General features: G+C 47.6%; 3 protein-coding genes across 4 annotated transcripts; 1 reads left to right on the forward strand and 2 right to left on the reverse strand.

The window, feature by feature from the left end:
- Positions 1–1,732: 1,732 nt before the first annotated feature.
- Positions 1,733–5,640, reverse strand: DNAJB9 (DnaJ heat shock protein family (Hsp40) member B9). The gene is made up of 3 exons (XM_066354439.1): positions 5,496–5,640; positions 4,092–4,318; positions 1,733–3,216 (listed from the first exon to the last, which is right to left on the reverse strand). The coding sequence occupies exons 2-3, from the start codon at positions 4,306–4,308 to the stop codon at positions 2,765–2,767; spliced, it is 669 nt and encodes a 222-aa protein (XP_066210536.1). The 5' UTR covers positions 4,309–4,318; positions 5,496–5,640; the 3' UTR covers positions 1,733–2,764.
- Positions 5,641–5,758: 118 nt separating this feature from the next.
- On the forward strand, positions 5,759–11,243 carry THAP5 (THAP domain containing 5). Of its 2 annotated transcripts, none has more exons than XM_066354436.1 (3): positions 5,759–5,967; positions 7,934–8,126; positions 8,640–11,243. In XM_066354436.1, the coding sequence occupies exons 1-3, from the start codon at positions 5,888–5,890 to the stop codon at positions 9,552–9,554; spliced, it is 1,188 nt and encodes a 395-aa protein (XP_066210533.1). In that variant the 5' UTR covers positions 5,759–5,887; the 3' UTR covers positions 9,555–11,243. The 2 variants fall into 2 exon arrangements, with proteins under 2 accessions (XP_066210533.1, XP_066210535.1); XM_066354438.1 differs by lacking the exon at positions 5,759–5,967 and adding an exon at positions 6,010–6,209.
- A 9,570-nt stretch (positions 11,244–20,813) lies between these two features.
- GPR141 (G protein-coupled receptor 141) lies at positions 20,814–57,716 on the reverse strand. Its single transcript, XM_066354238.1, has 2 exons — positions 57,592–57,716; positions 20,814–22,062 (listed from the first exon to the last, which is right to left on the reverse strand). Exon 2 carries the CDS (start codon positions 22,046–22,048, stop codon positions 21,140–21,142), a length of 909 nt encoding a protein of 302 aa, XP_066210335.1. The 5' UTR covers positions 22,049–22,062; positions 57,592–57,716; the 3' UTR covers positions 20,814–21,139.
- Between the last annotated feature and the right edge of the window lie 13,347 nt (positions 57,717–71,063).

Raw genomic sequence — 71,063 nt, forward strand, 5'->3', positions numbered from 1 at the left:
CTGCACCTCTCCCCAGCAACACTGCGCTGCTTTCCTAGACGTGGTCTTCCGGGCTCCGCCCTCACTCACCCTCTTCTCACTGACATGTTTGTGTGGTTAGGGGTGGGAGAGAAAAGAATCCCGTGTTCTCCCAAACCGTGAGACCATCTTGCCAGCACTTGCTAGAAACTTTATTATGTTTACATTGGGAATAAGGTCAGTGATTTTTTTACTGATGCACAGATGCGAGGAAAAGTAATTTGTGAAGGGCTGTGATGTTCATTTATATGAGAATTTTTGATGTTTCAATTTACCGCACTGTTTTGCAGACACAGCCAAAGGATATTTCACCAAGAACATGTATAAGGTGAGTGATTCTATTGCTCCTTGACTAGAATTATTCAACTGTCAAAACAGCTGATACCACCAGTTGCCAACACTGGTCCAATTAGCAAAAGGATGAAACTGTATGATTTGTTCTTTACCCTAATAGTCACATTTTGATTCCTATGTCCTCAAATACTGTCTTATTTTAAAAATACAATTTAGCAACCCTAAGTACTAATTTTTATTTACTTGAGAATAACAAAGCTTTTCATTTACATTGTCCTGTCATGATTAGCCTGATGACATCTTATAGGTTTCAAATAGCCCTAACAAAAGCCAGTCTTATTTTAATCACGAGAGCAGTGACCAAAGGGAAAGCATGTTGATCATATGTAGACCAGACTGAAGATCATAATGCGTCTACCTGGTCTGACCGGATAACCATTTCCAGGCCATAGTGAACTCAAACAGGTGACAGAGCTGGAGGCAGGGAGAGGGGTAACGGGAACACAGGGGAACACATGCCTTCACCCTGGCTCTCCTCTGTGTCCACACACTTGTTCTAAAGACTCGGGATTGTTCAGTTTTACTCAGACCAGCATGTATCAGACTTGACTGTTGCACACTGGGACGTGGCCAAGGGGACTCGGTAAATGGCTCCAGGGTCCACTGAATTTGGCAATCAATACTTGGCATCGTTACTAGATTCAAAATGTAGATTAGCACATTGGTGCTCAAGGAATCCCACTAAAACAGCGTTCTGGGGAGGTCTACCCTGATGCCACCAAGTGACGCTCCAGACACTGGCTGGGTGTCCCACAAGTCAACTCCATTCTGACACTGCCTCCTCAGGAGAGCGTCCGACCCCACAGGTTTGGGGCTCAGTCCTGTATGACGGCCTTCTCCTGCCGAGGCCACTCCAAGTCCCACGTTGTGACCTGTGTTCTCACCAAAGGGCTACAGATCAGAGGTTCCCGGGCCACCTCCCCAGAGTCAAAGGGAGGTTAAAAAAAAAGAGGGAATTCAAATAAATGTTCAAAATGAGAAAAACAAGGAAGATAACTAAAATTAATTTCCAGGTAATTAAAGTACATACATAAAGTAAAATAAATCCATGTTCTTCAGTTTTCAAAATACAGATGATAAACAAATAGAACTTAATGCAAACTCTTGGTTTTTTCCCAAAACGGCCTCAAGAGGGAAGACTCAGTGGAGCAGGAATACTTGCTCCAAGCAAGCAAATACACCAAAATCACAGTTAACAACATCTTCAAGCTATCAAAACCTGTGGGGGAAAAGGATGGCAGTGCAACCCAGGGATGTCAGGGTTTTCAGGGCTGTTGAGCCCCAACGCTTATACTGACACGCACACCTCCAGAACTGCAGAATCAACATTAACAACAACAAAAATGACAAGAGAACAATATATTGTAAATGTTGTATTTCTCTCTCACAAACAATGTTGTGTGAGACATTTACTACTTTTAATATGTATCCATAGGATTAATACTCATATGGAGTATAACGAGAGAAAGTGCAGAACTAAAGAAATAAGTGTCTGAAAACAAAAGCACACATTTCTTAGGATTTAAAAATATTGCACATAATAAGTTTGCGCAGAAATTACTGGCTGTTTTTACAAACAGAATGAGGTATTAGTCAATTTCTAGATAAAGGTGAGTGCAAGAGGAACCACACAAACAAAAAAATATACATAAATCCACATGAAGACACAAAGAGTGAACAATTAAAGAAATGTGAGAAGATGTAGCTATGATTCCAATATTATAAAATCACCAGCCAGGGGCCAAACACATAACAATTTCTTAGCAATATTTATTTCGTAAGTTCTCAACTTTGTTTTGGCCTAAATGACTTGGAGCGATACAAACATTTCCTTTACTCCATTCGAGTGCAGAAAGGCATGCTTCTGTGGTAAATATTAAGCCATGCCTGTCTAACGCTTTGGTGGAAATTTACCGAGGGGCTGCTACCCTTTGCTGGATGACTCATTACACACTTCTACGGACACACAGCAATCCGAGTCAGCAGTGCTGAGAGCACGCAATTTTAAGTTAGCAAAAGTTTCACTGCAAAAATCATTCAAGGTCACACAATGTAAATCCAAAATCAATTTACGTATGGATCAGGCAAACTCATTTTTTTTCTTGGTAATAAAACTGGCCACATTAATAAACTCAAGGACAGATGGAGAAAAAGACCAGGTCAAGTTATACCTTTTTTTTTTCTTTTCAAGAACCTTTTCTAATTAGGGAAATTAATAATCTACTACCTGAATGTTGCTTACTTTGCCAAAAACAATTTAAATATAGTTAACAGCTCTATCAAGTTAAATGAAATCATGCACTTGTCAAAACAGTTCGCAGAAAGTTGCTTTGCATCCTAGATGGTAAAGAACAGTCCACTAGTCGGGGTTAGTGAGAACGGGGAGGAGGGACTACTGTCCTGAGCAGTCAGTGTACGTGGTGACCATGTTCCCTCTGCGCTGAGTGACAGTTCTGCAGTGCTTGCTAGACCCGTGGAATCTATTTTCAGTCTGGACTGTGTGCCGACCGGTGCTGTCAAAACCACTGAAAGAAAACATTTTCTCCATATCTTCAAACATGTCATCAAACAGTCCGCCTCCGAACGAGAATTCCTGGAAATGATGCCTCTGTCTACTGGCACCCTCCTGGCGTGTCTGGAAGTGATTTTCAAAGTGCTTCTTGGACCGAGTGTTTTGGTTTTGACCAAAAAAACCAAAGTCTTTGAAAAAGTCATCAAAATTGAAGTTAAATGACTGCTCGAAAGGACTTCCATTACCTCTTTGTCCTTTGTCATTAGTGAAGGCACTGTGTCCAAGTGCATCGTACTCTTTTCGCCTGTTAGCATCTGAGAGCGTCTCATACGCTGGAAGAAATAAAAATACTTTAGTAGCTGAAGATAATTAAAATTACCTCTATCCAAACCTCTTCAAATAAGTAAATTCAACTCTATATTTTAGAGAATTTTATGTGATAAGTTAAACCAAAACATAGAAAAATAGGAGTACAGTTAAAATCAAAGTTACAAAAAGAAAGAACTTTGTTTTGTTTGTGCATACTATCTGCCGTTAGCACAGTGCATGCTGCTAGTAAATAGCCAGTAAGTTTTCTGTTAAATGAATGTTACCGTTACTACAAATAAATGTGGGCAACAATTAGAGAGTTAAGTCTTCATATTATTTGTGTAAAATCATGACCTGCATTAAAGAATTTGACGGTGAAATATAACAAATTAAGAAGAAATTTAGATCTTTCACTTCCTTGCTAGTTGATGTAATGTTTACCTCTGACCTCCTCCTTGGTTAACTCCACCCAGCACTAATCACTGAATGCTCAGGAGATGCAACTTGTTTTAGGCCTATCTTAAGTCAAAATCTGTTTCAGGCTTTCCTTTTAGAGGGAAATATGGCTTTGTAATGTAGATTAAGTGAGAAAAAAGAATCAAGGCATTTCAGTCTATTTAAATTATTTTACACTGAATATTCTTATGTTTAACCTCTATACTCACTGTTCATAAATCAGATTATAAATCTGGGATACCAAAAAAATTCGTTATGACATAAAAACAATAAGCAATTTTACAAATAATAAAAAGATATTTTCAACATTTTTAGATCTGTATGCTAATAAGAAAACACACCAATACACCACCATCCCTTCCTTACAGGTCAGAACACCCCCAGCTCTCGCTGACCTCTACCAGGGACCTCCTGCGCGCCGCCCTCCGACAGCCGGACTCACCTTCTGCAATCTCTCTGAATTTAGCCTCTGCGTCGGGGCTCTTGTTTTTGTCGGGATGGTACTTCATGGCCAGCTTGTGGAAGGCCTTCTTGATCTGGCGCTCTGATGCCGACTTTGGCAAACCTAAGATATCATAGTAACTTTTGGAGGCCAAAATTAATTCCGTTATCATCAAAATGCAGATTGCAAAGATGAAAACTGATTGGGGAGTAGCCATTTCTAATATCCTAAAAAGAGAAAAGAAAAAAAATTTTATCACGGAGCTAATCTTAAGACTTCTTTCAAAAGAAATCCAATGAACTTTAAGGAGAAAAGTACCAGTCCCCATGCCATTTCCTTGATATATCATTACCCGTCAATGGCTTGTCACCGTCTCAAAAGCAAACACAACTCAAGCAAAATGAGAAAAAACTTTTGTCTTCCCATTAACACTCTGGCCCTTACACACGGTGTACACAATAATATCCAAGGACTGACTTTTTACCAGTAAACACTGAAGACCCATCTTATGCAAACACTGCAAGACAGGATGGAAAATCCAGGATCCAAACCTTTAAATATTCACCTAAGAGTGTAACTTCACGGAGGGGGGGATTGTCAAGGTGACCAGCTCAGTGTCTAAATCAGTGGTAACCTTCCCCACCGAGAAAGCTCCCATCCCGGCTTCCATTCTGCAGGGTGAACCCCGGGCTGTAAGACAGAGCCCCCCTCTCACGAGGACAGCGAGAGCGCGGCCACACGAGGATGCGACCACTCTCTGAACCCGTGTCCCCAATACTGAACAGAAAGCAGGGGGGACACAGGTCCTGCTATAAACCCCCGGCGCACAGGACGCGGGATTCCCGCCGAGGCCGCCCTCCCCGCCCGGGGCAGGAGTCACCCGGGACCCCCGCTCGGGCAGCTGCGGGGACTGAGGACTCGGAAGGGGAGCCCCCAGCACCTGCGGGCCGGGCGTGGGGAGGCGCCGCCCACCGCCCCGTGCCCGACAGGCATCGGGGCGCTCCTCCCAGACTTCGTCACCGTCACGGGTGCCCGGGATGGAGGCCCAGCTCCCGGGTTGCCCGCCGCCGGCCAGGCGCGCAGGTGGGTCCCCGGGGCGGTGTCCCCGGCCCGAGGCCCCTCCCGCGCCGTCACCGTTACCCCGTGTTCCCGGTGGGATGCCGGGCCCGGGCGGAGCCGGTGACTCGGGCTCCCAGGGGGACCCGCGGGCGGCAAACCCGGCCCGACCGCGCCGGACTGTGCGACCCCGCCCCGGGGCGCCCGCGGGGACCAGGCCAAGGCGGCCCCGGGGACGCTCCGAACCCCGCTCCCTCCGGCCGCTGCCGCTGCGACCGGCCCCTCACTCCGGCCTCTGCGGCACTCAGGAGCTGGCGAGCGCCCCGCCGCCGCCGCGGGCACACCGACCTCGCGCTCCGCCCGCCGCCACCGCCACTGCGTCCCTTCTCCGACGGCTCCTGGCGCGACCGCGGCTGGCGCCACCACCTCCCTAAAAGACCTACACGAAACGCTCTCCTATTGGCTCCGTCTCCCCACGTGACCCTGGCGCCCTACGCGCACGTGGAAAACTGTTGTTGCCGTTCGGCCCCTGCGTCAGTTCCGGACCCAGCCCCCCGCCCTCCCAGGGGGCGGTGCCGAAGCGGGCAGAAACGGAAGTGACTGGACGAAGGCGGTGTCTTCCGCTAGCCGCTGCGCAGGCGTGTTGGCGCGGGGCGCCTAGCCTCCACGGCCCGCCCCGGCGAGGACGGCCCATAGAAACCCGTGGGCGGCCTGGGTCCCCCGGGGGCAGTGCCGGAGCGATGCCGCGCTATTGCGCTGCAGTTTGCTGCAAGAACCGCCGGGGACGCAACAATCAAGACCGGAAGCTGAGTTTTTACCCGTGAGTTGCCCATGGAGCAGAAGCGTCAGCCTGGCATTGGGGCCGCGGGGTTGGGGTGTGTAGGGCCGAGGTTCGGGGGGTCTGCGGGGCCGGCCTGTCCGTGCGGGAGCTCCGGCCGCCGGGACACGTCTGGTCGGGGGCTGACAGCCCCGAGGCTTGCAGAGCGCGGCCCACCTCACCTGACCTCGGCATGGGCATCGCACCGGCCGAGCGGGAGGGCGCCCTCCGGCCCCACAGCCACGGTCAGTGAGGGCGCGGGGAGGTCAGGGCCTTCCCGGGGCCACCCAGGGTTGCCGGGAGGCCACATTAGTACCTACTCATTTCTGTGCAGAAGAGCGGAAGGAGTGTGTCCTTAATGTGCACTGCTCACGAAAACCAGGGGCCCAGGGACCCTGCAGCTCCCCCAGGACTCAGCCTTCGGTACAGTGCGTTTTCACCAATGAAAGACAAGTTGGTTTTGCATCTCATTTGCATAGTCAAACTTTCTTTGACGTGTCGTTTGTTTTTCTGATGTTCTTGTTTCATAAAAAATAAAATCAAATGCTTCTTTATTTTTTATCGCTTCATATTCGTTTTTGAAATATCCCCTAATTTTTGTAAGCAGTCTATAGGACTGCAGACGTGGTATAGGTTCAAATCCTGGCTCCACGACCTTGTAGCTGAGTGACCTGCAGATAATTTAAACTGGCTATGCTTGTGATCCCTCATGTATCTGTAAAGCTACTGGAGGTACTAATCGACCTAATTCACACTTCATGTGTAGAGAGATAAAATGGCACTTGACACTCAGTGCATGCTGACATGAAAAGCAACTGTATTTAAACATTCTATTTCCCTTTTTTCTTGTATTTAAAAATAACTCACGTGACTCTAACCTGGTTGTCTCGTACTTTCTTCCATTTTTTCACCAGTTATTTTGGGACGCCTGTTTTACTTGAGACATGAAGCTCCCTGTTCACTAATGACAAAGCATAAAATATTGGGATAGGGGGAAATGTATAAACTCTGCTTTTCCTTTGGGAAACCTTACGTTGTTACTATTTTTTAAAAAAAGGAGGTTATTATATAATACATGTCTTGCAATGTGTTCTTGTAAAATCATTGTTAGGAAAATAAGGTGCTGTTAACTGTGGCATTCAGTGTAACCCAGACCAAGGTGGACTGCTAGGAAGAAGTTTGCTGTAGAAGTCTGCCATCAGTCTAGTTTGCCTATGGAAAAACATTGCCGTCTGTTAGAGCAGATTCTAAATCAAGGCCATGGTCAGTACAAAGAGCTGCCTTGCCTTTCAGTGTTTTCTGTTTCACTTGTTTCATATTATAATATGTCTGAGTCTGTTCTTCTTTGAGGACGTGTTTTGTTCTTTTCTTGTGTCCATTATAGAAATATAGAAATATTGGGCTAAATTTACATATGGGTAGAATTTGAAGGTGATTCTGATAAAAAGAATGGAATATTAGTGTTTTATAAGAGTTAGTGTTCATCTTATTGTCAGCTCAACCACCTGTTTGAGTTAACTTCTTGTTTTAAAAATACTAAATAAGAGCCTATAAAGCTTAACACGTTTTTAAAATTATAGACAAGAAGTCGTTTCATTTTTAGTGTTAGTATGAAATACATTTGAATGGGACTTTGTAGTTTCTACAAAGCTCTTTCCTAGTCCTAGGCAAACTGCACAACATAATATAAATAGAACAGAAGGCACAGAAAATATGAATAGATTGTATTTTTTGTTGGACGGTATGTTTTCCTTGAAGGGCCTCTGAGTTGTAGCAGCCGCTCTGTGCAGACACAGCCCTCTCAGCCCCCTTCACTGCACAGGAGATTTGGAGTAGTCGTCACAAAGACGTCCTTATGGTCAGGGGTGGTCGCCTTGCTTTTGCAGCACTTGCTGGCTAGGTTACCTATAAATGCAGGTCTAGAATACGGCCAAAAATATATAGCAACATTTTCCTTTTTTAATTTCAGGTTTCCTCTACATGACAAAGAAAGACTTGAAAAATGGCTGAAGAATATGAAACGGGATTCATGGATGCCCAGTAAATACCAGTTCCTGTGCAGCGACCACTTTACTCCTGACTCGCTGGACGTCAGGTGGGGGATCCGGTATTTGAAGCACACGGCGGTTCCAACCATATTTTCTCTGCCTGAGGACAGTCAGGTATTGGAGGCAGGGAGGGCGCGGGAGAGGGAGTCATGCTGAGCAGGGAGGTCCATTGCAGGGTGGCAGGGAGTCAGGAGGAGGGAGGGAGAGTGAAAGATAAGTGATGGGAAAACAGACACTTGAGAAAGAGGAAAGCTAATTGATGCTTTTACTAAAACTGATACTCCTTTAAAACTTCTAACCATTATGAAGCATAGCTTAACAGGAACAAAAACATAACATGCATAAGTTATTATGTTATCATGAGTCAATGATCTAGGAGTTTTCTTCCTGGTATTATGAATGATCTGAAATGTTCTCGTCATATATTAACGACGCTAATGCTTTGAAATAGTACTCTAATGTCTGTTTGAGTTATTACGTATATAGTTAGAACATTTCTTTTAACTGAATAAATTTGCTTGGCCAATATACTGCTTCATGTTGTAATTAGGTATTCAGCTGACTAATAGAGAATAAGCCTGATACAGACAACTTTTCTTAGAATTTGAAAATTTTTTTTTTTTTTAGGAAAATGGCCCTTCCAAAAAAAACTGTCAGAAGAAAAAAATAGATGATGAGAAAGAAGTGTGCCCAAAAGCCAAATCACAAGAATCATTTGCATCAAAAGAGCCAAAGAAAATTACAGTCAACACAGATGTCCTCCCTGAACATGCAGAATTACTCCTCTCATCTGCGCTGGCAAAGCTACCAGCTCCAAAGACAGGAAGTGTACACAGTAACATATTAACCCTTCATCTAGTTAAACAAGGTACTGGAAAACCAGAATCCACCTTGGAAGCATCAGTTAACCAAGACACAGGTTTGGGTGGTTTCCATACAGCTCTGGAGAACCTAAATTCTACAACTATTACGTTGACAACTTCAAATTCAGAAGGTATTCAGCAGTCTCTGGGAACGCAGGAAGTGCTTGAAATAACTACCAATCATCTTGCTAACGCAAATGTGACAAATAATTCCATAGAAATTAAGTCAGCACAGGAAAATCCATTCTTACTCAGCACAATTACTCAAACAGTGGAAGAATTAAACGCAAATAAAGAATCTGTAATTGCCATTTTTGTACCCACAGAAAATTCCAAACCTACAATTAATTCTCTCGTGCCTGCCCAAAAAGAAACCGTGCAAGAGGAAGACATTGACATTGAAGACTCGTTATATAAGGACGTAGACTACTGGACGGAAGTTTTACAGATCGAACATTCTTACTGCAGACAGGATATTAACAGGGAACATCTGTGGCAGAAAGTCTCTAAACTACATTCAAAGATAACTCTGCTTGAGCTACAAGAACAACAGACTCTAGGGAGACTGGAGTCTTTGGAAGCTCTTATACGGCAGCTGAAACAGGAGAACTGGCTCTCCGAAGACAACGTCAAGATTATAGAAAACCACTTCACAACGTACGAAGTCACTATGATATAAAGAAGTCTCAAAGCTATGACTTTTATATCAGCATTTTGAAGCCAAACCAGATCACGTGTAAAGTGAACTTTTTCCTGCCTAAAGTTCTTCTCCTGATGAAGCGAAGAAAGTGCTCTGATGTTATGAACACACATCCTGTTCCTATCATTCTCATTTTTGAGAAAAAGAAAGAGTGGTGTTAGGTTAGAGATAAGTTTTATTACTTGATAACTTTCCAAATTAAGGTTAAAATATAGTGAGTGAGTAATGTGATTTTGTCACTAAATGAAAGCACACATGATAAGAGCCCAGAATACAAGTCGGGCTCAGGAGCCACTCTGGTCCTGCCGCTGGCAGATGACTCAGACAAGTTACAGGTACTAGCCAGCCAGTGTCAGTCCCTATCCTGTTAAATAAGGACCCTTACTAGATCTCAGATGCAGTCTGTGTATAGTTCCTTCCTTTTCTAGTCGGAGACTTTTAATAGAACTTTTCTATAAGGTAATTTATTCTTATATAATACTGATGTTGGCTATAATTTGATATTATAAACTATTGGATTGTCCTCAATTTATTGAATGGTGTTTGACGTTTTGGCTAAAGTCATCCATAATAACATAGGAAAATACTCCTTTGATCATTTACTCCAGTTGAACTTGAATAAGGAACCACCCATTAGCCCAGTTCTTAGGAGAGGTACATAAAACATCAAGAGAATATGTATTTCAGTGTCTTATATGTAGCTGACTGTCATAGTACATAGTCGTTTAAGCTTCTTCACATCTTATATTTAAGATTATAATTTATAAACCAAAAATCGTAATGATGTTAATTTTTTAAATATATATTACTATATTTTAGAAGTGGCAGTTTGTATCTAACGTGGGTAGCTTTTGAAAATGTGTGCTTGGGTCATTTTAAAATTCCAAAAAGAGTAATACTTAATACTATCCATTCCCACTCATATGCTTTATTAAAATTTATATGCAAGAAATTATAGAAATGTAGTGATAACCTTCAGGAGACAAGTAGGAAAAATCAGTGATAGTGATATCAATAAAAAACAATGCATCTACGCACACAAATTTAAGAAAAAAATCTAAAAGCAAAAACTTAGTGGTAACAAAAATGTGAAAAATAGATGTCTTAAAATTTGGCAGTTAATATAATTAAATTTGTTACTGTTTGTGTTATTGAGCAAGTTCCTGTCAATCTGATTCTTAGTTTTATATAAAAAGTGGTCTTACTTATTTTGAGGGGTGGTTTTGACAAATCTGTAAGGTAACAATTGTTAGGTCTATAGTCCTGGAAATCAGGAGAGGCTCAACAAATATTAGTTGCCTGCACAGCAGATAGTATAGAACTGTTTTGTGAGTGCATGGCGATTATTTTTGGCCATATTTCACTTAGTTTTTTCAGGCTAATAAAATTAGTTGGCATTGTATGAATATATATCAGCTAGTTACAAAAAGTTGATTAGAGGTCCATGGGGGGAGAAACTTAAGAGTTTATATAAATTGTGATTGATATATTTTCCCATGTTCTATTTTGCTAATACTTTCTTTCAAATTAAAATAGATGAAAGTGGCCTTTATAAGACATTAAAAAATGTTACAACTCAGTTTTAACTATATACCTTTTCATTTCTAAATGTTAAAAGTTATTTAGCTTCATTCCTTTAACTTAATAAAGTATATATATATTAAAATTTTTTTCTTGGCTTGTCTATGTTCATTTTTGGAACTTTTCAACCTGTTAACGTCTAAATACACTTGAGGGTTCTGGCCAGTGTTTTTTCCACTTGAGTTGTTATAGGAACTGCTTAACTAATCTCACTGGTATTTTCATTACCCCACTTCCGTATCAACCGGGGCTCTGCTGTCAGCTTTTTACCTGAACTAGAAATCTAACTGTGTCACACCTCCCTCTTGACTTTCCTAGGTCGGAAGACTGATACCGACCAACTAGAACTGGGCTCGTTACCACCCCGTGGGTGAGCCTGCGTGAGTCTCTTCCTCCTGTGTCCTGGCCACACGGGCGTCTTAGCCTTCCCCCAGCGTGCCACACAGGCACCTGTCTTCCTGTCTGCTTATTTTACAGCCTGTATTTGAGCAATCTCTCAGCATTCTATTTTGACTTTGGTGGAATTTTATTCCTTTTATGCCAGACAAAATTGTTTTCTCTCTGTTCCGACTGTAACAGCATTTACCTTACATCACGTTTTTTATATCCTATCTGTGGCCAGCTCTTTGACTAGACTGTGCACTTTTTGAAAGCTGAAAACAATGGATGAAAAGGGTGTACACCAAAGCACATTATTTTTAAAAATCAGACGTAAGAAGAGGATTGTATAGACTTTCAGTAAGAAAAAAGAAACATACAAAGGGTCAAGAATAGAACAGCTTGAAACTTCTGACTGGCTACACTGGAAGCAGGAAGACGATCAATGATCTGAAAATTCAGAGGGGAAATGATGTCCAAACATTCTCTCTAGTCTTTCTAAGGATTCCATTGGAAAACGGGATCCTAGGGAGATAAGGCCATAAAAGAAACATAAAAAGGGTTATCTTCTAGAAGTACTTCCTAGATGATAATTTATCATTTAATTGATCTAGAGATTAGAAATAAGAAGGGAAGTCCAAATCAAGAAAGAAGCAAAGGGAACCCCAAGTTGGTGGGCAAGGGAGGTCCCAGGACGTCAGCTGGACGGGACCACAGGCCTGAAGAGCGTCAGAAGGTTCGGGGATGGGGTTCTTCCAGAAGCAGAAAACAGGCAGAATAACTAACGTGTCGAACACCTTCAGAGGAAACATACCTAGGGTAGAGTTTTGGGTCGAATTAATGATAAGGACTGAGAAAACGATACAAATCAGGCAACAAATATTAACACCAAATGTGTAAGGAAAGGTCCAGCCATTCCTTTATACATAATTGCATTGACATAGTCAAAATAATTTAAATATAAGCATACAGACATATATATACATGCATACATACATACATACATACATACATTGGAAAGATCGGAGGTGTGTGTGTATGTCTATGTTTGTGCCAAGTCCTGGGGCAAGGGTGGAACTGTGAGATAATTAAAGAGCAAAATCCATATTGCCCATAGTGAAATATCACAGAACAACGCCTAAACGCAAAAACTCGAAGAAGAGCAGAGTAAGCATGCTATTCTGAGATGCAGCAGTAGGTATGTAAAGAGCAGGCCTGTGTCCAGGGAGGGGCTGGCTGGGGAGCCGGAAGTGAGGGCAGGGCCCACGGTACTCCGTAAGGAGGCTCGCAGAATGCTGGCTTGTAAGCACGTGTGTTCCAGCCACGGCTCACTGCCCCGCACCGCGCAGGACTGACCTCTTATTTAATCTCCACAGCGTGTATTTGCCCTTCCAGGTGCCCTTCTTACTTACCCTCTCAGACTACCTGTCACCCGGGACCATTACTGCTTCTTTCCTTGTTTTTAATGCCCCTGATTGTTAAGTTTTCATACCCTCGAAGCGGAAGCTTTTCCTACGAGCTTTTCAGCTCTGCTGCCTGGCGCAACTCCTGCTGCAGAGCATGAGCCCTGCAAGTATTCGTCAAGTGAACACCGTGACACCCACTAAGCCATGTTTCAGGCACCTTTGCTGGGTGTGCGGCAGGCCCTGTTCACTGATTAACTTGAATTACAGGGTGAATGAGGCTGGCATGCTACCAACGTCGCCCACTACAGGGAAAACGCATTTCCTTGAGTTCTGTAACTTGAAACCCGGACGCTTGGGAAGCCTGCAGGAGGGTCACTGACTCTCCTAAAATTTAACGCGACATTTTGTGTAGATAGACATTTTTCTGGAATGCTGAACCCATCATTTCTATTCTATTAGGAAAGGGATAAAAGACTCCAAAAAATGGAAACACAACCGCTCAGGGCAGTAATGCCTGGCGTTTTACATTGTGCCACTCTTTAAAGAATCATTAAGCTCTTTACATATTTTATTCTCCTAAAAGCCTGGAGCCTAGAGATGGGAAACTACTAGACTTTGATTTGAACACACACACACACACACACACACACACACACACACACACACACACAACCACCAGTTCAGCTCTGCAGTTTTAATTAATTGAGAGTAGACCACTAGAACGGAAAGAAAAATAGGCTCATATCCCAAAGTGGGTTGAGTAAATTCAGTACAGAATTCCTACAAGTTTTAGATCAGTGTTATTTCATCTTTCCTGGAAAAAGGATTTTAATGTTCAACGTACTATATTAGAGTGTCCAAAAAGTAAATGCAGAGATTACAGTAGTATTATTTTTGGATATCGGGAAATACTATTTATTTCAGATCACTGAAAAGTAATGCAACGTGCAGAGCAATGACGCAGGGACCAATGTCAAGGCCAGCCTGGTCTTTAGTGTTTTCTGTGCAAGGTCCAGGTTTCCCATTAATAACAATGCACAGTGTTGGAAGATGCACAACAGACTAGACTCTCACAAATGTGGAGTGAGGTCGATTTCCTTGAGCTTGGAAACTTGCTTAGTCTGGGTGAAAACGAATTCACCGACGAGATGAGAATGGATCTGCACCGTGGATGAAGAGGCGGCCAGCGAGTTCTTCCGCGTGGCGTTGGATAGGAGGAGTTTTTGAGGGAGTGTGGAGGGGAGGGCAAAGGGCACCCCTCAGGTTTTGCAAACAATCCCTGGAAAGTCATTCGATAGGAAAGCGTTCGCCTCTTCCTCTTTGGAACATTAATACGATAAAGAGACGCTTGTTTTTGCCTTGTTAGAATTGGGTGCTTTGGAGATCTGAAACATCCTTGGGCACACGGTGTCTCAGTCCGCCCGTCTGGCCTCGTTACCTTGGCAAGTGACAACCTGCACAGGGAAACACTGTGGACTATGGGAAGGGCGCAGAGCTACACCTCAGAGACGGAAACGTCTGGCTCACTGGGGAACACAGCCTAGGCTCCTCTGTCAGGAAGCAGGAGCGCCTTGCTGGGCATTGCCACAGAATTCCGTTTGCAGAGAAAAGTACTGTAGAAAGCCTTTGCACTTGAGAAAAAGACAGAGAAGCCCTTCCAAGCTACAGTGAATTAGCTGCTCCTTCCTGGGCAACAGCAAAACACCGAGAGCAAAGAGACACCGTTATCAAAACTAGAGAACGCAGCGCCAGGCTTTAACAAATACCGTGTGCCGGGGGAGAAGTCACTTGCAGATTCAGATAAAATGGTCCCGCAAATCTCTGCCCTTTCTGTCTTCTTCTCCTGTTAATCTGGGCAGAAATGAAATGAGAACTTCATGGGCGAGGGGTATGGTAGGGGGCAGATCCTGGATGCCACTGAAGAACCAGTAGAAACGTCACCTTTCCAAGCGGTGAGCCACGCACTCACGAACATCTGTTCGTTGTTCACTCCTCTGCCTTCACCAACTGACCACTATGATCGCCCGCTCTTCCTCTGTTGTAATTTACCTCTTTCTCTATCAGTCTCTCTGCGGGTTCCGAAGAGATAGAAATGAAAACTTACTCATCTCTGACACTTCGCAAAAATTCCTCAGCGCCCTTCGATTCAGTGTCTGGGTCTGTGAAACGAACTGGCACGATACAGATTAAGGAGAAAACCAGAGTTTATTCACACGCTAGCATGGGCATGGTGTGTACACGTGGGAACGCACAGTGACGGCTGGTCAGAACCTGGGGCTTCCATAGCCTCCTAACAAAGAAAAGGGACAAGACAAAGGAAGGGGCTCTTTAGGTCCCCAGGGGTGGCAGAGTGTGGGGAGGTAATAAAAATGGGGGAAACTGAGCAAAGATAAAGTGCTATTTTAGTAAGGTTTCTGATGTAGATTTGCTCCAGGGCCGATAAGAGTCTAGAATTGTCTCTGGTGTTTAAGAACCCTCCCGCCCTGCCCAGTAGTGGGGGGGGACAGGGCAGAGAGGGCTTTGTGTGTTGGCTTCCTCCCAGTTGGCTCCAGCTCATAGCAAACCTTACATCAAAGTGATGCATTTTAGAACGGCATGTTTGGGACCGTTTCGGCACATGGTAGACTCTCAGTTAAATGCGGACGAACATGGTGATAATATGCTATCTTTCGGACGATGGGTGGTTGATGACCTATATTGCATCATGCTTAGATCTAGCTACTTCTAAATACTGTAGAACACGAACTGAATAGGAATTTAAATTGTTCAATCTCCAACACAGTTGGCTGCTAACACCATGCTGGCTCTTGGGCCCGGTTACACATCTCAGATTTACCTGTTAGCAGCAAATAGAGAAGGGGCCATAGAGTTAGACTATCAAAGGAGATGCAAACCTTAGAAAAGATTTCAACAGGCACATCAGGAGTTTAGAATATTTAAAAATATGGCTATAACTCTTTTTTCTTGAAGGCACCACTTAGAAAGTCACAACATATGCTATGAAATATGACTTTATTCAAAACAAAACAAAACAGGGTCTAGTGCAGAGTTCTGAAAACCCTAAAAGATTATTATGCTTATTCCATTTTCCTTTCTTCCCCACCCCCCACCATATCTTTTAATATATTAAGCTTAAAACTCAAGACGCTTAGAAAAGCAGATGTAATTTTGTTACTCTGGACTGCCATCTAGTGTTAACAGAATAAATAACATACTTGCGTTTTGTTCCTTTTTGTGCACTTTTTATTGAGAGTCTTTTCAATCTGACAAGTTGGAAGCTCATAGTACAGTTAGAATATTTTTAAAATAAAAATTAAGTGTATTTAAGGTATATAACCTGCTGATTAGATATACCTATACATAGTAAAATGGTCCTTACAGTCAAGCTGATTAACATTACCTCCTCACACACTTCCCAGTTTTTGTGGGGTTTTTTTGTATTTTTCTGAAGCTAGAAACGGGGAGAGACAGTCAGACAGACTCCCGCATGCGACCTACCGGGATCCACCCGTCACGCCCACCAGGGGGCAACGTTCTGCCCACCAGGGGGCGATGCTCTGCCCCTCCGGGGCGTCGCTCTGTCGCGACCAGAGCCACTCTAGCGCCTGGGGTAGAGGCCAAGGAGCCATCCCCAGCGCTGGGCCATCTTTGCTCCAATGGAGCCTCGGCTGCAGGAGGGGAAGAGCGAGACAGAGAGGAAGGAGAGGGGGAGGGGTGGAGAAGCAGATGGGCGTTTCTCCTGTGTGCCCTGGCCGGGAATCGAACCCGGGACTTCTGCACGCCAGGCCGACGCTCTACCGCTGAGCCAACCGGCCAGGGCCCACACTCCCCAGTTTTTGTGTGTGCCTGAAATCTACCCTCTTAGCATATTCCAGTGTTTAGAACAGTCATAAGTATAGTCACCATGCCTGTAAATTACAGCCCTGAACTTATTCATGTGACATAACTCTAACTTTGTACCCTTTGACCAGTGATTTCCCATTTCTCCCACTACTGTAGCTTCCTGTAAACACTGTTGTAATCTCTACTTCTATACCTTGGATTTGGTTTTCATAAGATTCCAAAAACCATATATAGCTATATGTGTTTGCGTATGTATGTATGTATCCCTCTAGATAGACAGATAGATTAAATAAATAACTAGTTTTCCCAACACCATCACTGAGGAAACTGTCCTTTGCCCATTGTATATTCCTGGCTCCTTTAGCACAAAATAATTCACCACATAGGCACTGGTTTATTTCTGGGCTTTCCATTCTGTTCCACTGATCAATGTGTCTGTTTTTATGCCAGTATACTATTTTATTACTAAAGCATTGTAAAATAATTTGAGATCAGGAAATGTGATGCTTCCAGCTTTGTTCATCTTTCTCAAGATTGTTTTGGGGTCTTTTGTGGTTCTATACAAATTTTAGAGTTAATTTTTCTATTTCTGTGAAACATGCCATTGGAATTTTGATAGGGATTGCATTGAATCAGTGGATTGCTCTAGGTAGTATAAGCATTTTAATGATATTAATTCTTCCAATCTATGAGCAAGGTATATCTTTCCATTTATTTGTATCTTCAGTTTCTTTCATTAGTGTCTTATGGTTGTTATTGTACTGATCTTTCACCTCTTGGTTAAATCTATCTCTATTTTATTCTTTTTGATGCAATCATAAATATGATTGTTTTTTTAATTTTTTTTTTAATTTCTCTCTCTTATAATTGTAATCTCCAAAAACGGGTGGAGAAGCCATTGTCACCATTACTCCTATATGAGATTCATTTTCATAATATAATTAGAGACAAAGCATAGGCAAATTGAAAATTTTTGTTTATTCTGTAAACATAGTCAAATAAGATATAATATTGCATTTCTAAACTTTTAGTAACATTTATTATAGGTCCACAGAAATAAGCCCTTCCATTATGATATATAATACGGAGAAAAGCATAATTGTCTGACCTCAACATATTTAAAACCTGGAAGAGATAATGCAATGTACAAGCTAACAGCTATTATGATAGTGAGACAGATATATGTAAGTAGAAAAACTTTATGTGATTCCCATAACTTTTTCCTGTGTTTTCAAAATTTTATGTGTCAGGTGGAGAGCATAGTGGTTAGACAATCATATACTTATACAGTGTTTCCTCCAATGTGTCCAGCACCCACCTGGCACTGTACGCAGTTACTACAATATTACGGACTATATCCCTATGCTGTACTTTATACACTCATGTGACTATTTAGTAACTTCTTACTTTCTTCACCTTTTTCACCCAGCTCCCTCTTATCTGGCAACCCTCAGTTTGTTCACTGTATCTATCAGTCTGTTTCTGTTTTGTTTATTTGTTTATTTTGTTCTTTAGAGTCTACATATATGTGAGATCGTAACGTATCTGTCTTCCTCTGTCTGACTTACTTCCCTTAAGATAATACCCTGTAGTTACACATACATTGTTGCAAATAGTAAGATTTCATTTTTTTATATCCAAGTAAAATTCCATTATATATATGTAGCACATATTCTTTATCCAATCATCTATATATTTATGAGCACTTGGGTTACTTCCAAGTCTTGGCTATTGTACATAATGTTGAAAGACGATACTTTCAGGGATCGTTTTTTATAGTTTGTAAATAATGTTGCATTGAACATAAGGGTGCATATATCTTTTTGAATTAGTGTTTTGGATTTCTTTGGCTATATTCCCAGAGTGAAATTTCTGGGTCATAAGTTAATTCTATTTTTAATTTTTTGAGGAACCACAATACTGTTTTTCATCGTGGCTGCACCTATTTGCAGTCCTACCAACAGTGCACAAGAATTTCCTTTTCTCACCAACACTTGTTGTTTGTTGATTTATTGATGAAAGCCATTCTGACAGGCTGAGGTGATATCTCATTGTGGTTTAAGTTTGTAATTCTCTGCTGATTAGAGACATTAAACATCTTTTCACATGTCTGTCGGCCATCTGTATGTCCCTTTTTAAAGACATGTCTATTCATGTCTTCTGCCCATTTTTCAATTGAATTGTGTGTGTGTGTGTGTGTGTGTGTGTGTGTGTGTTGAGTTGTTTTGAGTTCTTTATAAATTTTAGGTATCAACTCCTTATCAGATGTATCATTGGTGAATATGTTCTCCCATTCAATAGGTTGTCTTCGTTTTGTTGATGGTTTCCTTTACCAAGCAAAAACTTTTTAGTTTGAAGTAGTCCTATTTTTTTTCTTTTGTTTCCCTTCCCCAAGGAGATAGATCAGAGAAAGAACAATGTTAGAGTTTATTGCCTGTGTTTTCTCCTAGAGGTTTTATGGCTTCGGGGCTTACATTTAAACCCTTAATCCATTTTGAGTTTATTCTTCGATATGATAGAAAAAGATAGTCTAGTTTCTTTTTCTTTTTCTTTCTTCCTTTTTTTTTTTTTTTGCATGTGTCTGCCCAATTTTCTCAACATCATTTATTAAATAGCCTGTCTTTACTTCATTGTATTTTCTTGCCTCCTTTGTCATATATTGACCATATAGGCATGGGTTTATTTATGGGCTCTATATTCTGATCCATTGGTCTATGTGTCTGTTTTCCATAAATAATTTTAAAAGTTTTAAATGTTTTACTCTAATTATTTTCTGACAAATTTTATGCGTGTTACCAATTTTCTTTAAAAATTTATGGGTCTTAGAAATTTCCTTACAAATGTTATGGGTCAAAGTGTGAAAAAAAATCTAAGAAAAATGGTAAAAGAATACAAATAAGAGATAAAAATATATATACCTTAAAACAGAAAAGAGGACACATAAAAGAAATTCTAAAACAGAAAATATCTGGGAACAGGTCGTAAGCAGTATGTTACTGCTTTTTCTTCCCCGAAATTCATTTCTATAACCTAGCAATTTTAGCGATCAAAGAAACTCACTAGGGTGTTTCTTATTTAGCTCATGAATTTATGGACCCATGTAGTATAACAAATTAAGATAAAGCTTTCAATCCTGAACATTTACCTCATGGGGAAAAACAAAATTACCAGCGTTCATTCATTTCTTCTATTTCTACCATGAAATGCCTCGGGTTTTCTGAAGCATTAAACATGAAACTGGACCATTTCCTTTGAAAGTTCCAAGATCATGAAACTTTTAGGGAACTAGTAGAAATATGAGCAGGAGGGAAGAAAACCCACAGGCATATGTAATAACTTAGCACCCTAATCTCCTGGTTTGACGATTTTCCTGAATATTTCTCAGACGTTTTATTTTTTTTTAATTGTTTTCATTTATTTAAAGACACCTGACTTTAAGGGTTGAAGCGAACGCTAAAGGTTTCAGTATGACTTTCCATCTCCAAGGAAAATCTGAATGAACTGTAGACCAAGAGCTCTAGAAATTCTTAAAACACAGAAATGGAAAAAAAAATTTAACCACTTCCTTTGGGAACTCATTTTAAAGCCTAACAGCATCTTGCTCAGGGATAGTCTCTCAGTTACCCTCTCACCATCATTTAGATATATTTAGTAAGTTCTAAAATGAGGTTTGGAAATATTGGGGGAGTCGATTCAAGTCCTTCAAGCTGAACTCTCAAAGGATAAACCTAGATATATCCTTGTTACCGGGAGTTATTTCTCTTTCGATTTCTAGAGAAGTGACTTCCTACCAAAGGTATGATCATCTAGAACAGCTTCTTAACCGGCCTCCCCCTTATCTGTTTCTTTTTGTCAGGGTGTGAGTTGAACGGGGATGTCTTATTTAGTTAGCAAAGTTACATTTGTGCTTGGGAGCTGAATGGTAGGCAGAATCAATTTACCAAAGGTTTTACGTGGAATGAAAAGACAAGAACCAACTACAGGGCTGAGTCCCACCCAAAGCTTAAAAAAGGACCGTGTTTCAGACAGAGGAAACGAAAATAAACTAGGAAAACTCAGAAACCGTCAGATCCATGGTGCTTGGATGGGCCAAGTGGACACTCCATATAGAAAAATGATGCAGTGCTGCAACTCCAAGTGGACTGAACATCACTCTCTTTACATGGACGTCCTGTCGAGGTGGTAGGAATTACATGAGGACTAGGACGAAGAATGCTCTGACGTCTGACAGTCCTTTTGTCTGGCTGTATCAAGACATGGTGTCAGTCAAGTCACAGAATAGCCCTCCTACCTCCCTCTACCTATATCTCACCCCCAAGACGAAGGAAGTAAGTTGGAACACCGGGTGTGGTGTGGCTAACGGCACAAAAGGCAATTCCACAGGTCGATTATCTTTTGCTTAAACCAATGGCTTCCCCCGAGAACGAAGAGCAGCAAATCAAAGCAGCTAATCGCCGTTACACTCAGGAAGATCTCGTTATAAAACGCGACGTCGTTGTTACACGTCCTTGAGTTTGCCACAGTGTACAGGTAATAGATCCTAAATAACTGGTAAGGGAGGAAGCAGGTAAGGACGACCCCGATAAAGAACAGGTTCTTCAGCTGGGCCCAGAACTCCTGGTGGGAGAGGAAGGAGCGGCGTAGCTTCCGCATCATGGACGCGATGATGAGGGTCTGGGAGGCCAAGAGAACCACGGCGGTGGCCACGAAAAGAGTGACGATCAAGTAGTTGATGCCTCGCACGTACGGGTGCATGAGCTCTTTGTGAAACTTAAAGCAGTCTTCGTCACTGTACACGTCGTAAGTTCCGTACTGAGACGCCAGCAGAGGCACCACAATGACAGCCACCAGCAGCCACAGGCCGGCGCTGGCCGCCACCGCGTGCAGCTTCCTGTAGAACTCCACTCTGTCCTTGCGCTTGAAGAAGACGAGGTACCTGATGACCAGGATGACCAGGTAGAACAGGAAGGTGAGGTACATGTGGATGTGCAACATGGCGCTCACGAATTTACAGAAGGGCAAGCCGAACAGCCACCTCCGCTGGACGAGGTAGGCCAGGCGGAAAGGCACGGTCAGCAGGAAGACGCTGTGGACCACCACCAGGTTCACGACCGCCGTGGTGGTCACGGACCGGGTGTTCATCTTCACCAGCAGGAACAGGATGGAGATGACCCCCGCCAGGCCTCCCACGAACACCGTGCCGTAGAGCCTGGTCAGATGGGGCGTCAGGATAGGGTCGCAGGAGGAGTTGTTGTGGGCAGGCATGCTGCGGCAGTCACCTGGAAGAGGCAGAGCGGCAGGGTAACTGACAAACTGACAAACTTCCAGGGCTTTGTACATGACCCCCCCGCCCCAGTCCTGGCAATGTAACTGTGTCGTTTATCTCTTGACATGACCTAAACTTCATGTGCGTCAAGAATGAAGACTAGGTCATATGATACTCAAGGCTGAAAACACAGTTAAGTCATTGATCCTTAACCTTGAATAGTTTAAAGACCTCCTGCAGAGGTCCCCTCCGCAGGGACATGTATGTATCTATGTGCAGAGTCAAGAGAGTTCGCATAAAACTGGGTTGCAGGCCCTGGCAGGTTGGCTCAGTGGTAGAGTGTCGGCCTGGCGTGCAGGAGTCCCGGGTTTGATTCCCGGCCAGGGCACACAGGAGAAGTGCCCATCTGCTTCTCTACCCCTCCCCCTCTCCTTCCTCTCTGTCTCTCTCTTCCCCTCCCGCAGCCAAGGCTCCATTGGAGCAAAGTTGGCCCAGGCGCTGAGGACAGCTCCATAGCCTCTGCCTCAGGTGCTAGAATAGCAACAGGCGCTAGAATGGCTCTGGTTGCAACAGAGCGACGCCCCAGATGGGCAGAGCATCCCCCCCCCTGGTGGGCATGCTGGGTGGATCCCAGTCGGGCGCATGCAGGAGTCTGTCTGGCTGCCTCCCCGTTTCCAGCTTCAGAAAAATACAAAAACAAACAAACAAACAAAAAAACTGGATTGCAGACCATCTGACGCTGAAACATGGATACGAGCACTGCAGCGCAGCTACCACTGGAAGACATCAGAAGATGATGAAAAAGTTGAGTGGATCCATGAAGTACACAAAATATTTAAGTATGATTTTAATTCTCTAATTCCTTTCAACTCATCAGCAAGTGGTCCAAGACTATAAATACACACACACACACACACACACACACACACACACACACACACTTAATTCACTTAAAATACTGATTAGCTTTAGAGGAAAATTTGGCAAAGTCACGGCAGCAGAAAGCAAGAGGCGAGTGTACCGAATTTCTCATCACAGAGATAGTATCACCCAGCATTAGGGCCTTGGCTAAGTTCTCTTCACAGAGCTCCCTGAAAACACAGCATGTCTCCCAATTCTCCCACCCCTCCTCCACACTCCGATTTCTAAAAGAACCACTATTATTTTTCCTTGGGACTCCTGAAAAGTCCTCTCTCTAAACAGTCTTGGTTCCATCTAATTCATCATCTACATTCTAACCTATTATTTACTAAATGAAAGATTTGGTGACCTTTTAATTACAGTATTTGAGAGTTTTTTAATTTAAATTCCATTAATAGGTTTCTTTTTTTTCTTTCTTTTGTTTTTTTAAGATAAGAATGAAAACATATAAAAATCCTTTTATATGTTTAGAATGTTCTGGGTTATGGCAAAATCTGATCTCTTGAGAGCAGATTCGAGACATAAGGCAGAGGTGAACTTGACAGGACTTGGTGGGTTTTCTGTGGGGAAAGACGTGTCTCAGTGGCTCCCAGATTTCTGACTTGAACAATTACGTGATCAGAGTTCTGTTTGCTGACACCAGTAAAACCAAGGATCAACTCTTGGAAAGAATGGTAGTGAAATTATGTACTTAGTACCTGACCTTTGTAACACATTTACAATTATTCTTACTCATTCTGTGAATGTCTCTTTATACAACCTTTACTTCGTTTACAGCAGACCCTATTACTCAACATCTTTTCTAACGCCTTCTGGCCTGCCTTTCTGTACAGAATGTGTACTTGTATGTGACCTAGTGTTGCACTAAGGTGAAGCAGATGAGGGTGTCCATGTATAGAGAGGTCAGATCTCATGGTGAGACGACAGGGCGATGTCTGGTGGCGGCCCTGGGCCAGCTGCGGCACTGGGACCCAGCACTGTTTAGTCATCGCGGATCTCAGGGACCCAGCACTGTTCAGTCATCGTGGATCTCAGGGACCCCGCGGATCTCAGGGACCCAGCACTGTTCAGTCATCGTGGATCTCAGGGACCCCGCGGATCTCAGGGACCCAGCACTGTTTAGTCATCGTGGATCTCAGGAACCCGGTACTGTTTAGTCATCGTGGATCTCAGGGACCCGGTACTGTTTAGTCATCGTGGATCTCAGGGACCCGGCACTGCTTAGTCGTCGCGGATCTCAGGGACCCGGCACTGTTTAGTCATCGTGGATCTCAGGGACCCGGCACTGTTTAGTCATCGCGGATCTCAGGGACCCAGTACTGTTCAGTCATCGTGGATCTCAGGAACCTGGCACTGTTTAGTCATCGTGGATCTCAGGGACCCGGCACTGTTTAGTCATCGTGGATCTCAGGGACCTGGCACTGCTTAGTCATCGTGGATCTCAGGGACCCGGCACTGTTTAGTCATCGTGGATCTCAGGGACCCGGCACTGTTTAGTCATCGTGGATCTCAGGGACCCGGCACTGTTTAGTCATCATGGATCTCAGGGACCCGGCACTGTTTAGTCATCGTGGATCTCAGGGACCCGGCACTGTTTAGTCATCATGGATCTCAGGGACCCGGCACTGTTTAGTCATCGTGGATCTCAGGAACCCGGCACTGTTTAGTCATCATGGATCTCAGGGACCCCGCACTGTTTAGTCATCGTGGATCTCAGGGACCCGGCACCGCTTAGTCATCATGGATCTCAGGGACCCAGCACTGTTTAGTCATCATGGATCTCAGGGACCCAGCACTGTTTAGTCATCATGGATCTCAGGGACCCAGCACTGTTTAGTCATCGTGGATCTCAGGGACCCGGCACCGCTTAGTCATCGTGGATCTCAGGGACCCGGCACCGCTTAGTCATCATGGATCTCAGGGACCCCGCACTGTTTAGTCATCGTGGATCTCAGGGACCCGGCACCGCTTAGTCATCATGGATCTCAGGGACCCAGCACTGTTTAGTCATCGTGGATCTCAGGGACCCAGTACTGTTCAGTCATCGTGGATCTCAGGGACCCGGCACTGTTTAGTCATCGCGGATCTCAGGGACCCGGCACTGTTTAGTCATCGCGGATCTCAGGGACCCAGCACTGTGTAGTCATCGCGGATCTCAGGGACCCGGCACTGTTTAGTCATCGCGGATCTCAGGGACCCAGCACTGTTTAGTCATCTCGGATCTCAGGGACCTGGCACTGCTTAGTCATCGTGGATCTCAGGGACCCGGCACTGTTTAGTCATCGTGGATCTCAGGGACCCAGCACTGTTCAGTCATCGTGGATCTCAGGGACCCCGCGGATCTCAGGGACCCAGCACTGTTCAGTCATCGTGGATCTCAGGGACCCCGCGGATCTCAGGGACCCAGCACTGTTTAGTCATCGTGGATCTCAGGGACCCGGCACTGTTTAGTCATCGTGGATCTCAGGGACCTGGCACTGCTTAGTCATCGTGGATCTCAGGGACCCGGCACTGTTTAGTCATCGCGGATCTCAGGAACCCAGCACTGTTTAGTCATCGTGGATCTCAGGGACCCAGCACTGTTTAGTCATCGTGGATCTCAGGGACCCGGCACTGTTTAGTCATCGTGGATCTCAGGGACCCGGCACCGCTTAGTCATCATGGATCTCAGGGACCCCGCACTGTTTAGTCATCGTGGATCTCAGGGACCCGGCACCGCTTAGTCATCATGGATCTCAGGGACCCAGCACTGTTTAGTCATCATGGATCTCAGGGACCCAGCACTGTTTAGTCATCGTGGATCTCAGGGACCCGGCACCGCTTAGTCATCGTGGATCTCAGGGACCCGGCACCGCTTAGTCATCATGGATCTCAGGGACCCCGCACTGTTTAGTCATCGTGGATCTCAGGGACCCGGCACCGCTTAGTCATCATGGATCTCAGGGACCCAGCACTGTTTAGTCATCGTGGATCTCAGGGACCCAGTACTGTTCAGTCATCGTGGATCTCAGGGACCCGGCACTGTTTAGTCATCGTGGATCTCAGGGACCCGGCACCGCTTAGTCATCGTGGATCTCAGGGACCCAGCACTGTTTAGTCATCGTGGATCTCAGGGACCCGGCACCGCTTAGTCATCGTGGATCTCAGGGACCCGGCACTGTTTAGTCATCGTGGATCTCAGGGACCCGGCACCGCTTAGTCATCATGGATCTCAGGGACCCGGCACCGCTTAGTCATCGTGGATCTCAGGGACCCGGCACTGTTTAGTCATCGTGGATCTCAGGGACCCAGTACTGTTTAGTCATCGTGGATCTCAGGAACCCAGCACTGTTTAGTCATCGTGGATCTCAGGGACCCAGCACTGTTTAGTCATCGTGGATCTCAGGGACCCGGCACTGTTCAGTCATCGTGGATCTCAGGAAGCCGCAGTCGGAGTCGGTGGTCCTTCAACCATGAACCTCGTGGGGGTCTTGGACGCTTTCCCCTCTCTCCAGGGGTCATTGGCTTTCCAGCAACAAGCCTGGTTCCCAGACACTCCACGGTGGCCTGTAAGCCGGTACCTCTTAACCACGCACCTCTACTTACGTCAGTGAAAGTGGGTTCTGTTGTCTGCAGACAGCAACCCTGATGTACCTGGTTAATTCCTGTTCCTCTTTCAGGGACCAAGGCCTCATGGCCCCCAGAAAGCCTGTCCTAACCTCCGCTCTCCGTTCAGAATGTGTGCTGCCCCCACTTTGCCTCACAGAGCACACTGTGTGCTCCTCTGTTACGGCACTTGTCACTCAGACCCTACATCTGCCTTCCTGACAAGGCTGACCAGGGAGGGACTGTGTTTTCCTCTGCATCCAGGGAACCTAATGAAGTCTTTCAAACTGATATAAATACTACTATCTCTTTGATCTCATCTCCCACAACTCTCGCTTTCATTCTTATATCCCAACTAAGCATAATGAAACTTTGCTTTTCCTCACACCCCTTGGTGTGTTTCCACCTCCGGGAAAGAGGAAGACGGGGGGCTTTCTCTTCGGGGGGTGTTCTTCCCCCAGATAACTGCACAGCGTGCTCCTTCACCCCCTTCACACCTGCGGACAAGGTCACTTCCCTGGTTCCTCTCCTGGCCTTCCCAGTCACCTGTCCACACTGGGCCGCCCCCGCCCTGCTCCCCTCCCTCCTTCCCCCCTTCATTACTCTCCACAGAACCGGTCACGGGACACGGCGCACGTGTTCTTGCTTGTTTGCTTGTTCCTTCCACGAGAAGTCAGGCTCCCGGTGGAGCACGAAGGCTGTACAACTCTCCGCTCCGTCTCCAGGTCCAGAGGGACACCTCTCCGCTCCGTCTCCGGGTCCAGAGGGACACCTCTCCGCTCCGTCTCCGGGTCCAGAGGGACACCTCTCCGCTCCGTCTCCGGGTCCAGAGGGACACCTCTCCAGGGATCAGGAGACAGAAATCACAAAATCTTAGCACCGGAGGCAAACCGAGAGATCGCCGGGTCCAACGCACCGTTTACACGGACAGGGGGCGCCGCAGGCCACGCGGGCTCCTTCGTTACCTGACACAGCTGTGACCCTCAGCTGCCCGGTGCCAGCCCATAGCTGTCCCCCAGGACAACCGGAGCGGTCGGAGGCCCAGAGAGGGGGAGCCCGCTCCTCAGCGGCAGAGCTAGGCTGTCAGCCCGCGCCTGAGGACCCCTCTTGGAGGACACCCACCGGGAGCCGGCATGAGAGCCCAGCCAGGGCTAGAAGAGGCAGAACAGGGAGCAGAGGCTGTGGCTGGACAAGCGGCATCCCGGCCTCTGGCGGATCCTCAGAGCAAATGCTATTCCGTTTCGTGTGTTGGAAACAGACAGGATCGTTCACCTGACTCAGTTCGGGGAAAACCGAGCGGCCTTTTATCCAAAATCGTATTTTCTGGAGAGGCCCTGGAATGGCGGCTTCCCACAAAGGACCACCTCCAGGTAGCTTGGGGGAAATCTGAAAATATCAGAAGCAGTGTGGAACACAACAAAACAGAGTGGCTGTTCTGAAGAAACGTGTCAGAGAGGACGATAGGCCTCAGGAACATATAAAAAAGCCCCCACCTTTCTCTCCCCCCCCCCCCGACCTTGTTTTCACTCTCTCCCAGTCAGACCCCTCTTGCAGTTTGAAAGGAAACTCCTGGGTGTTCACCTAAAGTTGTAAACGCCGCTTGCTGAGACTGTTTCAAGGCATGTTAGGTCTGCAGCCGCACGGATCAAACGCATCAGTTCAAACCCACAAGAGCTTTCTGGCTGTGAGCTAATGTGTCTGCAGTCATTCGGGGAGCAGACGTGGTCCCCGGCATCACTGCGGCTTCTGGCCACCGATCAGGGAAGTGAAAGCTGAGGTGGGCGCCCATGAGGTGGAAACTCAGAGGCCTCACAAGCTCCTTTGTTCCCTCGGAGGGACAGTCACACCGCTCCCATGAGCCACCACCACCCCACCACCCCTGTCTAACCACCTGCTTTCTCCAAACACAAGGAGCGGTCTGCACATTCCTCCCATTCCGGGGCAGAGCTTGGCACGGATCCTAGCTCCACAGGTACTAAAGCGTACTGTGAACGCTGATCCTCACATACGTTCCCCGTCTCCTTACGGAAACCTTGCTTCAGAGAAGCACCTTGTGACCCAAGGATTGTGCTTGGTTCTCGGGAAACGTCAAGTCCGTGAGACTGTGACCCCAGAATTCCTTGAGTGCCCAGCGCTGCACTGGTTTCTCGCCTCCTTTTCCATCTGGTCTCCTTAATCCTCCCAAATCCCAAAGGACAGAAAAGAACAAACAAATCAGGGGGACCGGTAAGGGCGGAGGGCTTCAGATAGACACACCTGGGTATTCAGCCATTCTAGTCACTCTCTGGCCTCTGAGCTCCCAAACGTCAGACCAGGGAAGACGTCAAGGGCAGCAAAGGAGAGGGCGTCACTCAAGAAGGCTGCTTTTCACGTTTTTATTTCACGAGGTTCACACTTGGGGGGAGATGTTTCACCGAGACTGTCACAAGCAGGGAGGGCTCCTTCCTTTCCGCGCCACCGTGGCCGTTTCTTGAGTTTATTCAAATGTTCATCTTCAGGCCCTGGCCGGTTTGCTCAGTGGTAGAGCATCGGCCTGGCATGCAGAGGTCCCGGGTTCGATTCCCGGCCAGGGCACACAGGAGAGGCGCCCGTCTGCTTCTCCACCCCCACCCCCCTCTTTCCTCTCTGTCTCTCTCTTCCCCTCCCGCAGCCAAGGCTCCATTGGAGCAAAGATGGCCCGGGCGCTGGGGATGGCTCCTTGGCCTCTGCCCCAGGCGCTAGAGTGGCTCTGGTCACAACAGAGCGACGCCCCGGAGGGGCAGAGCATCACCCCCTGGTGGGCAGAGCGTCGCCCCCTGGTGGGTGTGCCGGGTGGATCCCGATCGGGCGCATGCGGGAGTCTGTCTGACTGTCTCTCCCCGTTTCCAGCTTTGGAAAAATAAAACAAAAAAAAACAAAAAAAAACAAATGTTCATCTTCTTTTTCATTATATTCTTTTTACTTTTATCATAATAACTACCAGGGTTTTTATTTCTTTTTTCTCAGTGTTTCTGTTTTGTTTGTTTGTTGGGTTACAAAAAAATAAAGAGGTCACTAAGTTAAAGAAACTAAAGCAAAGATAGATGATGAACAGAATTTTTTCAGTCTTGTAAGTATTTCAGTGCCTTTCCTACTGGTATTTTTCTAGGCGTCTATGTTTGTGAGGCAGTTATAATCACATTGCACCTCAATTTTCAGCCCGTATGTTTCGTCATACTGTATATTGAAGTACTTAGTCTTCAAGCGTCTCCACTTTTAAATGACTACGTACCACCCCATCAAGTGGACATCTTCAACGTTAGCTAGCCAAATTCCCAGCAGTGGGGTGCTTCTAACTTACTGTCATTATAAATAACTCTACAAGAAACATTTTCGTAAATGTTTCATAGTTTGGCTTCTTTCTCCGCAGGTGGCATCCAGGGAAGGAGAGTTCGTGTGACGGGACATATCCCTGCGTCTCGGGTCACACGAGCAGATACAAGTAAACATGTTCTTTCTGCTTTGTAATTTAAGTTATTTATATCAGTAGTCCGTTCTTAATCCTTTATCCAAATGACTCCAGTCATCCAGCCGTCTTTACTCATTGTTCTTGTGGGCAGAATTCTGAAATGAGCAAAAACCAGGGGCTGTGGGTAAGGACCACCCGCAAGTAATTAATTTCCCGTTTATTTATTTATTTATTTATTTTTGTATTTTTTATGAAGTTGGAAACTGAGGAGGCAGTCAGACAGACTCCTGCATGCGCCCTACCGGGATCCACCCAGCACGCCCACCAGGGGGTGATGCTCTGCCCATCTGGGCGTTGCTCTGTCGCAACCAGAGCCACTCTAGCGCCTGAGGCAGAGGTCATGGAGCCATCCCCAGCACCTGGGCCATCTTTGCTCCAATGGAGCCTTGGCTGCGGGAGGGGAAGAGAGAGACAGAGAGGAAGGAGAGGGGGAGGGGTGGAGAAGCAGATGGGCACTTCTCCTGTGTGCCCTGGCCGGGAATCGAACCCGGGACTCCTGCATGCCAGGCCGACGCTCTACCACTGAGCCAACCGGCCAGGGCTCACTTCCCCTTTAAACCCATCCCATTCTCTCGTCCCTGAGCAAGCGGGGTCAGCAGTGAAGGCAGCCGGCCAGAGGGTCTGTGGGCAGCCTCCTGTTCACAGCACGTCTTCTCTCTGCATCTAGAGAGAACCCTGGAGAAAGCACTGGCCCCTGGCCTCCTTCTTGGAGCCCAGTATGATCTACCAACCAGTCACGGTGCCCACGGCCAACAGAACAACCTGGACAGGACCGGGAATGGGAAGTGACTCTTAGCAAAGGTCAAGCCTCTTTAATTAAGGGAACTGTGGCATTTTAATGGAGAATCAGCCGACGTCTATGGATGACAGGCACCACGCTGCGGACGTAAATGTGAAACGTGAGCTCGCTCGGAGCAGTAAGGTCACAGCAGCTGAGACGTCACAGCAGCTGAGACGTCCTCAGGTCACAGCAGCTGAGACGTCCTCAGGTCACAGCAGCTGAGACGTTAGCCAGGGAAACGGGCCCGGGCTCACCCCGCTCCAATCTCCAGTCCCGGGTGCCCCCGGGTTCCTGCTGTCACCAGCAGTGAGCACCTGTCCGTGCCAGTGTGACCTGTTGGTAACAGCAGTCCCGGAGAGGGACTGTCACCAGCAGGGTTCCTGCTGTCACCAGCAGTGAGCACCTGTCCGTGCCAGCGTGACTTGTTGGTCACAGCAGCTGCCCTGTCCTGTGTGCTCCCCTGGCTCCTGGTACTACGGTGGGAACGTCACCCACATTACTTATCATCCCCCCAAGAAGTCTAGGATGTGGTATTTTTTATCCCAAATATCAGATGAAGGAATCGAGGCTCCGGAAAGGGAAGCGACTTCCCCAGGTTTGCTCAGCCTACAAGGAGCAGCACGGAACCGCTCGTGTTGGGGGCGCTTCCCAGGCTTTCCTCAGGGCAGAAGCTCCCCTGGGGCATGGGGGGCGCTCCATCCCTGCCGCACCCCTGCCCTGCCCTGCTCCAGGCTGCGGAGTCTCCGGCACAGCCGGACCTCGCTTCTCCACGGCAGCCGGCAGCCGTTTGTAGCGCTATGACCGGTTGCCAGGGAACTGAAAAGCAGCGGAGTGAATACCACCGGCAGGAGACTTGGACAGGTGATTAAACTTGAGGAGCAAGTCATCTGATTGCAGTGTTTTGTTTTGTTTTTTTTTTTTTTTAAAAAAACTGCATTAAAAGTTGATTACCAAAATTTAATATGTCCTTAAGATAGAGTCCGGAGCCCTTTTCTTAATTTCTTTTCACTTTTTGAACTGTGAGTCCGTAAGTCCCCCTTGAGATTGGAAATCCCACTCATAGATTGCTATGGTGGCTCCTGACCAGCTGCTCGACCCCAGAGAGATCTAGCCCAGACACGGCAGGTCCAGCCATCGAAGGGCACAAGGAGCTGGCATCGTGAGTGCCTGCTGCCCTGAGCCCGGGGGCCCCTGGGTGAGCAGCAGGTGCACAGCCCGCTCCTAGCAGTGCCAGGCTTGAGTCACACCAAGCCCCTCCTCTACTGCCTTTTCGCCTGGTCCCTGGTTTGCTTCCCACTGCCCCCGGGCGTCCCTGAACCCCATCTGTCTTCCCTCTGTGTGGCACTCCTGTCTTCTTCACTCCATGCCCTCACATTAATTTAGATGTGTCTCTCTGATCAATGACCTCCCAGGCCCAGCCAGCCCCTGCGATATTGGTTCCAGCCTGGTGCTGAAGTTCCTTAGGACCTACTTCCTCTGTTCTTTCCACTAGCCTGTTTCCCAGGACTGCTCCTGCTTCCTGCATCCCTGCCTTACTGCTAACGGAATCCCTGGACGGTTCAAGCTGTGCCTTGCGCTCTTATCCCCCACCTCTCTCCCTTCAACGTGTATCCCCTGCCCCATCCCACAGCGGCTGGGGTGGTTTCCCGCAGAAATCTCCGGGGTAGGAGGAGGTGCCGCTAGCATCCTTAGCTTCCTATCTAACTCTCAGCCCCCTTTTCTTGGTTTGCTACCCAGCTGCCTCTGAACTGTACATTCGGTAAACTCTAAGGTTAGATAAGTCCCTTCTGCAGTGACGCGTGGCTCTCAGAGATGTGTGGCACAGGGCAAGTTTCAGTGTATTTGAAAAGAGGGACTAAGGTGCTAGGAGCATTTTGGTCCTCTAACAGGAAGATGAGGACCAGTTAGCCCATCCTTAAAGACAGGGTGAAATCTGTGGTAGAAGTGAACAAGGACAGAAGACGCAACTAACCCTAAATGGTGGATGTCGCAGCAGGCACCGGAGAGCTAAACCCGAATCCGAACACTTCCTAGCAGATGGTCGCACAGAACACCTCCTCGCTGAATCTGATGATCAAATAAGATGACTGATTCTAAGATGATACAATGTATCAAAGACCTGGTGTTTGCCGGCGTCCCTTACTTACTCCATCTCTTAGCTCACCTGGACTTCCACCTTAGGCTTAAACAACAGAACTACCTTGCAACCGTTCTGATTACCAAGCAGCCAAAGGCATTTCTTTCTGGTCTTCTGGTGCACCCTTCAGCTTCTGAAAGCGACCAAATACCAATGTCAGTAGCTTCTCTGCATTCTGGCCACAGAATTAACCTCAGCCCTGACGACCCTTAAAATAGAATCACAAAAAGAATGTGGCCCTCAAAGTTCCAAGATTGGACAGAGGGAAAGGTATTTACTAGAGATCTCAACCCTATGTTATCGACTTGACTTAATTATATGTCCGTGGACAATGTTTTTGTCATCTCAAGTGACATGCCAGTATCACTCACTGTGAACGTTCTGTATTGGTTTAGTTACTGCTATATGCTACAAGGGTAGGGGCTCCTTGCCTTCCCCATATTTTCTGAGTAAAATGGGGCAGTGCGTAGAATGGTGGCCACGCCCCCGAAGAGATATGTCCAAGTCTTACTCTCAGAAACCCATGAACGTGACCTTATTTGGAAAAAGAATCTTTGTGGATATGACACAACAATCTCAAGGTGAGAGCATCCTGGATTTTCCACGTGGCCCCTAAATCCCATGGCAAGGGCCCTTTAAAAAGGCACACTAAGGAGAGACACAGAGAAAGGAGGAGAAAGCCGCGTGGAGACAGGGGTGGAGATTGGAGCGACGTGGCCACAAACCGAGGAGCGAGCGCCTGGAGCCGACGAGAGCCGGGAAGAGGGAAGAGACCAGGAGGGTGCCTCCCTCGGAGCCTTTGGAGGGAGTGCGGCCCTGCTGGAGCTGGGACACTTTGCGGCTGGCCTCCCGCACTGTGAGAGAATCAGGTTCTGTTGTGTGAAGCCACCGGCTTTGTGGTCGTTTGTTGTGGATACAGGGGGCCAGGGTTCTGGTGTTCGTATCACCGCCCAGAGAAGAACTGGAGGAGCCCCTGGTCTGTAGCGTCAGAACCGAGCAGATCCGTGTGGACGTTTCCTAATTCCAGTTGGCTGTGCTCCATGCCTCAGCCTCCCCGGACTGCGGGAGGCCGTGCAGACCACCTGACGAAACTCCCCCCTGACCGAGAGCATGCCTCCACCATGCCCCCCACAACACCACAACCCCTCTCTGCCGTCTTTCGGATGTCAGCTTTGCTCTGAAAAGCAACGGCGTTTGGTTCATGACCTGACACGTTATCCGCAGAAGCAGAGCAAGGCGGGCTGCGGAGTGTGGGTGGCGGTCTAACTTCTGCGGTCAGGACAAAGGCAACATGACGTAGGCAGAACGGACCCCCACCGTACCCTTTTTGTCTTTGTTTCTTCCGTACTCTTTAGCACCCACATCCCTGCCCCCCCACGGGCACGCGCACGAGCACCCCGAGTCCCCGAACCAGCAGTAGGAACCCTTGGGCCCTCTCCCCTCAGCAGCATAGGTGCCCATTAGGGTGAGCCCGGGGGACACGGGAGTAAGTCACTGTTACAATGGGGACCAGAAGTGCGAGCTCAATCGCTCCTCCTTCCTTGCGTCCCTTAGGCCAGCCTGTGTCCCAGTCTCCCAGCTGCCACCCCTCCTTTTCTCGGAACTCCTCTCTGGGGGAAGAGTCCGTCTCCCTGGGGCCTGCCCTGAGGATTATCCGAGGTTACTGCTTAACAAATTAGAGGCAGGCGATGGAGAACAGATGTCACGGGAGAGTTACAAACCTCTGGACGCTTCCAAGTCCTTGTGGTGCCTCTTGGACCGAGATTCCTGGGTTCTCACTCAGCGAAGGCACCTCCTGCCCGTTCGGGTATCTGGCCTCTATTTTTACCATCCACGGAGGACTGAGGGCTCTAAATCTCTGACATTCCAGCTGCATTTCATCAACCCCGAGGCTGTCATTCAGGTAAGTCAGAGGACTCCTTCACCTGGAGTTGAACCTTTGCCTCTCGGGAATAGATCACTACCTCTTAAAGAATATCTAAACATGTCCCGTAGGGAGGGTGCAGGGCCAAGGTCCCGGGACACGGAGAAACTGTGGGATGTCGGAGGAATTACCTGCGGTGATGAGGCTGACATAAAGTCTCCTGGTGGTGTTTGAAACACGCTTAGATGGAGCTGAAAGGCTTACATTTACCAGCAAAGGTAGGATTCTTTTTCTGACCTGATTTTTAAAAGGAAGAATGAACTTAAAGGCATTAACCTGTTAATAAAAATTTGAAGACACCACATAGATTCGGGCAGAAAGTACCATCTTCTGCATAAATCACACTAGGCAGGTAACCATTCCACCAACCCACAATCTACTCATCTGGACCCCCTGGCGGGACCTACCCAGCATCTGTTCCCAGGTCGGTCCAGGTGTCAGAGGACTAGAGCCCTCGCGTGTACTTTAAAAGGGTGTGGCCAAGAAGATGTTCATTGTGGTTGCTTATCAGGAAATGTCTAGCTCGGGGCCACTCAAGGGCACCCACAGGGTCTGTGTCACCAGGGCCCCACCCAGACCGACTGGATCAGAATCTCCTGGTGGAGTAGGGAATAGAGGCTCAGCAGTGTTTGAACAAGATCTCCAGGCGATGTAGGGCCTTATTAACATGTGAGAATTAGTGGTTTAGGGGACCTTGAGCAAGTCACCCATTCTGGACTTGGTGTGTCTGTCTGCAAAATGAAGAACTCAGCTTGGGGCCCTGGCTGGTTGGCTCAGCGGTAGAGCATCGGCCTGGCGTGCGGGAGATCCGGGTTCGATTCCCGGCCAGGGTACATAGGAGAAGCGCCCATTTGCTTCTCCAACCCCCCCCCCTCCTTCCTCTCTCTCTCTTCCCCTCCCTCAGCCAAGGCTCCATTGGAGCAAAGATGGCCCGGGCGCTGGGGATGGCTCCTTGGCCTCTGCCCCAGGCGCTAGAGTTGCTCTGGTCGCGGCAGAGCGACGCCCCGGAGGGGCAGAGCATCGCTCCCTGGTGGGCAGAGCATCGCCCCTGGTGGGCGTGCCAGGTGGATCCCGGTCGGGCGCATGTGGGAGTCTGTCTGACTGTCTCTCCCCGTTTCCAGCTTCAGAAAAATACCAAAAAAAAAGAACTCAGCTTGGGGTATGTATCTCAGGAGACCCCTGAAGCTCAGTCATTCTGCTCTGTTACTCCAAATAAGTTTAGCCTCTCTCCCCTGCCTTTTTTCCCCATCTCATGTTGCTTTGTGGGTGATGCAGAATGGAAAGGGAGATTCTGAGAGCCAGCTCATGTGGTGAGCCATCTCTGCTCTCGCCCTGAAGGTACTAGACCACCCTTAGTTATAACAAACACATTGAATGTTTGATTAACCAGCTGTGGACTTCTGAAACTGAGGGGGAAAAAAAAGATGTCCTGTTATAGAAGTAGGTAAATAGCCTGTAAATGTAAATACAGTGTAGGCAGGAAAAAAAATACCTTCCTGTTACTTTCTAGCTCTGTCAAGAATTAATGGCCATCACAAGAACAGTACTATTCTATATGCATCAACCTCCTAAAAGCAACCTGAGCTGCCTGCTGGGGAGCTGAGGGAGAGGAGAGGGCTCAAGATTTTGAAAGATGTAACAAATCCACTAAAACAACGAGTAGGCTTTGTTTGGAAGCTCACTCAAGAAACCAAGTGAAAAAGCAGTTAGGATGCAATCAGAAAATGTGAACCGTCAGTAGCTATTGGATGATATTAAAGAATACCAAGATGATGGTATTATAGTTATCTTTTCTTTTAAAGGCTCCTTTTCTTTTAGAGATACATAGCATAATATTTGTGGATAAAATTATATTACATCTGGGGTTTTATCCAAAATGATTCAGTAGTAAGAATTGGGGGGGGGGGGGGCAGGCCAAATCCGACCAGAGCAGCTGGGTGTTGAGTCGCTGTAGCAGGTGCAGCTGGGTAATGGGTACACGGAGTTCATCGCTCCCTATTGTGCTGTATGTTTCAAATGTTCCATAATGGCACATTTAATTAGCAACACACAAAGAATAAGAACAGAACACAGTTTTCAAAAGAAAGACAACGATGGTGAAAGAAAGAGAGAGATATTTCCATTTTCTGTTATGAAGAGTGAATATGATGAAATTAAATGCCTCCCAAAGAAAAAGCTGCCAGAGGGTGGTAGGGACTCCCACCCCATCACCCAGGACACCGGTTCCTCCACTTGGGGCCCATCTCTGCTTTGCCCGCTGCGAACACAGAGCCCGTGCCGGGAAACACACATGCCCAGGGGACGCTCCGTGTGGGCATGCTGGGCACACAACGGGCATCCACGGCCGCTCACTCAAAAACTCTCCCGGTGGAGAAGGCGGGGCCGGCTGACAAACAACAGACACACTTCACTCCCGGCCACCCTGCGTCCTGCTCCTGCACTCGGTCCCCAAGTGCTGAGTCCTCCCCAGCCCTTAAGTACTTGCCGAGTCTGCTGAGAATTCTGATCTTGCCCCTTGTGACCATCTGATCTGGACCCTTGGCAGGGAGCATACCACTCAAGACCACCCTCTACAGCAGGGGTCCCCAAACTGCGGCCCCCTGAGGCCATTTATCCGGCCCCCACCGCACTTCCGGAAGGGGCACCTCTTTCATTGGTGGTCAGTGAGAGGAGCATAGTTCCCATTGAAATACTGGTCAGTTTATTGATTTAAATTTACTTGTTTTTTATTTTAAATATTGTATTTGTTCCCGTTTTGTTTTTTTACTTTAAAATAAAATATGTGCAGTGTGCATAGGGATTTGTTCATAGTTTTTGTATAGTCTGGCCCTCCAGTGGTCTGAGGGACAGTGAACTGGCCCCCTGTGTAAAAAGTTTGGGGACCCCTGCTCTACAGCTCCATCTTCCATCCGTGTCTTCAGTGACTTGCGTCTACAAGGGCCAGGGACCTTAAGATCGGTGAGTTTCAAACTGGTGAAAATTAAAGTAACAATAGGATTATTTTTATCTTCAAGATTAGGGAAGTAAAATATTGTGAAAGTCTTCCATGCTGGCAAAGACGTACGCATTTCTAGACATTAGGATCACATTTCTAGAAACCGATTGGGCAACGCCTGGCAAGGTCATAGATAGGCACCACGCCCTTTGAGTTAGTAACTTCTAGGAATTACTACGGGCAACAGCAACAATGTGTACAAAATGTACACACGAGGTACAAAGAGATCTGTTAACAGTAAGTTAATTCTGCTACATCCGTAGGGCCTGTTGTGTAAAATGATGCTGAGAAAGAAATAGTAAATAAAATAGAAAAGTCCTGTGATAAAAAAGACAAGATGGTCCCTATCATGTCATATGAATATATACATGTACTTATATTGAAAGTGACCATATCTAACATCTTAAGGATAGTTGTTTTGGACAGTTGGATTACCCATTTTCTTTCTTTCTGTATGCTTTCTCAATGTTTTCCAAATTTTCTGCAAGAATAAGAATGCTATTTTTCATTGTCATTACAAGCATTTTTAAACTACTGAGTCTAATATTTCTCCGCCATGCAAAATGGCTCCATGTTTTCTAATTGCCTGATGATAATGACTTTGATGATGGAAACAAAACAACAGCCTTAGGTACACTCAGAGTAGGTGCGGCTTGTATGTCGGTGTGTAAACTATCCCTGTACAGTTAAAAATATAGTTTATAACACCTCCGCCTCAAGGTCGTCTGGAAGATAAACAAGATGCTACATCTGAATGACTCTGTATAAGCCTTTCCGGCCACAGGTTCCTTTGTCTGTGAAAGGTGGAGAAGGCTTGGATGAGAGGCCACACCTGAACGTGACCATACTCGCTGGAAGTGGTAGCCCTTGGGGTTACCTTAGATCAGTGGGGGCTTCGGGTGAGGCGTCTGGGCTGTGGCCTCTTCTTGCCGCTCTAGCCCTCTTGCACAATGAAGCCGACGGTTATGCAAGGAAAGGACCCCGTCTGTCTGGGCTCAGCACCCGAAGTATGCCTCCTACTCCCTCCGCCCCCCACCAGTTTCCAGACGCAATCTGCCTTTGCCCGGGAGGACACACGCTTCTTCTGCAAGCACCCCTCCCCTTCCTCAGAGTCATCACAAGTCCCCTCATTTTCCCAGGGCCTTTTTTTGAGGTCACCTTTAGGGGCTTTTGCTTCTCCCTGCAAATGGTCCGCCCTCTGTCACTGCCCTGTCCAGTCGGCGCTCACAGGAGAGAGCCGGGAGGAAGGACTGTGTCCGCTGAGCACAAAAGTAAAGTCAGCAAGAACAACAGCTCTCTGCTTCACGGGGAGCACAGCCTGTTTGGGGGCCGGCTTTTCAGCGAAGTCATTTGTCAGGAGACGGTTTGGAAGAAACGTGACAGAATGGGAGTCTAGGCACCGAGCTCGGCTGCCTGCCTGTGTTAGGTCTTGGCCGATGTTCACCAGGCTTCCTCATGACGCTTCCTCGTGGCCGCTTATAAAAAGCACATCCCTCAACGTGCGAGCTGCTGTGATGCTTTCAACGTGCTAAATTCTAGGTCCCAAGCATCTTAGAGGCAGTGTGTTATCTAAGAGGTCATACGCACACCAGTGTTCTTTTCAAGTTAGGAAATTTGTGCTCGGACACTCCCGGCACCATGGAATTCACACTATTGTTCTGCGAGGCAGTCCACGGTCCTGTCAGACAAGAATAATTGCTAAGGGGCCCTGGCCGGTTGGCTCAGTGGTGGAGCGTTGGCCTGGCGTGCAGGAGTCCCGGGTTCGATTCCCGGCCAGGGCACACAGGAGAAGCACCCATCTGCTTCTCCACCCCTCCCCCTCTCCTTCCTCTCTGCCTTTCTCTTCCCCTCCCGCAGCCAAGGCTCCACTGGAGCAAAGTTGGCCCGGGCACTGAGGATGGCTCTGTTGCCTCTGCCTCAGGCACTAGAGTGGCTCTGGTTGCAACAGAGCAACGCCCCAGATGGGCAGAGCATCGCCCCCAGGTGGGCATGCCGGGTGGATCCCGGTTGGGCGCATGCGGGAGTCTGGCTGACTGCCTCCCTGTTTCCAACTTCAGAAAAATACAAAAAAAAATAAAAAATAAAAAATAAATTTACAAAAAGAATAATTGCTGAGAAGTTTGTTGTTTTATTGTACAGAAGTCAGCCTCCCCACGACCCCCTCACCCTAGCGACAGTCCTGTTCTTGGGAGCACAACGATGGGAATGTTTTTTTATCGTCTACGTGACGTTTCTTCATCAGCAGAATATTCCTATCTGCTCTCTTTTCTCTCCACTGCTGTACTCTGCCATCTTTTCTCGTAACTAACGTTTTCAGTGGTAGAGTGTGAGAGATTTGGTGCTCAGTCCTGCCTTTAACCATGGGCTCACTGGACCGTCTTGGGCGAGTTGCTTAATTAATATCTCCCCACTTCTTCTTCCTCCTTTGTAATTGGATGATTATCATGTTGCATGTTTCATAAAGTCCTTGTACTGGGTGTGTTACCTGCAGGCAGATAAAATCTACATACAGCACGTCTCGAGTCTTGGTAGAGAGGTTGTACTCCGTAGATGTTCCCCGCCGGTGGAGGTGATAAAGATAGCATGATTTCCAGTACTTTCCTCATATGGCCAGACGCTGGACGCTCTGGTTTGCCAACGTCCCTCTTAAACTATCATGCTGGGTCTAGTGGCATTAAACACGTTGTCGTCAGGAAAACTCAGGACACAGTGGTGCCTACCACTTGATCTGGACATTAGTTATTTGAAACAGAGCAAATTATTTTATCTCAAATAGATTCCTTACCTATAAACTGGGATAATAAGGTTATCCGTTCTGTAAGTAAGGTTCTTATAAAATTTTTAGTGCAGATGCTATATTAAGGTACTGCATACGTGCCAATCTGGGTTCTAATCACGACATTTCGGAGCACGTAGGGTCATTTTAGCAAGCAGTAGGTGTCCAATAGTATCATGGCAGGAGAAGGCGGGGGGGGGGGGTTCAGGGTACGGCTGTCTGCCTCTAGGGTGACAGTTCTGCCCCCCTGGGCACGGAGGCGGAGGTTCGCACCTCTGAGGAGCCCCGCCCTGATCTGACCACACCTCAGCCCAGTCCCACTACCAAACTCTTTAGCAGGAGGGAAGGTAAAGAAAAGAAAAAGAGGAGAGAAGGTTGGGGAGGCACAGGAGTGAGAGGGGAAGAGGAGGAGAACGGGGACTGACCGGGGAGTAGGGAACCCGCCGGTGTGGACTGACCGGGAGTGAGGAACACGCGGCCGTGGACTGACCGGGGAGTAGGGAACACGCGGCCGGGGACTGACCGGGGAGTAGGGAACCCGCGGCCGTGGACTGACCGGGGAGTAGGGAACACGCGGCCGGGGACTGACCGGGGAGTAGGGAACACGCGGCCGGGGACTGACCGGGGAGTAGGGAACACGTGGCTGTGGACTGACTGGGGAGTGGGGAACACGCGGCCGTGGACTGACCGGGGAGTAGGGAACACGCGGCATTGGACTGACCGGGGAGTGGGGAACACGCGGCATTGGACTGACTGGGGAGTAGGGAACACGCGGCCGGGGACTGACTGGGGAGTAGGGAACACGCGGCCGGGGACTGACTGGGGAGTAGGGAACACGCGGCCGGGGACTGACTGGGGAGTAGGGAACACGCGGCCGGGGACTGACTGGGGAGTAGGGAACACACGGCTGTGGACTGACCGGGGAGTAGGGAACACGCGGCATTGGACTGACTGGGGAGTAGGGAACACGCGGCCGGGGACTGACTGGGGAGTAGGGAACACACGGCTGTGGACTGACCGGGGAGTAGGGAACACGCGGCTGTGGACTGACCGGGGAGTAGGGAACACGTGGCTGTGGACTGACCGGGGAGTAGGGAACACGCGGCCGAGGACTGACCGGGGAGTAGGGAACACGCCGGCCGGGGACTGACCGGGGAGTAGGGAACACGTGGCTGTGGACTGACCGGGGAGTAGGGAACACGTGGCTGTGGACTGACCGGGGAGTGGGGAACACGTGGCTGTGGACTGACCGGGGAGTAGGGAACACGTGGCTGTGGACTGACCGGGGAGTGGGGAACACGTGGCTGTGGACTGACCGGGGAGTAGGGAACACGTGGCTGTGGACTGACCGGGGAGTAGGGAACACGCGGCCGGGGACTGACCGGGGAGTAGGGAACACGCGGCCGGGGACTGACCGGGGAGTGGGGAACACGCGGCCGTGGACTGACCGGGGAGTAGGGAACACGCGGCCGGGGACTGACCGGGGAGTAGGGAACACGCGGCAGGGGACTGACCGGGGAGTAGGGAACACGCGGCAGGGGACTGACCGGGGAGTGGGGAACATGCCGGCCGTGGACTGACCGGGGAGTAGGGAACACGCGGCCGGGGACTGACCGGGGAGTAGGGAACACGCGGCCGGGGACTGACCGGGGAGTGGGGAACATGCCGGCCGTGGACTGACCGGGGAGTAGGGAACACGCGGCCGTGGACTGACCGGGGAGTGGGGAACATGCCGGCCGTGGACTGACCGGGGAGTAGGGAACACGCGGCCGGGGACTGACCGGGGAGTGGGGAACATGCCGGCCGTGGACTGACCGGGGAGTAGGGAACACGCGGCCGGGGACTGACCGGGGAGTAGGGAACACGCCGGCCGTGGACTGACCGGGGAGTAGGGAACACGCGGCCGGGGACTGACCGGGGAGTAGGGAACACGTGGGCCGTGGACTGACCGGGGAGCAGGGAACACACGGCTGGGGACTGACCGGGGAGTAGGGAACACGCGGCCGGGGACTGACCGGGGAGTAGGGAACACGTGGGCCATGGACTGACCGGGGAGTGGAGAACACGTGGGCCATGGACTGACCGGGGAGTGGAGAACACGTGGGCCATGGACTGACCGGGGAGTAGGGAACACGCGGCCTTGGACTGACCGGGGAGTGGGGAACACGCGGCCGGGGACTGACTGGGGAGTAGGGAACACGTGGCCTTGGACTGACCGGGGAGTGGGGAACACGTGGCCGGGGACTGACCAGGGAGTAGGGAACACGCGGACCATGGACTGACCGGGGAATAGGGAACCCGCCAGGTGGGCGGTCGCTTTCAGAAAGAGGGGACAGAGGGAGAGCCACCAGTCGCAGAGGGGGTTTTCTTACTTTCCTTCGTGCATGCCTGGTCTCTCTGCCAGGGTCTGACGGTCAGTCATGATTTACGTGAAATATATACATATATTGATATATAAATCCTACAGAACTCACCCTGCCACTCACTTACGAAGAGGCAATGGCACAAAGACCCGAGACCGTGAGCTTTGGTACGAGACGCAGTTTCCTTTCCTCTGGTTGCATTTTCAAGGCACCTCCCCCCTCAACCTCTCCGTGGGGACACCGGAGTTAGCAGTCTCTGTCAAATTCAAGTTAGCCTCGAATCTGTTCAGCTGAGATCCGTCTTATAGATTCTCTTTGCCATTCACGTGTGAGTTCTGAAGCCCTGCTGGAAAAATTAAAGGCACCACCATGGCGGGGAGAAAAAAAAAAAGGTAGTCCCACTTCCTCTTGGTACTTACAGAAGTCTAGGGGACCAGGGAAGCCCTCTCCACCAGAACAGTCCACCTCAAACCCGCTTCCTGAATCTGGGTGTGTGCTTTTTACCGCGTGGGGGAGTTCAGAGATGCCACAGGCCTACGCCCCTCTGCGCTCCGAATTTGGGGAGCTCACCGATGCCAAACCGGTGATTCTCCATCTACCGACAGAGTTGGACCATTTTCCTCCTTCTCCGCATCCTCTGGACTCCCCGGCCACAGAGTGCTGTGGTGGCTGCCACCCATAAGAAGAGGTGCCCCTGGGACAATCTGAAGGCAGCTGTCACTTTTCCTGGGCCAGTAGCCTGGGGACAAGCCATTGTGGAGAAGGGTCCCAGACTTCCTGTAAGTCACCCCGCTTGGAGCATAAGAGGCTGTGGTCTCCAGTGGTGGTTTCCCGAGATGACTGTACTTCCTGATTTCAAAAAAAATAAAAAGAAGAAAGAAAACAAAAAGCGAAAAAAACAAAACAGCAGCCGCCCCATCGGCCCTGCAGCCTGTGACCCCCTGCACCAAGTCCCCCCTGTTTAGAGCACCGTGGGCTGGGTTCAGTTTTTTCCGTGATTCTCTGGTTGATCTATCTAAGCCAGCTACACGGTTGGAATCACCGGGAAGCTTTGGAAAAACAACAACAGCACATGACTCCCGCTTCCAGGAAACGAGCCTCAGATTCTATATTTTTAATCCTCTCCAAATATTCCCGAAGGGAAATTTTAAGGATGAAAATCACTGTGTTGATCTCAAATGGAATCCCCAGCTTCTGGTGTGGTCTCTTTTCCGTGAGACCGGTACAAGCAATTATCAAACTGGCCCAGGGTCGCTGGGGACCCGGCAGAAACTAGTGCCGACGCCAACTTAAATATCTAAAGAAGTCGAAGCATATCGTAAAAGTAACTGATTCAAGGAGTGACTGGCCAGTTGGAACAACAACCAGAATCGCACCTTGGAAAATGAACACGAGACCCATGGCACCAGCGTCTCCAAAGCCGGGCATCAGACTGAGCACTGGATGTATAATTTCTCTTGTAACCCAGGCAACTGTTTTGCAAAGGAGAAGCAGCGGCTTCCCCATTTCAGAGATAAGGAAGCTCTAGCCCAGGGAGGTTAAGTAACTTGTCCACACTCAGACACCTCCCGACAGATAGAGCCAGGCCACTCAGCCCAGCGAGCCTAGAATTCAGTCCTGCCCTTCAGCGGCTCATCAAAGGGACAGGGCTGTCAGACTTGGACCAGAATACACGAGAGAGCAACCAAGTAAAGGCAATTTTCTTTTTTTTCTTTTCTTTTTTTTTTTTTTGTATTTTTCTGAAGCTGGAAATGGGGAGAGACAGTCAGACAGACTCCTGTATGCGCCCGACCAGGATCCACCCAGCACGCCCACCAGGGGCGACGCTCTGCCCACCAGGGGGCGATGCTCTGCCCCTCTGGGGTGTCGCTCTGCCGAGACCAGAGCCACTCTAGCGCCTGGGGCAGAGGCCAAAGAGCCATCCCCAGCGCCCGGGCCATCTTTGCTCCAATGGAGCCTTGGCTGTGGGAGGGGAAGAGAGAGACAGAGAGGAAGGAGGGGGTGGGGGTGGAGAAGCAAATGGGCGCTTCTCCTACGTGCTCTGGCCGGGAATCGAACCCGGGTCCCCCACACGCCAGGCCGACGCTCTACCACTGAGCCAACCGGCCAGGGCCAAAGGCAATTTTCTGAGAGAGAACAGCTGAGCGTTTTCCAGAATGGGATGAAAAATACCAATCATGTGATTCAGTCGGGTCCAGAAATATTGAGCAGGATGGGTAAGAAGAAATCCATGCCTAGACCCTGCTGAATACCAAAGAAAATAAAGAGATGCCGGTGGTAACGGCGGCTCACTAGAGAAGACACGTCGCCCAGAAAGTCCTCGCACGGACAGGAGGCTCCTTCTAAGCAGCGGCGGAAGCCAGGACACAGTCAGATGCTGGCTTCAAAACAATGAGTAAAAGCAGCCCTCAACCAACAAAGTGTGTGCAACAAAATTATCCTTCAAGAACGCGGGCGCAATAAAGACCTTCTGTGCAAACAGAAACTGAAAGGTGTTACACCAGTAATTCCTCACTGAAAGGACACACGGTGGAGGACATACCTACTTAAGAAAAAAAAAGGAAAGTTAAAGAAGAAGGAATGTCTGAGTCACAAAGGAAAAAAAGTGTTAATCAAAGATACTGTAAATATATGGTAAATCTAAATAGGTTTTGTATAAAACAGTAATAATACTCGTATCTAATGGATTGGGCTAAACTACAAGACAGTACCCAAATACTGGGCTACAATATTGTATCACTAGGGAGAGGGGTTCCCTGCCAGTGGGTTCTAAGACCCGCGAGTTGTTTGGGAAGAAAGTAAGACGTTGCTTAACTTCAGTGTTCTTAAATAAATATGAAAGTTCCTATCTCTTTGAGGCACTAAAAGAATAAAATAAAATGGATAGCTTCCAAAGTAGGAAAGGGAGAAAAATGAAATGAGGGGGAGAAAAAAAGCAAGTCCAACTGATTCAAAAGAAAAGGAAGGAAGGAAGGAAGGAAGGAAGGAAGGAAGGAAGGAAGGAAGGAAGGAAGGAAGGAAGGAAGGAATTCATGTGTTTTTCTTATTACAAAACAGGCCTTAAGTTATATAAAATAAGTACTGTAATAAAAATAGGTATAGTCTATTTTGAGAGGGAAAAAGCAGCCCCCTAATTCTTCCTAGAAATGTTCGGAGAAGAATTGGAGGGGTGGAAGGGAGGAGAGGAAATGAACATTTGGCCGATGTTTGTTGAGCACCTGCCCTCTCCTGCCCCTAAGGCAGGGGGTCTATTTGCATTCTCTGCTTCTGAAACCCTTAGGACAACTCTCTGCAACGTGAATTGTCCCCCGAGGTGAAGTAGGTTGCCCAAGGGCTCATCTGAGGCTCAGCAGGAAACTGAATCCAATTCTGTCAAGTCAGAAAACACGCTACCTGTGAAGACTGAGCCGGAAGGAGTTGTGTGTATGGTTGATCGGTAGAAGGCAGGATACCTAAGTTATATTTGAAATCCAGATAAACCACAAATTTTAAAAAATTTAAATATTCCTTCCCATATTTGGGACATATTTATACTAAAAAAAGAAAAGAAAAGAAAAGATGTATTCAGCATTTATCTGAAATTCACATTCAATTTGGAATCCTGTCTTTTTGTTTCCAAAATCAGGCAATTCCAGGTGGGGGGGGGGGGGCAAAATAAAAGGGAGGCGGAGTCGAGCTGGGATCTGACGGTGCTCCCCTGCACCCCTCTGAGGGCAACCCATTCAAACGTACAAAAATAAAATAAAAGAGAGAGAGAGAGACTACCATTTTCTTAATGGTTATTTGTATTTATTATACCATCATGCCACAAAGTAATATATTATAAGAGGTTGGATAAGGAAAGGGACTCAGGGAAAGTGTTCAGACGTTCCCTCTCCGCCAAGTTCCATCTGGAGCATTTGGAGGGGTCTTATTTCTGCTCTCCAAAGCCCCAGTGCATCGCGTGAAGCTTTCCTGCCCTTAAGCTCTCAAACGGAACTGCTAAGGCTGTATTCACCATAGCAGCGACCCACCGCAAAGACGCAGTCCCACTCCTCGTGGGATCCACGTCCGTTTGTAATATAAGCTGAGGGTACCGATCCTGGCTGGGTGTGTCAGGGATTTCCTGGGGCGGGTGGGTTTAAAACTAAGCTTTGTGGAGCTGGGAACATAGGTAGGACTCTCTATGTTCCTCTCTCTCTTCTAAGGGAGAGAATATCACCTAGTGGTCTGTATCCATCGACGTAGATAGAACCTGGGTAGACAGCATACATGAACGTATAAATTACGAGTGCTTTACTTTGCATGAAAAAGTAGCATTGTGCGGCATTCAATTTTACAAATAAAGTTCTACAATACAACTGTATCTACAGTCACCTGCACATACGTGTATGTTTTCTGACCATTTGGAAAACAGGAGATTCTAATTAAAAACAAAACAAAACAAAACAAAAAACCCTTCTAACCGAGAGCAGAGACACAGCACATGGTTAGAGGGGGTGCAGGGCCTCCCGTCTGCGACAGGGACAGTCTGACGCGGGGGTGGCAGGTGATCTCTGTTTTCAGCTCGGACACTGTGACGTTATGGCCTGCTGAGAGAGGAATCTATAAAAAAGGGAACTGGCCGCGGGGGCTGGACCTCCATACCCTTCCAGCGGCGTGGTGCTGCGCGCTCTCCACATCCGCCCCAACCCTAACTTTTCAAAAAAAAATTAAAGGCAACCTGTAAGAAAGTACATTGTGCAACTAGGCTGATTTTCACCATCTGCTCCTTCTCGGATGATTCGGAAGAGAACCCCAGGGTCTCGTTAAGGCCTCACACCATCACTCAGTAATGGAGGCGAAGGGGGTATACGGGGAAAAGAACGGGGGGCGGGGCTTGACTGACAGCCCACCCACACCCCGGAGACGGAGCCCCAGCAGTGCCCCTCTCGGAGCCTCGGGTTAGTGCGCACGAGTTGCCCTTCAAGGCGGAAGGAAAGGAAGCAAGCGGGCTAGCGCTCAAGCTCCGGAGCCCGCGACACAGGACCAGGGAAGCCACGGGTCTGAGTCACCGTTCCCACGCTCTGTCGCGCTTGGGGAAATTGGCAGTTTGTTTAAAATAAACAAACCCTGGATAAAATAAAACACGACGTTGACATTTACACGTCTGTCACGATGATGCGCTCCTCTCGTTTTTATTTTAAAGGAACACTTTATACATAGTCAATTAAACGACGTTGACATTTACACGTCTGTCACGATGATGCGTTCCTCTCGTTTTTATTTTAAAGGAACACGGTATACATAGTCAATTAAACTGTAAAGCACTTTTTAACACGCCAAGCTGATTTGGGATTGCCGGCTGACCTACGCTCTAGGACAGGGGTTTGCAAACGACAGCCCGGGGGCCCAGTCCTCCCCAGCAGCGGACTTTATAAATAGAGTCAGGAGCACAGCCACATGCCTCTGCTCACATATGAGCACGGCTGCCTTCCTGCTGGGATGTCAGTGGAGGGGTCATTAGAGGGGCAATATGGCCTACAAAACCCCGAATATTTACCAGCTGTTTTTTACACACCCCTCCTCCCCAGTTTTGCTAGTCTCTGATTTGAGATCAAAGGATTTTTTTTTTTTCTTCTGTTGTAAGGAAACTGGAAGGCGATCCACAGAGATCACGGGCAGGAATTCCTTCTCAGGTTTCCAGTGGTGTCAGTAAGGTGCCAGCGACCCCGACGGAACCTTCTGCAGCTAGAAGTCAGGTGGACCTGGCGGCTCCTCGCCCGGTACGCAGACAATGCTCCTGTGCGAGCCCTGTGAGGGGTGGAGCCCAGCGTGAAGTTGGCTAAGGAAGGTTCTGGATGCGTGCTCCATCGCCCCGTCGAAATAAAGGTGAAAGTGAATGTCAGCGTGCCCCCTGTTCTGTCTCACTTCGGAAGCGAGACTGAGAAAATGTGACAAGGCAAGGCCCCCGTGTCACACTGCGTCTGAGCTCAGACAAGAACAAGGCCGCTGGGCCACCCAGGAAACACCCAACAGCCCTCTTCTTTCTTGGTTACGATGAATGGCTATGTCTTCACTGAACCCCGCAATATTGCCTGCTTTCCAACAGCCTCCAGCACAAACACACCCCACTTCCCTCGGCCCACCTGGAACTCTCCTGGAAGCCCAGCCCCCTAAGGGACTGTTTCTGACACGGCTGAGGGAGTACCCGCTGCTCCCCGGGGTGTGGGGTCTCCCTCTCCGCAAAGAGTAGAAACCCAAGTTCAGCTACAGGTGTCCCGTGTCCCTGTGGTCTTTGGCTGGAAGTCACCAATGACAGATGGGACAGCAAGATGGGAGCAGTTTTGGTTTGTTTTATTTGTGGGTATTATAAAAACCAAAAAAAAAAAAAAAAAGTACAATGGTGTGAGGATGGAAGGAGGGTAATAATTATTGAATAATACTAAACCCTGGGCATTCTTCATCTGTTATTTCTTTTGATCTTCACAATTCTCATTAGAGCTAGAGACTGTGATTTGGTTTTTACTATCACCACACGCTGAGGCTGGTTGGAGCTGACTGAGGCGTTTGTCATTTGGAAGTATAAGACAGCTGAGATAGACATATATAGATATAGATATGTCTATATCTATATATATATATATATATATATATATGGCTAATAAGGAATAAAACCTATGTCTCCCCTGCGACAGGCTCTCCCCTGTGTATTGTACTCTGCTGGGCCCTGGGACCAGGATGCAGACGTTGTCTCTCTGAGCATCTTAGATAACACTTTCCTGTTCCTCCGCTCAGATGCGAGCCCGCAGAGCAGCTGCTAGCCGTGTCCCTGCTATTAGCACTTAAAATGCAGGTTAGGAATATGGGATGACAAGAAAGAAATAAAAAAGGCCACCAGTCTCCACGGTCACCAGTCTCCACGGTCACCCAGGAAGGTGGGTCAAACCACTGATGCCCCAATCTCAGACCGCTGGACCAGCACCTACGGGGAGACCTTGAAATTGGGGCTCTTAAAAGGCAGTTCCAACAATTCGGACGCAACCCCCCCTCCCCCCAGAACCACTGCCTCAGTACAGCTGCGCGTCAGACTCCTCACCATTCATCCAGGCTTCATCCACATGTGGTCTCAGGTCAGAGGCAACCTTCCGACCTCCGTCTCTGCTGACCTCCCCACAGCACCTGGAGTCCAGATTACACAATGCAGGCTGCCGGGGGGGACTCAGGACTCGGGGACAAAAGTCACTCTCCTGGTCTACGAGAGTGTCCAGGGGACCTCCGGCCTGGATTTCCTCATTTGCTGCATAAATGAAAATTGGTTTCAAACCTAATCCAATTCATCATGTTTTTCCATGAAACAATTAGCATTCTTAATAAAATGCTTCATTTTTTTTTCTAATAAGCTTTAATAGGAATGTTCTAAAAAACTACCCATTTGTACTCAAGATTTTTTTTCCTTTTATGCAACCTCATAAAGATTATCTAACCACTCTTTTCCTATAAATGTCCCTGCCTAGAGCAAATAATGACTTACAATCTTTGCATTTGTTTTCCATGAATAAATTGTGCCTTTGCATCTATACTATTATCTCCTGGAAAACAGAGGGTCATAAACACCTTCAAATTTCTCTCTCTCTCTCTCTCTCTCTCTCTATATATATATATATATATGTATATATATGTATCATATATATCTATATATCTATAGACATACCTATATATAGATAAATAGTATATAATTATAAAAAGTTAAGTAGGTATAATAATCTTTATTTACTATTTATCTGTATATAGGTATATGTATATATCTATAGACATACCTATATATAGATAAATAGTATATATAATATTATAAAAAGTTAAGTAGGTATAATAATCTTTATTTACTATTTACACTTAAGAGAACCAAAAAGTTTTATGGCAAATTTGCTTCATGGGAAGAGAGCAAACATAGGCCAATTTAATGATTTTGCTCTTGGGAAAGACATTTGTAGGCTAGATAGCATATCAATGGTATGTGGAGTGGGACAGAGAGAGAGTGAGAGAATGGATGAATCGATGAATGTGGCAATTTTTAAAGAACTTTTGCATACTATATCCAAATCCCCACTAACGCGTCCCTGAACTGGGCCCTCGCATAGAATAGAGTCTGTGCTACATATGGTGATTGCTTTGCAGAGAGATTACAGCCTAGGAAAAAGATAAAACCGCACTCACATCACCATAGACGACGCACGGTGAATTGCAGGAGCGCCCCTGTACCAGCTGTGACACCGCAAGGTCCTATATACGTATATCTATTGTTCTCTGCCTCCGGTTCCTCCTAAAACCCTTGTCACTGCCTCTGACAGTGATCAGAGCACCGGAGCATCATCTGTTCTCATGAGGGACTCCGGGTGGGCTCCTGGCTGGCTCCTGGCTGGCTCCTGACTGGCTCCTGGCTGGCTCCTGGCTGGCTCCTGGCTGGCTCCTGACTGGCTCCTGGCTGGCTCCTGGCTGGCTCCTGACTGGCTCCTGACTGGCTCCTGGCTGGCTCCTGGCTGGCTCCTGGCTGGCTCCTGACTGGCTCCTGGCTGGCTCCTGGCTGGCTCCTGACTGGCTCCTGGCTGGCTCCTGGCTGGCTCCTGGATAGGGCTGGCACCAGACAGGACGAGCTGTGACTAGGAGCTTGGAATTTCAGCCCTCCGCCCACCCCACCCCCATCCTCCAGAGAGGGGAGGGGGCTGGCATGGAGTCAGTAACCGCTCACGCCTGCGTGATGAGGCCTCTGTCGAATCCCGAGGGTGGGGGCATCAGCGCTTCCGGGGAGGCGCACACACAACTGCACTGCAAGGGTGACGCCCCCACCTCCACAGGGACCGGTCCCTACGCTGAGGCCCCGCCCAGGCATCTCTTCATGCGGTTGTTCATCTGTGTCCTTTATCACGTCCTTCCATAAGCTGAGAAACGTCAGTGCTTCCCTGCGTTCTGTCAGCTACTCCGCAAATTCATCAGACTTGGGGAGGGGGGTCAGTGTGTCGTTACATTGGACAGAAATTATGTGTACCCTGAGGACCTGTGACTTGCTGTTGGCATCTGAAATGGGGAGGGGGCAGTCTTGTAGCCGGAGTCCTTAAGCTGCACTATCTGACACTGTCCCCAGGTGAGTAGCCTTGGAATTGAGTGGAACTGTAGGACTGCCAGCTGATGTGGATTGTTTGGTGTGTGTGTGTGTGTGTGTGTGTGTGTGTGTGTGTGTGTGTGTGTGTGTCTGGGAGGGAACTGTGCACACATTCTTCACACCTACGGACCACGTTTTGTCCACTAGGTCTTGCTCAAGATTATTATGACATGAACACATTTTTGACATCCTCAAACAGGGGCTTAACGTAGGAAGGGAGAAGCCTGAATCTGTGGACAGCAGGTGAGGAGAGATGAGTGGGCTCAGCAGCACGGCCTCGGACCAGGGCGACCGCGAGGTGGAACCTCCCGGAAGCGCGCCCATGCCCCCCTAGCAGGTGGTGATCTTTGAGTTTTTCACGTCCCTCCACAACACTGTCATTTTTTAAGTTGTCACCAAGCCTTCGATATACTTCACGGGCCAGCAAACTACAGCCCGTGGGCCAACCGCTTGTTTTTGTAAATGAAGTTTGTGTCTGATCACAGCCGCTCCTATTCACGTATGTATCGTCTGCCTGTGGCTGCTTCCACGTCACCACTGAAGAGTTGAGTCGTTGTCACGGAGATTGGGTGGCCCACAAAACCTAAAATATTATCTGGTCCGACAGCTTGCCCCCAAATGTTTGTCACACAAATTCCAATCTGTTGTGCCGGAGACGGAGCCGGGCTTCGTCCACCTTTTGGAGTAAAAGCCAACCAGCGCGGGACAAAGCTGATGTGCAGATACTTCTCAGGGCAGCAGTCGGGGTGACAAGCACCTGCTGGCTTAGACTTTCTGAACAGGAAAGCCCTGCCCAGGGAGTCTCAGAAGTCCTTTGGGAGGGGACTGATCTTCCTGTCATCACGTAAAGCAAAGACCTTGGACCATGAACACAATTGAATTACATATTTGAGGTTTCATTAATGAAGGCTTTGATTTTTGGACTACAACTGGGACTAACCCTGAATCCCTAAGGTAATCCAGGAATATGACCTCAGAATTACCTCTCAAGATGTGAACAGATGGTGTTATTTGGTGAAGAAGGATACTGTATCCTATATGTGACACCCTATATATAGTGACAGCCTATGTCACTATAATGACACCCCAAAGTGAACAGTGTGTTGCTCTTTCCCTAACAGCCTCTGAGGTGGAGGGGGTGCGATGGGGGAGGAAGAGTGGGGCGCCCTCTTTTGAAGAACAGTGTTTTAGTCAGAGAGAGAGAGAGAGAGAGAGATGGAGAAATAGGCAGATACACTGATTGACAGGTAGGAATAGATAGATTAGATATTGATATACAGAGGTGTGCAAGCTTTTGATGAATAGTTCTTAAGTTTTTTTAACATTAGGATTTAAATTTTCCTAGAGAAAGGAAGGAACCATAGAGTAGCTACCGCAGACTGAGCCTTTCAGACAATGAAATTACTCGCTGAGGGAGAAGAGAAGTAAGCGTGCCTCACACGTCCTTCCCCACCCCATGCCGCCCGCCGTGAGGACTCCCCAGTGGACGGTGCTCAGATCTAGACGTCATCAATCGGCCAGGCAACGGAGGTCAGGCTGCAATCCTTTACCAGGCAGCCGGGTGGTATCCTAAATTCTGTGAGATCTGGCTTTTAGGTTGTTCAGGAAAACCCACCCTTTATGCTTAGTGTTCCAGCTGGTCAGCCTCCGCCCCGGTCTCAGAGCGCTCGGACAGGAGGGTGACTGTCCCTCCAGTTAACCACACTTCACTCTCCAGTCACCCCAGCCCAGAGGCCAGGCTCCGGGACCGCCGTGAGGAGTGTTTCTCTCTCCCATTTGAATTAAATTCAACAAATTTTACCATATATATATATATATATATATGTATATATATATATATATATATATTTTTTTTTTTTTTTTTTGTATTTTTCTGAAGCTGGAAACAGGGAGAGACAGTCAGACAGACTCCCGCATGCGCCCGACCGGGATCCACCCGGCACGCCCACCAGGGGCGACGCTCTGCCCACCAGGGGGCGATGCTCTGCCCCTCCAGGGTGTCGCTCTGCCGCGACCAGAGCCACTCTAGTGCCTGGGGCAGAGGCCAAAGAGCCATCCCCAGCGCCCGGGCCATCTTTGCTCCAACGGAGCCTTGGCTGCGGGAGGGGAAGAGAAAAACAGAGAGGAAGGAGGGGGTGGGGGTGGAGAAGCAAATGGGCGCTTCTCCTATGTGCCCTGGCCGGGAATCGAACCCGGGTCCCCCGCACGCCAGGCTGACGCTCTACCGCTGAGCCAACCAGCCAGGGCTTATATATCTAAATGAGAGGAGGGGGATAGTGAGACAGACTCCCACATGCACCCTGACCAGGATCCACCTGGCAACCCCCTGTCTGAGGCTGATGCTTGAATCAACCAAGCCATCCTCAGTGCCCGGGGCCAATGCTCAACCCAGTCAACTCACTGGCTGCGAGAGAGAAAGAGAGAAAGAAGGGGGGAGGTGGAAGGGGAGGGGGACAGAAGCAGATGGTCTCTTCTCATGAGTTGAGTGTCCTGACCAGGAATCGAACCTGGGACATCCATACGCGGGGCTGACACTATCCACCGAATTTGGCCAGGGCCAAATTTCATTCTTTTTTTTTTTTTTTTTTTAAAGACTCAATCCCCAGGTACTGCAATCTTTAGTTGGCCAAGCATTTTGAAATCACAGTTCTGTCGAAAGTTGAAAAGAGAAGCAATCCTCAAACGTAGCAACTACTAGTCTTAGAAAATTTGGAGTTCTAAGCCTTAGTATGCAATGCTCATAATCTCAAAGATGGTCTCTTCATTTTTTTCTCCTTCATTCATCATTCATTCATTCCCTCCAGAGACTGAGTACTTAGCATGGAACAAATGCCGTCCCAGAATACAAACATGAAAAAGGCAAAGTTCTTGCCATTAAGGAAACCATACTTTTAGGAAAGAGACTCTGCTTAAATTATGTTTGATTACGGTTGTCGCGACTAACACCACTGTCATCAAAAAGCAAAATGGAAAAATAAGAGTATTGGGTAACTCTTTTGCCACAACTCATGCTAGATCTGAAGACCCTTTTGCAAAGTAATAGCTCAAAAATGCCTGACCGAGTACAGAATCTTTCTCCAGTTTACTCCTTTGGAGAATACGACTGATTTGCACATGCTCCAATCTTCTCTAACATGCGTTGACGTGTGATTTTCGTCACGAGGTGCTGACATCTCTCGCAGTGTTAGCACAGCACTTAACACATAGTATTAGATACCCAGTGAGCACGTTTTAGGTTCCCCGAACTCCTTAGATTTGGAGATCACCCTTACAAACCAGCTAGCCCTATGGTCCCCAGCTTTAGTTGCATTTCGGACCACTTTGAAAATCTGATAAAGGCTATGAACGTCTTCTTTTTCCCATTAGAAGAACACATATTTACATACACAGGTTTTTGTATACAACTTTTGGGGAGTGGTGAATTACCCTAAATATCACCCATGAGCTCCTTTGGGGTTCTTGTCATCTACTCTATATCCTCTATTTTATTTATTTACTTATTTTTAACAGAGACAGAGAGTCCGAGAGAGGGATAGATAGGGACAGACAGACAAGAATGAAGAATTGAGAAGCATCAATCATTAGTTTTCACTGCACATTGCGACACCTTGGTTGTTTATTGATTGCTTTCTCATATGTGCCTTGACCAGGGGCCTTCAGCAGACCAAGTAACCTTTTGCTCGAGCCAGCGACCTTGGGTCCAAGCTGATGAGCTTTGCTCAAACCAGATGAGCCCGCGCTCAAGCTGACGACCTTGGGGTCTCGAACCTGCGTCCTCCGCATCCCAGTCCGACGCTCTATCCACTGTGCCACCACCTAGTCAGGCTATATCTTTTATTTTATGCTTGTTGAAAAATCACTGCCTAGGACAGGGCTGGACAATTACATCCCTGAGGCCAAATCAGGGTCATCTCTTGTTTCCATATAGTCCGTGAGCTAAGAATGGCCAATACCTTTTCAAATGGTTACCTTTCAAACACTTATGGAAGTACCTGCATGCTATATTGAATTTTGCAACTTGGCTTATGAAACCTAAACTATTTATATCTGGTCCTTTACAGAAACCATTTCCCAACCCTTGGCCTAGCATGGTTAAAAAAAATACTGCCCAAACCCCCCCCCCCCCATCAATTACTAGAAAACAGAAGACTAGAATTCATCGCACCTCCTCCCTCATCCATTGGTCTTCTCATCACCCCTAATTGATCATTTAAAAATGCTGACTGACAGGGTTAAACCCAATGAAGAGGAAAACACGGAGCTGTAAATCTGGAGTGCTCAATAAACAGCTTCTTGGAGAAACCGTTGTGCAGTTGTGCAGGAAGTTGAAATTCAGAGAACAGGGTGACCCACCCAAAATCGTTGTACACATCTGTTAGAGAAGCAAAAGTCTAAACCCTCAGACGCAGGTGCCACATCCCTGACTTTTTTTTTTTCCAACTTTGCATTTATCCTCCATTCCACCTATCTGCAATGCAACAGTTACAGAAAGGAAATGATGGTAGAGAAGGAGCTTAATGCGAAATCATGTGAACAGATGTTGCTCTAAACGTTGGAGTGTGTGATTTTAAAGTTATTTTCAGATGCCTCCTATCACATCGTGCTGCCAGAACAGAATGAAAGGAGTAACCATAGCCAGGAGTCTATGTTATTTTGAACATAGTTTCCTTTAGAAATGGCAAAGTCCCTGGTGGCTGTTGATTGTTTCCTTCTATTCCTGAGGGCTACCGGGAGGGTTTCAAGCCACATATGACAACATGACAGTTATAAAATTTAAAGATTTTCACGATGGAAAAAATAAACCACTTAAAAGATAAACATTGGAACAATATGGAAACAAGATCCCAGATCCCCTAGAGTGGTCCCCATCCTTCGGGCCGTGGACTGGTACCGGTCCGCAGAGAAAGAATAAATAACTTACATCATTTCTGTTTTATTTATATTTAAGTCTGAACGATGTTTCATTTTTAAAAAAATGACCAGATTCCCTCTGTTACATCCGTCTAAGATTCACTCTTGACGCTTGTCTCGGTCACGTGATACATTTATCCGTCCCACCCTAAAGGCCGGTCCATGAAAATATTTTCTGACATTAAACCAGTCCGTGGCCCAAAAAAGGTTGGGGACCACTGCCCTAGAGGCCTCTACAGAGGGTTCAGCCAGAGTACTTTACTTTTTTTTTTTTTTTGACAAATTCTGAAACCATTTTGTTTATATTTAATCACTAATGAAAACGAGGTGTCCCTTTCACAGTCGTGTGTGCTAACCAGGAAGAACTGAACAATGTTTCCTATAAAGGAGGAGCGTGGTCAGAGTAGATATGGTTGTTCTGTTTTTCCAGCTAGACCACCTGAGGATTCTGACTGGAACTATATATATTATACATGGACCAGGGTGGCCTGCTCTCTTTACGCCTGTCACTCACGCAACCCCGCCCAAAGCCTCCTGCACTTACCTGGAAAAGCCAGATACCTCCGTCGGAGGCGCCGAGATGGGCCACCTGTCTGACTTCCAGATCGGCCTCTGTTCTAGCAGCAAGGCGGCTGGGGCCCCTCCATGGTCGGCAGGAGCTCTCACCAGGGCTGGCCGGCTCACCAAGCACAAGGAAGCCAGTGTGCTAAGTTCCGCAGAGAGTCAACAACAACCACAAAACCTCAAAACCATTTCAAGCGCACGAGTCCTGAAGAACCAAGCTCTTCAAGAGGAGCGGCCCGAGTTGCGAAAGTACAGGAAGACCAACGGTCAGGAAATATATAGTCATTCAAGTTTCCTGGCGAGGACCAGAGGCTGGCGTTTTAAATTCCATTCAGACTGAACTCTGTAGAGACCAGGCAGGAGAAGGCAGCGATCGTACCAAAACCAGAGAGGGGAGAGAGCACGCCTGTGGACTGCCTTTAGGGTGAGAGGAGGCGGGGCGGGCGCAAGCACGCTTACAGCTGGCCGCGCGGAAAACGAAACAACGATCCATCCACCACAGGACTATAAGAATAGACTCTCCGTCTCACACACTCACAACTGTCCAGCTGCTTTTGCCCCACCCACCCTGGGTGCACAATATTTCCTTTCAGGAGGCGTACAGAGTTGTTCTGCACTCTATTAGGACTACTACCTGCCCGGTCATTGATACGTAATATTGACTACACCGTGACACTGCCATCAGCTGGCTCAATGAGAATCGAGAGAGAGGATGTTTAAACCAGAGTCCCGCGTATCGGCACAGGGGACGGGATCTGTGTCCCACCTGACTGTTCAGACCCTGAACATCATCTCCAAAAGAAGTCGCACAGACACAGCCCTGCAGAGAGAGTACAAGTAGGAGAGGGTGACTAAGATCCTCAAACAGCTGTACTCTACCTACTGTTTTATGCCATGCAATAAAGTACTATGTTTGATATTATAATTATCTTGCAAATCACATAATAATGTGGTATAGAAATCCTAATTTATGAACTATCAGCATTTTCATGTATTCCCATTTTTTAAACACTTACTTGACTTTTTTTTTTTCTTTTTAATTGAAACAAAATTATGGGAGTATCAAACCGGGGTCATCTTGGGTCCTCTCTACTTTAAAGGCCATAATTAGAATCACAGTATTAGTCATTTCCGATGATTTCTGGCCCGAACCCTAATGTTCTCAGCAAAGGGCGTGCCGTTCTTGCTTGTCCGTGTTCACACGTCTCATCCCAAGCAGAGAGTTGTAAGTGCTAGGTTGGTACTTTTAGCTACAAGGGAAGGACTCCACATCTGGGCAGTAAGTCTTCAGTTTCCCCGGAGGTACAGTGTTTGTGTGATAGAAATTTTAAAACAAAATTGTTATATACTTCAAAATAGCTCATCTTGGAGAAATTTGAAATTTTCATCATAGGAGAGAAGGCTGGTACAGACAAACCCACATCCTGAGATCAACTAAGAAAAAAAATAATAGAGTGGATGGAGTATATAAGCCATCGATGCAAAGTCTTTAGAAACCTGGCCTGGCGGTGAGACCCTGAGGGAAGTAAAGAAGCTGAACCCGGTTCTCAACTCCTCTCTCCGCTCCAGGGGCTGCTGGTCTGGGACGGGCCACCGAGAGGCAGAAAAGTCGAGCAGAAAGGTGTCGCTAAGAGCTCAAGAGTGAAGGACAGAATTAGAGTCCCGGGGTCACCAAGGAGCAGGTGCCCTTCTAGCCGACCTAAGGTTTCAGGTGGGACCCCTGCAGGGCTGCACCATAGGAGAGGACATGAACCAGAAACTCTGTGCATTACCAGGCGGGGTCCCAATTTCCAATCAGCGGTGTGAGATCATCACTGAACGGATTAGGGGGACAGCCACCATCGCTGCAGCCACCCGCCTCTCCCGGCCCCAACCCCCCCGGTCCTGAGGAAAAATCAGCTCTGGAGGATGGTCACACTGTCCAGGGCAGCAGACTGCCTCTCCGTTTTCTACAGAAGATGTCCCAACTTCAATAAATATTAACAGGCGTGTTAGAAGGTAAGCCTAAATAAACAAGACTATGAAAACAAACGTAACACAGAAACGCGTGCACAAAAAGACCGGGAATGGAGGGACTTCACAATAACGGATTCAGAGTTTGAAGAAATAAGATGAACTCTAGAGAGCTTTCTGTTTATTACCAGAATTGATCTTTGTAAAAATCAAATGGGAGTTCTGAAACTGAAAGAGAAAATAATGGAATAAATACTAAGTTGATGGGAGCATAGAGATTAGACACGGCAGACAAAAACTAGAACAGGTCAGGAGAAAATATCAGGTTGAAGAGTAGAGGAGGAGAAAAGGAGAAACCTTAGGTAAAATCACACAGAAGACAGGAGGACATAGGGAAAAGGTCTAGTATGCTTTCAGTTGGTATCTTTGAAAAAGAAGAGGTAAAGAATTGAGCAGAAGCAATATTTAAAGAGGCCAAATGAAAAGAAAATTATTATATTGCAAAATGACCACCACAATAAGTCTAGCTAATACCCATCCCCCTACATAATTAGAAGCTATTGTCTTATAATGAAGACTTTTATTATAAGAAATAAAATATGCAATACAGGATTATTAAATTTAGTTTCAAATTTCAAATATGCAATGCAGGGTTATTAAATTCAGTCACCCACGATTCTCACTGTGGCTTTCCTAAGAGAGTCTGCGAGCTCTCACAGGGCTGCTTTACTGCTGAAAAATCTTAGTTCGCTCTTCTCTTCCTCCTGAGTAATGTCTGAATTCCTATCCTCTGGGTCACTTCATCTCTCCTCCATCCGAGCCGCCCTATTACCAATACTTTCTAACACATTCTTTGTCTCATTCACTGTGTTCTTCAGCCTGGTTCTTCTTCTTATCATTCCAGTCTGCTTGGTAAAAAGCACCTTTTCTGTTCCTGACTTTTCTTCTTGAGTTTATTGAATAGCCTTTTCGAGTTTTCTTGTATCTAACTTGAATTTCTTCAGAACAGCTCTTTTGAATTTGAATTTTTTTTTAATTTTTTTTTTTTTTTTGTATTTTTCTGAAGCTGGAAACGGGGAGAGACAGTCAGACAGACTCCCTCATGCGCCCCACCGGGATCCACCCGGCACGCCCACCAGGGGGCGACGCTCTGCCCACCAGGGGGCGATGCTCTGCCCCTCCGGGGGGTCGCTCTACCACAACCAGAGCCACTCTAGCGCCTGAGGCAGAGGCCAAGGAGCCATCCCCAGCGCCTGGGCCATCTTTGCTCCAATGGAGCCTTGGCTGCGGGAGGGGAAGAGAGAGACAGAGAGGAAGGAGAGGGGGAGGGCTGGAGAAGCAAATGGGCGCTTCTCCTGTGTGCCCTGGCCGGGAATCAAACCCGGGTCCCCCACACGCCAGGCCTACGCTCTACCACTGAGCCAACCGGCCAGGGCCAGAATTTTAATTTTTTTAATCTGTCAGATGGCAGGATCCCAGGTCTTTAAGTTCAGTTGCTGAAGAATTGTCATTTTCTTTCTGCATGATTGTATTACTGTGATTTCTCATGTTTGGGGAAATGTCCCTTTGCTGTGGCATTCGAAGTAGCCAACACCTTAACTGCCAAAGGCTTTGTTTCCTTGATTCTAACGGGGCAACAGGCTGGCGACGAGAAACTTTCCCTTTGTTTCCAGAAGGTGGTGCTATAGCACAGGTTTTTGGGTTTCTCTTCCTAAGCTGACTCCATGCTACTCATTTTCACTTCTCACCTCTTCTGCCAGGAAGAGGGTCGCTGCCACTCACGGCTGCCACCCCCACAACCCCCGCGTGTCTCAGCGTCTACGCTGGGGAGCAGGGCTGCCTCATCCAGCGCCTCCTCTCCTTCCGTCTCCAAACTCACCCCCGTCCCGTTCTGAAGGCTTGCTGCGTTTCCTCGGCAGGCGGGCTTGACCACCACGGTTCTCTCTGTCTCACTAGTGCCCAGGGCTCCACGCTCCAGGTGACCTTATCCCTGATGGCAGCAAGTGGGGGCGTGGCAGGCTCACCATTCCTTCGGACCCACAGCCTCCTGCGAGGTCCCACCTGCCCGCTTCAGATGCACGTGTGGGTGGGTCGCCTGGGTGTCCTGGTCTCCCCGGCAGAGAGGCAGTTTGGTTGGATGATGGATGTTTGGTTAGTTTTAAATCAAAGAGGAGAGAAAAAAAGAACAACTCACGATGCCGGTGTCACTCTCCTCCAAAGTCGTCCTTTAAAGAGGTACGACCCCACAGTAGTTAAGTTGTCTTGGTTTTCCTAGACCTTTCCTAGTTTTGGCGTGGACATCCCACATCCCGGGAAACTCCTCGGTCCCCAGCAAGCAGGCATGGCCAGTCACCTTGCACGATTCTTCAAAACAGGCCTCTAAGCTCTGATACCCGCCCCACACAGACCTACGGCTCCATGGCGACCTGTTCCTCCCAAACTCTACTCTTTTTAGAAAGTCACATTTCTCTTTATTAAATACTCCAGCTTTCTGAAAAATCCAAATCCAAATGCTAATGACATATATCGGCCCTGGTCAGTCTTTGTCCTGATGGTGATGACAGTGAAATTATGGCTGCTTACCAGCGACGATGAGACTTGTGAAAGTGATACTTATCATGTCACAGCTCCTACCGACGGCCAGGCCACCTCTCAGTGGCACCGGGAGGTCTCCGGCCAGCTGAGGCTGCACCTGCACCATGTGGATACACAGAGGTAACCCTCCTGCACTGATGGTGTCCGTGGACTGGGATAGCTGTGGGCACACCCCATAGCAGGGCCAGCGGGCATCAGGTTCTCCAAGGGATGGCTCACAACCATGTTTCCTTTGGTTTGAGTGGGGTTTTATCCACACGGATGCACTCACTCATATTTCGTGGCCCGTTGCTATTCACCACTTTTGTGCCCTCGTTTGAACGAGCGTCCTCAGGAAGCATGTATCATGGTGTGGGATGCTCTAGGCAGGGAGCAGCAAACTTTTCCCATAAATGGCCAGAAAGTACTCATTTATTGGCTTTGCAGGCCATATATGAGTTTTGCCACAACGACTCAAAAGTCCAAAGTAGTCATAGACGATACACACATGACAGTGCTCCAATAAAACTTTATTTATAAAACCAGGCAGCAGGTCTGACATAGCCCTTGGGCTGGAGTTTGTGGATGTCTGTTATTATCAGAAACAATTACAGTTAGATGCAAAATTCTAGAGCAAACAAGTGGCGAGGTTGTTCTGGGGAGTGTAAGTTGAAGTCCGGTGTTATCTGTCTTCAGAACGTGAGAGGTTTCAAATCATTAGAATCTTGACCCAGCTGTTCACCTCTGCCAGCCACCTCAGACTTTCCCTAAAGCACTGCCCTTCCTACTTCTTGTCCAGGAAAACTGTGGAAAAGTAGGTGTAGATCTTCTGAAACTCACCCGGTTAAAAATGTGTGTGTGTGTGTATATAAATTTCCACATTGTCTCTAAGCATATGATGTGGGTAAAACCTTGAGTTTAAAAACTTTGCCAGGATAGGCCCTGGCCGGTTGGCTCAGTGGTAGAGCGTCGGCCTGGCGTGCAGAAGTCCCAGGTTCGATTCCCGGCCAGGGCACACAGGAGAAGCGCCCATCTGCTTCTCCACCCCTCCCCCTCTCCTTCCTCTCTGTCTCTCTCTTCCCCTCCCGCAGCCAAGGCTCCATTGGAGCAAAGATGGCCTGGGCGCTGGGGATGGCTCCTTGGCCTCTGCCCCAGGTGCTAGAATGGCTCTGGTCATGACAGAGCAACGCCCCGGAGGGGCAGAGCATCGCCCCCTGGTGGGCAGAGTGTCGCCCCCTGGTGGGCGTGCTGGGTGGATCCCGGTCAGGCGCATGCGGGAGTCTGTCTGACTGTCTCTCCCCATTTCCAGCTTCAGAAAAATAAAAAAATAAAATAATAATAATAAAAAAACTTTGCCAGGATGAAAGTTTCCTTTGAAAGCTGGTCCTAACACGATTCAAGTTTCTCTTTGAACTTCCAGACTCTGCTCTCTGTTCGGCGGGCACGCAGTGGGCTTCAGGGCTGTCCTCTCACCAGCCACAGCACACGGAAGCTTCCAGGCCCCGCGGGAACTGGCTCACGTGACTGTGGGTGGCCGGGAGGTGTGGGTGCCTGCAGCCAGTTGTAATCCTGGGAGGAGTTTTAAGCCACCCGCTCGCCCATTTCAAATGTCAGGGTCTTGTTAATTCCGTCAATCATTCCTACCTTAACTGAATCATTCCAAACAAAATAGTCCTGTTATTTGTTTAAGCTATTAAAAACTTGTACTTTTTAGAGATTTTGAAACCTACTCCCTAATCAAGTTCCCCTCCTTTTCATGAAAATGTCCCCAAATAAAAGTGACTTCCCCCAGCTCCACCCCAAACGTAGTTAAACCCTTTTAAAGTGTCTGTGCCACAGTCATTTTAGGGAAGTCTGTCCTAAGGAAAAACCACCTCTAGTCACATATGCAGCGTCCAGGGGGAAAGCACATGCTTAGCACATCAGAGAGAGCTCTTTCAGATCAGATCTATCCCGGGGACGGAGTTTCAGACCGGCTCCAAACCTGGCTGACTTTGGAAGGTGGCTCTCTGGGGAAACACTCTGTCCCAGCTCTGACATCTGCAGAGCTATATATAACATCACACTGGGGTGTGGCACGGTGGCCAACTCCTGTGTGAGTGTGGCACCATATAAACTGCCCAGGGTTGCTCTTGTAAAATGGATGGTTTCCCTAATAAAATACAACGTCTGCATTTTACACCCACCAGCCCCAGCTGAGCAGGGATTTTGAGGTGCCAAGAGCAGGAGAGCTACGCTGGGTGCCCAGTTACACACTGGATTATACAGCCACCCACTGGGAGACCGCTAGAGACAGTCCTCCCCAAGAGGCCTTTCAGATCCATCTCCTAAGCTGGCTGGCTGACCTTAGAAAAAAACCGTGAGCAGCGGATGGTGGAGGCTGATCGTCCACTCACACTGGCAGACACTTCCACGCCTTCGTTCTCGTGGTTAACATAGAGAAGGAAATAACAGAAAATGAAATGAATTCCTATGAATTCCAATCCACCCCTATTAATACTCAAACCCACCTTGACTGGGGTTTCAACCCTTTCTTGGTTTACAGCTTCCCAAATACATAGCGAATGCTAGCTTTGCTGATAGTAGTAGTACCCCAGATAATTTTTTTTTATTATTATTATTTTTTGCATAGGATCAGAGCCAACCTCTACAAATCATGCCCGCCTACTTTTCCCTCAGCAGTAAATTCTTCGACACTCTTCTTTCTATCTCTTAGACCAGTGGTTCTCAAAGTGTGTGCCAGGTTGCACTGGTGCACCCTAGAAGATTTCCAGGTGTGCCCTCTGGTATTCCAGAGAAATATGTGCCTGTTGAGGACCAAAAAACCAACAGGGTTTTTGGAGCTTAGATTTTGGGGGGACAGAGGTGTGGGGAATTGGCTGTAAGCTGACAGTCTGCTCAAACCCCCACCTCACTTGCCTGATTAGGTTGCAAAAGGCTGTTAAGCTGTGGTGCTGGATTGTTTACATTACCTCCCATGTTTCCCGGAAAGACTGAGGCAAGTTTCTTCTATCCTTTGTTTGGTGTCAAGTTAAGATGATATGTATGGTGGGGGTTTTGGATTGATGATTAAACATAAGAAATTGTCTCTTGAAGCCTTTTGGATTTTTATAAAAAGAAGAATATGTGGCAATGTCTAAAAAAGCTTTGAACGTTTTACTACAATTTTCAACATTCTGTTTATGTGAATTAGGATTTTCTACCCTCAACACAATTAAGAGAAAAAGAGAGAAATTCTTCAATGTATAGAGGAGGAAATGAGAGATTGCCTTTCAAATATATGTCCAAACATTGAAGAAATTGCTACGACACATCAGGCTCATGTTTCTCATAAACACAAGAATGCTCGAAAGTCAGAGTCTGCTTATCACAACCTCACCCACTATATTCATTCCTATCCAGATGGCATAACTTTATTTAATTTCCTGAATTATTTTTAATATTATATCTTAATTACGTTTATATATCTTCCATATCTTTATAGTTCTATCACGTATATATATTTAATTACTATAACATTATATTACTACAACACTCCTCTTTTGTTAAAGGTTTGTCGTTGTTATTTCCCCCCTTCACTCTGCTTCCTAGCATATTTCTGGTATTTTTACAATATCGGTGCTTCTGTTTCATGGCTTTAGTTTTCTTGACGTTTTTGGAAATTTAGAACTCTATCACGTGAGTGGAGGGTTTAGACTTAAAACATGGTTGGTCACAATTCTCTTTTCACTCCCCCCAAATAGTTCTTACTGCCCTGTGGAGACCGGATCGTGGACTCATGTGTTGGGGGGAGGGGCAGGGAATGGACGGGGCGGGGCCGAGTGTACAGGAGACCAGGTGAATGGAGAGGGCTACCTGTCCTGTCAATCACAGGCTTCCCCGCGCGCCTCTGCATCAGAACCGTCTCCGCAGAGACTCACGCTGCCTTGGCTTTGCTCTAGGGGTAAAGGCTGGTGTCTTACGGTTCCTTGTCTATTTCTCATTTCCAGGTGTCATCCACAGGTGCAGCCTTATCTCTGCCTCCGCTCTGCCCCTGGGTCCGGCCCCCCAGCTCTCCAGGGCTCCCCCTGGTGGGCAGGGTGTGTGGAGAAGCTGCAGGCTCCACCTGGCCCAGCTGTTTTGAAGGAAGACCTTGAACCAGAACCCGGCGATGGCTGCCTTGTCTGCAAATATCCGACTTTCAGATTTCTCTAACGCTGTTTGAGGAGAAGAGGATCCCATCTGAAATATTTTTCCCGAACATGTATCTTGGGCTGTGTATTTTTAGCTCCGATTCCTTTCATAATTGCAATGCCTCAAGACTTCCGCTCCGCCGATGGCAGACTTTCATTTTTTTTTTCCCTATCCCTGTTAAGAATTATTTCCTTTAAAATCCATTTTTTTTCAGATCTGTCAATAAAATTTGGGACAGAAGAGGAGATGGATGTCTGCGTTCTTCATCTTCCCGCAGAAGTTTCAAGAGGTTATTTATTCAGCCTTACTAACAAAAGGCAAATCTTGGTAAAGTTGTACAGGTTGGCTTATCATTTGTTCTCTGTCTCTCTCTTTCTCTGTCTGTCTGTCTCTCTGCATGCATGCACGTGTGCATATATATATATATATATATTTATAAATAAATATACATCTATGTTTATTTTTTCCAAACCTTTAAATAATCTTTTAAAGTATTATGATAATAAATTTTAGTGATGCATAAATTCAATCAAGGCTTAAGTACTTTCAATTAACCTGATACAAGTTCAAAAAGGTAGGAAACTTTGTACTATACCTGACCTAGTATACCGCCCCCCTTTTTTTTAAATCTAATTTTAAACGATGGGACTTTGAGCGCTATCACGTCAGGTTAATAGCTTATTTCCTCTCTGGTCCCTGGTGCATAGCACTGGCTGACTTATCCAGCAAGCACCCAACTATGTTTGCTGAATTCGGCTGACAGGAAAGAACCAGAATTCCAAAGCCCCAGTGGGTCTGACTTCAGAGTTTGCATTGTTTCTGCCACACAGGACATCAGAGCTAAAAACAGCTCTAATTCTTTAGCTTAAGACCCGGCTCTCTCCCAAGGCGCAATACGAGACAACTGCAGTCCCAGGCGACCCGCTTCCTCCGGCCCCAGGCGGTTTTTCTCCCCAAGTGGTCCTTCACAAACTCAGCAGCTGTTCTAAACTCGGTGTCCCCAGCAGCCAGTCTGAGGGACTGGAACCCTGGGGAGGACAAGCAGCACAAGTCTGCTCTGCTCTTCCCAGCTGCCGCCCTGGTGGTCCACCAACTCCAGATGATAGACAGGTTGGAACTGTTCAGTAGGCGTGGAAACCGAATGTGCTGTCAGGCGCAGCAGCCTGGGAGACAAACCAGGGCAGGCACTTGGAGCTGCGGCGGCCGCCCCCGGGGTTGGGACGCCAGCGTCTGTGGAAGGTGAGAAGCGGTGCTCAGGGCATCAGTCTGCACAGGCAGACCTAGCCAGAGCAGGGGAGAGAGGCTGTGCGTGCGGGTTTATGTGGCCACAAGAAAGGCTGACAATGGGCTGCTGGAGTGCAACTGAGCTATCTTCCCAAGTTTGAGTCCACGAGCCCACTTCTAAATCCGACAGAGGGTGACAGATCTCTTTTCCCAAGGAACATGCAGTCGTGGGCAGGAGTAGGGTTGCTGGCTGCCCAGACCCAACAACCGTGAGTGCCGTGAGCACGGTCCCCGTTTCTGCTCTGAACTCATGACTTTGTGACTCTAGCCCTGTGAATGAGTGCACTGGTGACGAGGACCACAGAGTAGCCATAGCAACCGGGTGGAGAGCAGGATGTCCAGCCGGAAGACGGGCAAGCCCAGTGGAGGCCTGTGCAGAATCGCAGCCGTACCCAGAGCGCGCTTGTAATCGTTGAGACAAAGGAGATAACCTCGTGGGGATCCCTCAGAGTTGTTGTGATGGGGGGAGAAGAAAGTGCACTTCACGGGGGGGACTGAGGTCACCCTCCAGAAATAAAGTAGTGAGCCAAAATAATTTGAGAATGAATATTAACATGACCTCACTTTTACCCACAGCGGGTGGGGGTGTAGGAAAAGTCTAATTTTATATCTTTTATTTTTAATCATTTCCTCCACTCCTAATAGCATGCATGTTTAAACACAGTATCATAGTTTCCGTAATGAAATAGGCTCTGAAGTCTAACTGCCCGGTCTGGACGCTCACTTTTGCCATCGGCTAGCGGTGTCACTGCCCCGCAGTGGTGTCCTTAACCTTTCTGTGCTCACTATTCGCATCTGCAAACAGGACCTCCCTCCAAGCATCACTGTGAGTGTTAAATACAATAGTATTATAGATGCAAATGCAGCACATTGCAAAGCCAGCACAGGGCTCAGCCCACTGAAAGCTCGCAGTTCATCCCAGCTGTGCTGTTACTGTCGGTAGTGTTCCCATCATTACTATTTTTTTCTAAAGAAATTTTTATTATTATTATTTTTAAAAAATTTAAGACTTTATTCATTTTAGAGGAGAGAGAGAGAGAGAGAGAAAGGGAAGAGGAGTAGGAAGCATCAATTTCCATATGTGCCTTGACCAGGGATGCCAGGGGGGTTTTTTTTGTTTGTTTTGTTTTGTTTTTTTCTTTCTGAAGCTGGAAATGGGGAGAGACAGTCAGACAGACTCCCGCATGTGCCCAACCGGGATCCACCCAGCACGCCCATCAGGGGCGACGCTCTGCCCACCAGGGGGTGATGCTCTGCCCCTCCGGGGCGTCGCTCTGCCGCAACCAGAGCCACTCTAGCACCTGGGGCAGAGGCCAAGGAGCCATCCCCAGCGCCCGGGCCATCTTTGCTCCAATGGAGCCTTGGCTGTGGGAGGGGAAGAGAGAGACAGAGAGGAAGGAGGAGGTGGGGGGTGGAGAAGCAAATGGGCGCTTCTCCTATGTGCCCTGGCCGGGAATCGAACCCGGGTCCCCCGCACGCCAGACCGACGCTCTATCGCTGAGCCAACCGGCCAGGGCCGATGCCAGGGTTTTGAACCGGTGACTTCAGTGTTCCAGGTCTATGCTTTCTCCACTGCGCCACCACAGGTCAGGCTCATCATTACCATTGAGTTCATCTTCATTTGTGTGCACTGGACTGGCTCCTCCCACTCCACTTTCCGTTTTCTCAGCACTGCTATTTTGTCATAAACCTCAAAGGGCTTCTGAAGAGTCATTGGTATGCAAAGACTAAACCCTCCCTGCGAATGTCCGCTTTTCCTTTTGACTTCTGTATTCCTTCACTCACCACTAAATCACTTCCTCCACCGCTATTTCTTATGCCTACGAGGTATGGTCAGCACTCTTCTAGTAGCTGGGTATTGGGCATTCAGCGGCCGTCAGAGAGCTTATGCTGTAGTAGTGGAGATCAACAATGAATAAATAGATATTTAATGTCGGGTCAGGTCAATTGAAGGGCTATGAAGAAAAAATACAACTGGGTAAATTAAAAGAGAGTGATCGGTGACATTAGTTTCAACAGAGAAATCAGGAAAGGCACCATAACAGACCATGGGAAAATTCAAGCCCAAGGGCATTGATGAAAGCATGTGAGTTCTAGGAGGTGCGCAATTAAGAGCGGTCTCCATAGCAACAAGAAAAAAAAATGAGAGAGCAGCTAGAAGTATAACCGAGAGAACAAGTCAGTTTAAAAGAACCCTCCTGGGGTAAATCAGGGATCAAAGATCGCCACTGCAAAGGCGCTCAACTATAACTGGCTCAGTCTGTGGAGCAATTTATGACCCAAGGTGTTTGTCAAAAACAATAGAGAAATCAGCTAGCAATGAGTGGAGGCTGACGGGTAGGTGTAATAACCAGCCTGAATCTTAATGGGGAATTCAGGGAAAGGGATACAGAGAACTGACTAAAACCATCCTCATCCCTAGGGAAGGAGGTCAGGGAACCTGTGTCCAGCTATGTTACTGGACAAGATGTTAATTTATTTTGGCTGCAATATATTATTGAAGAAAGTCTGGTTTTCAACAAAAAAGTGTTGCAACATGAAAATAAACAGAAAAATGTTGTCCATCAGAAAACAAACAAAAAAGAACAGACACCAAAAATAATTGCTTTTTGGGGCTTCAAAGTAGCTATTATAAATATCACATATCAAAGAGCAAAGCCTGCTTAAGGACTTCAAGGTATGGCAACAATGTCTCATCAAATAGAGAATATAGGCAGATATATATTACATAAAAAGACAAATGGAAACTCTGGAGTTGAAAAAGACAATAACAGAAATCAAAACTCACGAAAGTGGTTCAACAGTAGATTTGAACTGATGAAGGAAAAATAGCAAAGATCAAGATAGAGCGGAAGAGATTTACGCAATCTGAAGAATGGAGAAGGAGAAGAACGACACGATAGTCTCAATCAACAGAGGAAAATGCATTTGACAACAGTCAACATGCTTTCATGGAAAAAAAAAAATTTAAACTAGAAATAAAAAACCTGACCTGTGGTGGCGCAGTGGATAAAGCATCGACCTGGACTGCTGAGGTCGCCGGTTCGAAACCCTGGGCTTGCCTGGTCAAGGCACATACGGGAGTTGATGCTTCCTGCTCCTCCCCCCTTCTCTCTCTCTCTCTCTCTCTCCTCTAAAATGAATAAATAAAAATAACTAAAAAATTTTTTAAAAAGACATTTCCTCTATCTTATAAAGGGCATCTACAAAAACCTCACAGATAATATCATACTTAATGGTGAAAAACTAAAAGCCGTCCCCCTAAGATCAGGAACAGGGCAAGGATGGCCACTCTCATCACCTCTATTCAACATTGTACTAGAGGTTCTAGGCAGAGCTATTAGACAAGAAAAAGAAATAAAGGCCGTCAAGATTGCGGAGAAAGAAATAATACTACTACGTATCTCTAGTTTCAAGTGGAATTTTTTATATTAAAAAAAATCTTTAGGGATTCACTAATCATCGAGT

The sequence above is a fragment of the Saccopteryx leptura genome, chromosome 12 (genome assembly GCF_036850995.1).
Source record: "Saccopteryx leptura isolate mSacLep1 chromosome 12, mSacLep1_pri_phased_curated, whole genome shotgun sequence".
In the NCBI taxonomy this organism is placed as follows: domain Eukaryota; kingdom Metazoa; phylum Chordata; class Mammalia; order Chiroptera; family Emballonuridae; genus Saccopteryx; species Saccopteryx leptura.

Bases quoted from the DNA above. Each gene is read 5' to 3' on its own strand.
- GPR141 (XM_066354238.1), bottom strand. From the start codon at position 22,048: ATGCCTGCCCACAACAACTCCTCCTGCGACCCTATCCTGACGCCCCAT.
- DNAJB9 (XM_066354439.1), bottom strand. From the start codon at position 4,308: ATGGCTACTCCCCAATCAGTTTTCATCTTTGCAATCTGCATTTTGATG. The intron at 3,217-4,091 runs GTGAGTCCGGCT...TATTTCTTCCAG, and splicing joins ATTCAGAGAGATTGCAGAAG to CGTATGAGACGCTCTCAGAT.
- THAP5 (XM_066354436.1), top strand. From the start codon at position 5,888: ATGCCGCGCTATTGCGCTGCAGTTTGCTGCAAGAACCGCCGGGGACGC. The intron at 5,968-7,933 runs GTGAGTTGCCCA...TTTTAATTTCAG, and splicing joins CGGAAGCTGAGTTTTTACCC to GTTTCCTCTACATGACAAAG. The intron at 8,127-8,639 runs GTATTGGAGGCA...TTTTTTTTTTAG, and splicing joins CTCTGCCTGAGGACAGTCAG to GAAAATGGCCCTTCCAAAAA.